The 70,220-nt window shown below is 47.4% G+C and overlaps 4 protein-coding genes and 2 long non-coding RNA genes across 6 annotated transcripts; 3 read left to right on the forward strand and 3 right to left on the reverse strand.

Moving 5' to 3' along the window:
- The first annotated feature begins 36,581 nt into the window (after positions 1–36,581).
- Positions 36,582–37,148, forward strand: LOC135376803 (uncharacterized). Its single transcript, XM_064609268.1, has one exon. It carries the CDS (start codon positions 36,582–36,584, stop codon positions 37,146–37,148), a length of 567 nt encoding a protein of 188 aa, XP_064465338.1.
- A 5,133-nt stretch (positions 37,149–42,281) lies between these two features.
- LOC135376799 (transcription factor Adf-1-like) lies at positions 42,282–44,220 on the forward strand. Its single transcript, XM_064609267.1, has 7 exons — positions 42,282–42,876; positions 42,994–43,162; positions 43,229–43,267; positions 43,413–43,505; positions 43,656–43,703; positions 43,774–43,887; positions 43,961–44,220. Exons 1-7 carry the CDS (start codon positions 42,738–42,740, stop codon positions 44,202–44,204), a joined length of 846 nt encoding a protein of 281 aa, XP_064465337.1. The 5' UTR covers positions 42,282–42,737; the 3' UTR covers positions 44,205–44,220.
- On the reverse strand, positions 43,734–44,517 carry LOC135376801 (uncharacterized). Its single transcript, XR_010417862.1, has 3 exons — positions 44,383–44,517; positions 44,229–44,329; positions 43,734–44,135 (listed from the first exon to the last, which is right to left on the reverse strand). It is a non-coding gene; the product is annotated as an uncharacterized LOC135376801 (long non-coding RNA).
- A 2-nt stretch (positions 44,518–44,519) lies between these two features.
- Positions 44,520–45,385, reverse strand: LOC135376804 (uncharacterized; the record flags this gene model as incomplete). Its single annotated transcript, XM_064609269.1, has 4 exons — positions 45,344–45,385; positions 45,105–45,268; positions 44,813–45,021; positions 44,520–44,719 (listed from the first exon to the last, which is right to left on the reverse strand). Coding segments are annotated over exons 2-4 (561 nt in total), but the record flags the coding sequence as incomplete, so codon positions are not given.
- Positions 45,386–45,440: 55 nt separating this feature from the next.
- LOC135376802 (uncharacterized) lies at positions 45,441–45,802 on the reverse strand. The gene is made up of 3 exons (XR_010417863.1): positions 45,754–45,802; positions 45,566–45,691; positions 45,441–45,503 (listed from the first exon to the last, which is right to left on the reverse strand). It is a non-coding gene; the product is annotated as an uncharacterized LOC135376802 (long non-coding RNA).
- A 4,590-nt stretch (positions 45,803–50,392) lies between these two features.
- LOC135376805 (uncharacterized) lies at positions 50,393–53,566 on the forward strand. Its single transcript, XM_064609270.1, has 5 exons — positions 50,393–50,402; positions 50,867–51,128; positions 52,606–52,963; positions 53,347–53,529; positions 53,561–53,566. The coding sequence occupies exons 1-5, from the start codon at positions 50,393–50,395 to the stop codon at positions 53,564–53,566; spliced, it is 819 nt and encodes a 272-aa protein (XP_064465340.1).
- Positions 53,567–70,220: the final 16,654 nt, after the last annotated feature.

Genomic DNA, 70,220 nt, shown 5'->3' on the forward strand with positions numbered 1-70,220 from the left:
TTTAGTGTACAGGCAAATCCTCTCTCCTTCTGACCAACTAACATTACAAAGCGACCTTTAATTAATCCGGCGTTGGTGCAATGAGTGGCAAATACCTCTGAACATTGCAAAGTGTCGCATTTTGTCGTTTTCTCGAAGACGGGACTCCTGTCTTCCTCCCTTCCCCTACACTCTAAGTGATATCACATTAACCCGAGCAGATTCTTACAAATATCTGGGAATCCACCTTTCCTCCAACCTAACTTGGAACGAGCACATCAACCGCATAATAACTAACGCTTCTCGCTCCCTAGGCTTTGTTAGACGCACCCTCAGGTTGGCGCCCTCCATCTTAAGCTCCTAACCTTCACGGCTTTTGTACGAAGCAAGCTGGAATATGCATCACCTACGTGGGACGCTCCCTATAGGTATCCCTGCGACGCCGTAGAAGCCATCCACAATCGGGATGCCCGTTTCATTTCCAACGACTACTAATTCGATACCTCTGTAACCGCATTAAAATCAAATCTTAATCTCGACTCACTCGAACATCGTCGCCATCTTGCCAAGTTAGCCCTCTTCCATTGGTTCTTTTTCATCTTGCCACCGCACCAATTGCCCGTCACCTGCCCAAGTGTCATTTTTCCTCGCATCGACCACGCTAATAAGGTCACACGCTTTCATTGTAATACCAATGCATTATCCAGATCATTCTTTTGTTCAACTGCCATCGAATGGAACAACCTCCCATCACCTCTCACAACTATTATCGAGCATACAGCATTTTGTAACACCGTCTCCCGTTCACTCCACCCACAAGACCATCACGCTTGTATGTCAGTTGCTATGAAATTTTTCACCTCCCCCTTATCATATGTGTTAATTATCTGTACTTATGTGAATGAACTCCCTGTTTCACGCTTTAATACTTGTTTTCATATAAGTTTGTACTGTCGTCGTCTCTTTATTTTCCTGTTTACTTACTGCTAATTGTGGTGTTCTTTTCTGCTTGCTTGTTTGTTTCTATCAAGTTGCTGTAAATGTATCTTACGCTCCAGTTCCCACCCCCATGCAATGTCTTCCGGACCCTTGGGGTTCTCGAAATAAATAAATAAATATGAATGTTATACTAGTGCGTGCAAGTAGCGTCTGATGTAGGTCCACGGTCTCGTCATGATACAGTGAGGAATACTGCGACACACTTGATTCAAAGCATTGCTGCTAGTTAGCTTGTTTCCCGACTGATTGTGCGCTGAACTGAACTTGCATTTTTGTAAAACAACTTCAATATAATGCAGTCGTAGAGAGATAGTTTCCTTGGTTTTGTGGCATATTGCGCTCGCTTCATCTGCTTTCTCTTGGACCCCGTTTGGGCTATCGCGGCCTCAATGGGGGTCCTGACACACGGTTTGGGAAACACTGAGGCATACTATATATTGCTACATGTTGTAGTGTACTGAGGCCAGCTTCACTGTTGTATTGTTTCTTCGCATGGCTACTTCTTCAACGTTACTTGAATGAGGAATGTGGAGAATGAGGAAATATATGCCTTGCATGTTCTGGATGTTCTCTAATTGCTGACCCCTGCTGTTGGGCTAAAATCCAGCAACTACACAAAAAGATTAACAAACGCAGAACAGGAGACAGTAACACGGACACAATGACATGATTGAGATCATGATATGCTGTCAATCTTTTTCTGTGTCTCTGGTTCTACATCTTATGAACATGCGCCACATTGCCAGCGCCCTTTCCCTCTAGCTACGAAGAGGGCCTCTCAGTAATAAAAATGCAGGTTGTCAAATGCACATAAACAGTGCTTACATTTTTGGGGGTCCTTGCTCACCTAATGTTTATGGCAGAAAATGATCCTCTAGTTCACATGGCATACTGAATATGAGTGTGCTCCACAGCCACAAACTACATTGTAAATTAGCACTGCAGTATGTTTATCGTCGCACATGAAATTACCCTTCATAAGTGCATCATGCAAGCTCATTGATTCTGATGGTAATTGCTCACGAAATAACGTGGGGTGAAAGACACTGGAATCACATGTTGCATCACTAGCAGTGCCGTACTCACTCAGCACAGAAGGTGGCTCAAATTAATTGTGTACCTCCTTGTGGCCTCGGTGGAGCATGCCTCACTGTGCTTCATGTCCAGTAATTTCTTCTCCAACCGTATCCCTTTGGCAGTGAGCCACAACGTATGCAGTTTCCAAACTTTCTTTCACCCGGAAGAACAGCTTACAGCTCTACAGGCATCAGAGTATCTGCACACAATAGGGGGCTACAATCTAGCCCTATAGGTGCCAACGTTTTAAATGGTACTGCGAACACAGTCATAGTACCCTACATCACGGTACGAAGCAATTATGTCAAAGTTATGCTTGTGGAGGCAAAGTCACGCTTGCCAAAGCCAAAGAGGCAATGTGACGCTTATGGAGGGTTTTATTATGCCCTGCTGCTCAGTGTATGGCTTCTGTTTTTAGCTGGAACAAAGCAATAAAAAAAATCTGAGGAAAGAAATATGCCACCTTCAGTTGTCATCGACCAAGCAAACTAAGTCAATAATGGTGGTTGTTATTCACTCTGCTGTGTGATTGTGTTCATGTTAATTCACCTGTAAACACAAATACCAGTATATTTTGAGCAAGCACTGGTTAATTTCTAGTAGGTGCGGTGCATATAGCGTGTCCATGGACTGATTTTTTTATTCTTAGAGAAATCATATTTTTGCAGTTATGAGTTGAGAACATGTTCTACATCCGAAGTGGATGTACTAATTTCGATAAACTAATTTTAATTAAACTAATTTCGGATAAACTAATGTCGGTGCAAATGCAATGTCGGTTTCCCGATGTGCCGCTATAGTTTTCGAAAGTATGCTCGTGACCATTTAGTGCGAGGACATGGCCCCGAAATAATGGTTGTGTGAGAGTAAGTCTCGGAGCGGTTCTTTTTGCCTTTTCACTTGAACGTGAGGAAGAAACAACGCTGCAGAACTGCAAGCAGCACATTTAATGTAATGTCCCACGGGATGCAAGTTTTACAGCGATTTCATATTTCAGCACAATATTTATACGCTGTAAAAATAGGTGCAAGGGTACCATACAATGAAGTAGCTGGTACCGTAAATTTTAGACCTCTTCTTGGCGTGGGTGCTTGGCATAAAGAGTGACCTGCTAATACACGTACTTTGGGATTTCTGAATGTGAAGATCATAGGAAGGCAAACAAATACAACAGAGGGTGCCATTCATTTCTCGCACTTCTGATTTCAGTTACTTATTGCGCTTGGTTTTCTTCAGTTCCAGCATTTGATAACCATAATTTGCACTGTATATCCACGTGAATAAAAAAGATGCAAAAATTTCTGTGAGAAAATTTCACGGTATTTAAGAAAATGGCATTCTTAGGTTCCAGGGTATTCAAAGACCAGTGAAAACAAAGTGCTTGAAGTATTATGTCTAGATGCATCTTTTGCAGCTTTTGCATGGCAAATCGTTGTCTAGGAAGGTGCGCGAATCAATGTGGATGTTTCTGAAATTAGAATCTTATTTCGGTACACTTTGAGATTACCGTATGCTGGTTACAAAAAAAAAAAAAAAATTGGACCTCTGCTGACTCAAGTTATTCATCCGAGAGAAAATAGTTTTTACTTGCAAACAAACAAACAGTTTCTTCACATTCATGTGAAGCTTATTTGCAGAAATGCATTTCAAGAGTCTGTCCAGTACCTGTTCCCTGCGTTAATCAGAACGTAGGCTCACAAGGAAAACCACAGGCAGGTTCCGATTTCACGATTCTACGGTTCTGAGGCTGGAACACACACAAACACATACAGACGGATAAACACAACACATCCACACGGTATCGGAATCAGGCTTTTTCGTCGATCGTCACTTTTCAACTCTACGACTTCACAACCAAGGCAGCTGCAGGAGAATGGCGATGTTCGCGACAATGTTCATAAAATAGCAGGTGTCCACCATAGCTGGGACGGCTGGGACCAACACCGGGAACTCAATTTGTGACGCCACACGAATTCAGAGTTCGACATACTAATATTTGACAGGCGAGCAGGAGAACAAATCATTAACTGCAGTGTCAACAGAATCCTGATAGCCGGCGGAGAATACAGTACACGATTCGTCCAGACACGCTACTCTCGTTCCCAGCCCACCGCAAAAAGCCTCACCCTGCGGGGAACTATTTTGAGACGCGGGAGCCAAAATCCTTCGCTGCTTTGAGGCTGCCGTGCCTGTCGACCAATCAGAGACGATTTATTTTGAAAGTTTGAATCTGAAGCGTTTGTATCGCAAAAGTTGATTTTTACGGCTTTATCTTTACACCGTGGATTTTTTCGTGATTTATTTTGAGGAGTTTATTCTCGAAGTTTATCTTGCGAAGTGTAAACCAGAGTGATCCCTTTTCTAGGGATGCATCCTCTACACTTGAATGACCATTGAATTAGTGAAAGTTGATTGTCTTTTAAGCCCCACTACTGGAATTGTTCAGTGTGCGTCACTGCTGCAGTGAGCCTTGCAAGGTTACCCCATCATATTGGTCCTAAATTTGTAGAGTTCCCCTATCTCAGACGCAACCGTCATTTTTCTTTATTGCTCTCCCCATCCTATCTTCTCAGAGATTAATGTGGTTCTCCATGCATTGCATGGGCACTGCCTTTTCTACTCATGCTTTCAGGTTCTTGTTCTATTGAATAAATCTTCACTTGAGAGTTTACAGCCATCATGCTGTCTACTGTGTTTGCCTCAATCTATATTCATGTGCCATAACGGTACAGCACATCAACATGCCAATAACCTACCAACAACAACCAAACAACGAAGCTAGTCCTACCTTTGGATGGAAACTACACGATTTGGTGACATCCACATATATAAAATTTTAGTCGACGGAGATTGGCTGTTTTTGTACAATCTTCATTGCACTTTTCTTTCGTCTCACTTAACATGCATGAAGAAAAGTTCTCATCTTCATCAAGATGACAGGTCACTGTTGGATCTGCAGCGTTATTGTCCCTGTAATCTTTTCACCAACAGAGAATACAAAAGTGCACAAACGGTAAAATATAACTAGCTTGTTAAATTCAAAAGGGAAAGACGAAACTGTTTATACTTCTCTTGTTTATTTCGTTGCAGGTTTTACAACTCTATCAAGTACGTCGGAACATCAGAGGGCAGGAAGTCCTACTCTATTTCCTAAATCTCTGGACAATAAAAAAGAGAGAGATAGTTTGAGTTGTGACAAAACGTTGCTTCTGCTCTTATATTATATTTCAATTAAATGTTACGATGCGTTTGTAGTGTACACTGAAGCCAGCTTCAATTTGCAAGACTGTCAAAAGTACTGTACAAAAGTACATCTCAATTACAGTAACTGAGAACTTATGCTATAAATTATTTAGCCATTTTGGAGTACTATGCACACCAATGGTGCATAGTTAACTTTGAACCGAGATCAAGGGTTAATAATACTTGAAGTCAGCCCTCAAGTCCTCCTTTACAAATGTTAGTTGGTGACGTGATAATGAATCAGTTACTCCGTGTAGCAAAACAGAGTTAAGTGTTAAATCCCAATCTTGGTTCAAGTATTAATTGACATTTGGAAACGGAGTCACTAAGCAGTATACTAAAAGGTTATGAACACAGTTCAGCTGAATGACACTGATGAAAATTACCTTACTCACTCCTCACATATACAAGTGAGACACGAGTATAACCTACAAATACATCTATGCCCACAGGTTACTTAACCCTCCAGGAACAAACTAGTAATTATAATATGCTGTGACAGCAAAGAAAAAGCAATCAGAAAAACGTGCAGCAAACAAGAAATGAAAATATGCTAACATCAACATTTCTACAAGTCAGCGCACTGATGGGAAGCATCCCTAATAGCATGCATCACGCAGATCGACATCCAGTCGAGTACTTTGTATTGTATTTTCTCTTAGCACCCCATATCCATCTTGTGAATGGCCGACAGGTGGCATAATGGAATTTCCTGCAGAAATAAGGGTTTTCCGTCCAGTTTGCCGTTCAAGTAGCGCGTAAGGACCACACGGCGCTGCCGTGTATGTCGCGATGCTCTTCGGTTTCTCGGATGTATGTAAAAGACACTTCCAGTACTTCGGTGTCAAGGCACAGTATTTCGAAATATTCATTAGTTCTGATGCAATTGTCTGTCTGCTTTCCACACGCATTCTCTACCTCTCGGCAAGCAAAGACGTAGTATCCATCCGTAGTATCCGTCGGTTTGCATTTCACACATGAACACCTGCACGAAGAAAAAACAGCGCTTGTTGCGGCTTACACAAGTGCTTCTCCCTGATACATGAAAATTTCACAAAGCAGTCCATGGGCCCTATCCTCGTCAAAACTAATCGACCTCGATTACTTTACGTCACAAGCTGTAGGGCGGGGCTGCCACGAAATACTCCGCCCTTAAATTCCGCCCTTTTCAATTGAAATTTACACCTAGTTTTCCTCCGCAGCCTCTCGCCCCTAATCTCGGACCGTGATCCTACGTCATTTTGACGTAACAATGACGTAAAAGATTAGTTTCAAAGCTGAAAAGTAATGTAGCGAAAGAGGGTCGATTACATTGAGCGGCGATGGGTTTCGTGATGGGTCCGCGTGTGCACTTCCGTTTATTGTGTTGTATAAAGTCTGTATGTGCTCGTCACAGCAAAAAATTCATGTCTTTCTTCGTTTTTGTTTAATAATGATAGAAAAGCACCGCGTAACACCTCTGCGCCGATCGCGGCATCGTATGCGTGAAAGTGGAGGGCTTTTCGAAGCGTCGTCAGAGCCGTACGTCGTACAATCAATGTTATTGCAAAGTAGCGGTGTGCACACAAAAAACTCATCGATCAAAGTTCACTGTTTGTTGAGTAAAACTATCAACGCTCATTTGCGGTGTCATTACCACCCCCACAGCTCACGAGCAAAAGCATATTGAAATGCGAAATATCATTTCGCATATCGAGCACACGAACACACAGAAAAATATAAAGAAAAGCTCATAAATAAAGCTCAAGATTTAAAGCACGAATCGATTTCTCATAAACGCGTTTACGGCTCGCGCTGCACTGTCCGTTCGACCCTTTGCAATGATCCTTCGCGGTTTTATCGTTTTGTCAGTGTTGTTGCCTGCCATCAGCGCCATCTCACGGGTACATACCGAATTATAAATGCCAAATACAATCACGGTCTCACACAAACATTGCCGTCTTGCACACCTGTACGTCAAGAATAATGACAAACAGCAAAAATGGAAATTACGAGCGTGCCTTTCCGCGCATTTTCCACGAAATTCGGTCTTACGCCGGTAGAGTTTTCTGTTTCCGACACCAAAGAACCGAAGCAACAATGCAGGGCGGATAGATCACAGGTATGGTGAGCTAGAATGAATGGTGTGCTGAACGGCGACTGAAACCGGGTCGTGACGACGGGCCTGCCGATAGGTGGCTACCAAAGGCTCGGCCCGCTGCCGCTTCTTGCGCCCTCAAGGCCACGTGACCGCATGCGCAAAGAGCACCTGGGAGGGGCAGGGAGTTCCCGCGATGGCCGAAATTGAAGCAATCTGGCAGATACAGGGGGAGGGAGAAAAAATGTGGGCGTGCTGACACGTCAAGCTTCGGAGATATGATTACGACGGACGGAGAAGTTCGCGTTTTCGAATGTTGCGGTAAAGGCAGTGTTTCAATGCCTTTCGATTCCTTCTTGGGATAATCGGGAGATAATTCTCTTCGGGGGATAAGGAATATCTCTGGTTCTGCTACATCGCTTCTGCGCGAAATCCCCTAATTAAAGAGGTTAATAAATGAATTTTAGGTAATTAGTGACCTTGTAGTTACATACTTTATTCAAGAGGGTGTTCGCCTAGCGATATATAACTCAAAGAAAAAAAATAAATAAATAAAAGGGAGAAATGGAGTGGACTTTCACTGCTGCAAGCATGTATATTAATATACTAAAAAGTATTCAAGTCAAGATAATAAATACTTCCTTTTAAAAGTATTTGTAAGATACCAAGTTACTCCCAAAAGCACTTAAGGTGAAGTAACTTGAGTAGACTATTTTCGTTACTTACAATTCTGTATGAAGCTCTCACATGTTTTGTGAGGTAGCACAAAGGCATTCCATTCCAGTCTCTTTGGGTAGATCACACAGATACGTTATGTATAAATTAATGTACATAGAAGTGACTTCGATAGTCATAAAGGTATACTTGAGGTAGTTTGCATTCACAGCAAAGTACATACTGGTTTGCTGCTTGTCTGTATATGCCCAGCCCCTGGTCTGGTAATAAAATACCTCCGTTTTGAGACATGTTGGCTAAAATTTTGGCTGCAGGATGTGTTACATGCCATTGTTGTACAATCCAACATGATGCGCTTGTGATATAGTGCAATGATACACTGGTGCACAATGTATAAAGTTTTGGGCGCGACAGACTGGACCATCGTGACACACGCTCTGAAAGTCACACAAATCATTCTATACTCATGGCCCTGAAGTTTTTCCATTTCCAAAAACAGCGTCATGTACTAATAGATGCAGAGTATTTGGAAAATTAGTCAGATACCTCAGCCAATTCTTGACATCAAATTATACAAGCTGAAGAACATTTCCTTATTTACCTCATAACATGTAATCGCGTCGTTTGACAAGCAACAGTCAGGGTGTACTATGTATTTGTCGCGAACCTCGTACTAGAGGTAGTAGAAGGTGAGATCCTGCTTAGACAGAAAGTCACATCCTGTAGGAACACTGTCTCTTTTATACTTTCGTCGTAGAAGCAATGGTTTTTGCTTACGATTTCAGAACAGGGTTTATACACTATGTCACTGCTCTCCCCCTTTCCCGGCTTTACCGAAACCCCCTTTCCCGGCTTTGTAAATTTGGTACTCGTACCAAAGGGGAAAACATAAACAGTTCCAGCAGAATAAACTCGTCCTATACTGGATGAGGTGAGCATCTCTCGAAACGGGGGCGCATTCTCAGCGCAACAGTCCTTAGTGTTCGCTCCATGCTGAGCAGTGACCTGTACTTTGCTTTCATGGACGCCACCACAGAGCAGCCAAGTTCGCAAAGTACATCATGACTGATAAAAAGAGACAGAGAGAGAACTTTCATAACTTTAGTGCTCAGGACCAGATGTCTTCCTAACAAATCCGCCCAAATTTTGGAAGATAGCTTCAGCAGAACCAGCAACTCCAAAGGGGGTCAAGTCCGGGCCACTCCCTGAACGCTGGTAAATCTGCGGCGTCCCTCCTGGTGCTGGGGTTCACTATGTGTTATGCCCTTTATGCTGACATGGCATACCGAGACTGGGAGGTGACCTGGGTTCGAATCTCGGAGGAAGCTGTGCTGTCTGAGGCTGGGCTTTCTTCGTACACTTTAAGACAAATGTCAGCTCAGTTGCCTATGAAGTCTGTCCAGAACGCCCCCTCCCCCCCCCCCCCCCCCGCCCGAGCAGCATGTGCCGCCAGACAGACAGGCAGGTCGCTCGGTTGTATCCACCACCTTTTATGCTAAGTAGATGGTGCATACCGTCCTATTTTGATACAGCATTCAGGGTTACCCCCCCCCCCCGTAATTTCACTAATCTTTATCATTTCCAGAAAGACATCATCGCGCTGTTATCAGGTATCATGATACATGCCGAGCGCTGCTGCTATTTTCGTCATCTTCGTTCTTAAAGAAAAGTTTTCAGTGTCCGCTGCAAACGAAGCTGTTGCATAATTTATAGTCTTTTTCTTCAGAAATTCGGCATTGTTATCTGACTACCCGCACTTTCACTCATTCAGTTGGTGAATATTCGGAAAACAAGGGCGGTATAATGTTTATTTTATTGCCGATTTTATCTTGTCGTTCTTACTTCCAACTTTAGCGACGATCTTCCATTGCTTGCTATTGAATACTGGCATTCAATAGACCAGTTATATATAAAGAAATTTTATTGGCCTTATATGCTGGTGTGTACAATAAAAAAAGCGCGAGATGTACACATACAAATTCGGGCTAAAACAATGAGTGGGTTCCCCAAACACTCTTCCATCCGTTCTTACATGGAGTCTCATTTCTTGAAAATAGCGAGCAACAAACAGTAGTTATGATGTGACTGTGAACAGCAGGCACATTATCGCCGAAGTTCTTTCCACTTGTACGTACACCAGCTAAGGGGTTCAGAACAGGATGAATAGAAAAGCAACGAAACGTCGGGTTGCTTATCGTTAAGGGATAACAAGTGAAGATGATGTCGCATGCTTAGATGTAATTTATATCGCATCAACTACATTGCGGTGCAGTACATATGATCGCGGTATTTGATGAGGCAATCGTCTGTAAAGCACAGCGCGGTCCTACGTTTGTCACCCGGTCAGTATCCGAAGCGACGAGGGTTTATCTGACCCGTGATTAAACCGTGGAAAACTGTTTATCCGCACGCTTGGTGCGCTTCCCTACTTATCCCGGCCACTTACCGGCCTAATAAAACGCGAAAGGATACGCATCACAAGCCCTTAAAGGTCAGATATGCCGATTTTGAAGTGCCGCAGAACTGAGCGATACTCGCGCTGTGTGTTCATTACCGAACACTGAATATGTGTGCGAAATATCTTGCTCCAAGTGTTCGTAGTTTTTTAGAAAACAGTTTTTTTATTTCCCACGCCCGGCCGTCAGACCGTCGGCAAACCCTGCGCACGGGCGCACCGACGTCACTGCTCTCGGTTTATCTGTCTTTGGCTTGGCATGGACTCTTGGCTTGGCTGCTTGGCTTCTTTCGTTTCCTCCTCTGTGCATCGTACATAAGCGAACAGCTGTTATGTTGTTGCTAAGCCGGAAACAAAGCGTGTGAATGTTTTTTTTTTGGCACAGCGTCGTTTGGAAAGTGCACTTCCTTGTTCTGACCTTGCCTTTTATGGGCTGGAGTGATATGATTCGTGAATATGCCACGGCGAAGTTGTCGAAGATGCGACAGTGCTACGCTGTTAGAACAATTCATCGGAGCATTCAAGTGTTACCTATTATAAGCTGCCAAAAGGCCAAGCAGTGCGAAGCTCTTGACTGACAGTGGTGCCTGCTAATTTCCACTGCAAGGATTTCGTCCACGAATGTTATCATAGGTTACGCGCGACTCCAGAGGCAATTTGGAATCTCGGCACGAAATCGTCTGATGAAAATCTGAGGTGCCCGACGCATAACATTTTGAACGTGATCAAGGCAAAAAACGAGAGCAAAAACTGATAAGTCGAGGTTCAGATATAAAAAATAGCAAGCTTAATGAATCGATTGTGCAGCTGTCCTACTGCGCTTACTCTGATATAACCACGATTAACAACACAATAGTACTATTGATAATCTAACTTCTGAATTATCACAGGTGCACGCTGAAGGCGGAAGTGAGGCATGATCTGGCTTGCATCTGGTCATGAAGAAATTGCTGACACGTTAGTTGCAGTCCACCTCCACCAACAGGTATGACAATGTGATGTTATAATTTGAGTATTCATCTATGTTCAACTTTTCATGTGCACTCACATGCAGACATCTTGACACCACTTTTAAATCTGCCCTCAAAGTTACAACCTGTGCTTTCAGGGTGGAAAACAAAGGTCGCCATTCCGATTAGCTGCTATCTCCCAGTTCAAGCACTTTTGTGTCTGGACACTGGTTCCTGTGGATGGGGTGATACAAGCTTCACTGTCTGATATAGAAGGTATGTTACATTAGTTCAGTTAATTTGTCTATTGCACATTTTTGTTACTGTTAGCTGAATTACTGTTGGACATACAATCCTTTGACACACCGAAGCTGATGTCGCCTCTGATAACGTTTTAGAATTTTCAGTGTCATCAACGTTCATTGAGGAAGGTGCCTTTACTATCTGTGAATCTTCAACTGAAGAATAGCCCAGAATTCATGTTAACATTGTCTACTCTTATTAATTCACTGTCTGTTTTCTGAGAGCTAAGAAAAATGGAAACTAACTATTTGTGTCACAACTTCACACTGGATGTGGTACTTGCTTGACATGGAAGCTAAAATACCTGGATTCTACAATAATTGTGTTCAACTTGTTGCATTACCGTGGGCAATGCCACGTTCATTACATTTTTAGTGGGTCCGGTGCACAAATACTGTGTGCATACTGCATACATACATACTGTTCGATAGGCAAAAATACCTGAGCAGTGCTGTGTAGTCTTTTTACCCAAAGTCCATACTCTTACTGCAAAGTCACAGTACGTAGAACAGCAATGTGCAGGTATGCTGCGATAGAGATTCACAACAGAAAGAAGTCTGTTGAGAGCATCTAAATTTTAATGAGACGAGACTTTCGTGCACAAGGCTGCTCTTGTTAATGTCTAACATGAAGTTACAAAATCCCAGAATATATAAAACATGTTGTAATGTAGAGAGCGAGGGGTGGTACAGACATAAAGAAATTATATAATCATATATAATAAAATAAAAAGGGGGTACAACTCCCCCCTCAACTCAACTCGACAACTCAATAACTCTACTTATTCTCTACCTTACAACATGTCATATATTCTGGAATTTTGTAACTTGATGTTAGACATCAAGAAGTATACAGCCTTCTGTGCAAAAGTATTCTTTCTGTTGTGCACAATCATTATACAGTGAATGCGACTATCCATTTCTTGTCATTAAATGCTTTTCCTTTCTTTCTTTTTTTATGCAGTGATGAGCATCCATAAGGACACATGCCAGAAAGGGAGTCTCTTTGGGATGACAAACCCTCATCACCTCATGAGGATACAATGGTTGACGAATGGTTCTCAAGCACATCGAAACTTCCAACAAATAATTCATGAAAAAGCCAGTCAGTGCTAGCACCAGGAATTGAACGTGGACCGTCCTGCTACCAGTCAGAGATGTTCAGTAGCGTATCCACGGGGGGGCTAGGGGGGGCTCGAGCCCCCCCTACCTGCCACGGACCGACCCACACAAATCGTGCAAATCCGAGAAATAATATATGGGGGGGGGGGGGACCAGTGTGCCTATCGCGAAAGTTCTTGCAGTTCATGGCGTCTATCTAAGAAGCACTCTTGAATGGTTTTCAAAGTATGAGGTTCTCAAAATGCTTCCAATCTCGTGACACCACTTCATTGGTCATGACAGCCTATACATGTAATCGTACTGTGAACGTCTAAATAAACTATTTTCGTTCCCTTTTTGAATCCTCAGTTTGCAGTGTGCACAAGTATGTGTGTGTTGTCGACACAGGATCAGCGGGGGGGGGGGAGTTTTCGTATCGAGCCCCCCCTACCTTTGAGGTCTGGCTACGCCACTGGAGATGTTACATTTCAGGCGCTCATTGACTTTTGGTGAATTACTTGTTGACTTTGTCCCAAGGTGGAGCTCGCTACAGCTCATTTGCTATCTGTTAATGTTGTGGCGTTTGTTGCGTTTTTCTCTTTGTGTGTTCCAGACTCAGAACGGTTAATTTGGATCAGGTCAGGTACGTTTCATTTAGACATGGCAAACATAAAGTGGTGTTTCTCAACACAACTTAGCAGTGGTCTTCATGCATTACTGCTACGGCCATTAAGCGTGAATAGAAACCTGCACACTCACAATGATACTAGGGCTGCCTGTGAAATAGAATGAGGAGAGGGGAAGATATATAACCCTTTTTCTTGTCTGTTATTCTATTGGTTAAATTGTCATTTTCTTAGCAGCATATGTGTGTATATTCCAGAGTCTGCTAATAAATGTATCAGTTTAGAGCTAGCAGTCGCATTGTAGATGTCTCATCCTGTCCTTGGTTGCTTGTGATTCACTATGGCCATGCTTGCTATTGCAAAAACAGAAAACAAAAAAAGACAATAGAAAAACACGGAAAGAGCGACCTAAAAAGCTGCCTGTTCTAGTGCTCACATGGAGGCAATGCAATGAGGTAACATGTTCCATTCATGAACTGTGCATAGTAGTACATATCACAACGGCAACCGATTATTCAGATTTTTCTTGAAGTACTTTGTTTTTTTTAGCTTTGTTTGCACAGTCTATTATTGGAGCTTTATGTGATTCCCCTCTTCAGATACTTTAAGATTGCTGATGCTGTGCAGTTTGTTAATTTTGAAACTGTACTGTGCTGAGGTACAAAAACAGAATTGCATTTGATATCTGCATTTGAGCACATAGGAATAATTTGTAAGTACTTTACTTGTTGACATTAATATTTGCACCAGGTCACAACATTGTTGATTTATGGAAAATGTAAATAAATATATTTATTTGCTTGCTATGTATTTACAATGCACAAATGTCTTCTTTTCTAGTGAGATATTCCCTGTTCACCAGACATAAATGTGGAAAAGTTAAAGGGGCACAATGATGGTAGAGTCTAGCGTTGCTTTTTGGCACTTCACATATATGCACTGCTATTTGTGTGCACATGTAGGAATAGGAAGGTAGAGGATGCGGATAAAAAATTTCGTATGCAGCCACACATATGGTTCAGAAGATTAATTAGATGATGTCCAAGCATATATAATTGTGCTTCATGTGCAATGGGTATGCTAACGGATTGCTTCCTTGAAGCCTTTTTATTTTTTTTTATAAATTCTTTTTATAAATGTTATTTTTGATTTTATGTAAATTTCATATTACATATTGTATACTTATATTTTTATAAATTTTATAAACTAAAAACTCAAGTTACACGGCCCCTGTAAGAGTGCCCTTTGCAAATGGTTTGGTAACGTGTCTCGAACTGTAAAGGTAAGAGGCAATCGAGAATGCTGCAGACAAGGTTGCAACTTACATATTGCTTATCACGTCCTACATACAAAGTGATTTGTACAATAATTCCTGAGCACGGAATTAATCCCGAGGCTGGCCAGTGATGTCACCCAGGACGACAAGTCACATAATTGCCTTTAACACTTTTACACCCCATGGGCTGAGTTGTGAATTGAAAGAGCACTCTACAGAAGGATAAGGTGCTCCTGATTTCTAGGATCTATGCTATGCCCTAACTCTTCAGACACCACATTTCTAAGTGGCAATATGTGCTCTGGTACTTCTTTTGCGTCTGCATAGTGTGCAACCACATGGCTACTGGAGCTTTCGTGTGCATGTTTTTGTGCGACGGTGTTCATTACAAACAACATCCAGATGTTAGACATAAAATGCAGTAGCTTGTAGCGTACCACACAACGCAGCGTGACATGGAGTGTGTGATTCAAAGAGAGCTTCTGGAAAATGCACAGAATCCCACAAAAAGTTTAAAATGTGATTTGTATTTCGTTTTACGTCTTTCGTCGTTACATACCATCGTCGACGCTGTTGCACATTGATAAATCGTACGTAAAACTTGTCCCATAGCAGTATGCGGTTTCTCAAATACATAGCACAATTTTCCTGCAGTAATAAAACGCTGTCGGCATTTTCTTGCTGACACGGCTGTCGAAATGTCAGCCTCTACAATGGGTGCTGTAAAGGGGCTAACGCAGACGCGACTTGATACAAATTGTACGTGCTCACAAAACACAAACGACGAATTCCAGTCACAACATCGCACAGAGGTTGATTCGCGAATGAGTTCGCAGCTGCTGCACTGTTTACTTATCGCGGAACGGTGGAACCCGGCTGTCCGCCATCTTAAAGCACAGATACGTGAAGCCGCGAGAAGCCGTAGCTGAAATCCACTGACAAGTACGAAGGCGCGTACACGTCACAATGCCCGTTCGGGTGCATCTACGTCATAAAAATGGCTGCGCCCATGTGTGTTTCGGAATGAATTACCTATTTTTTTTACATGGTACTGTACCGAACTGAGAGAATGAAGGTGTATTTTGGGGAGAGCTGGATGTGGGCTTTCAGAATATCACAACCGTTTCGACTATTTGGGATATCGGCATAGCTGACCTTTAATTCTTGCACTACGCACGAATCCGACTCATGCGCTCTAACCTGTGAATCACTGCGAGAAATGGTTTCTGAAAACTGTGTGAAATGAGAAAATATACGATTTGTTGCTGTTGCTTTCTCTATTGAAACCGTGCTGTCTCGGGTAATACTGCGAGGTCCTGTAACGACTCTTCCCTTGCCTTCGATACACAATCCTTGCATACTTGCGCCTGGACGCGATCCTTATGCGATAGCCGATTTCGAATGAGAGAAAACAAGCACTGTTAGATTGCAAGGAATAGCCATTGCACTTCGTCTAACCAACCGTACGCGTATTTTACAATCAGTGATTTATCTAGGCCCCCTTACTAAAACCCTCAGTTGCTTGGGGTCGGGTTATGGATACAATTCCGGCTCAGGGGGCTATCTGCTTTTCGGCGGGGTACAAGTTTTGCAAGTTGCTTATAGATTGTGCACGCGCTGCGAGCGAACGCCCAACGCATTGCCAATCCTACTCGAAGGGTTCCCCGAAGCGCAAATATCCCTCAAGTCTGAGCGAGAACACGGCGATATGCACAGACCGACCACTGTTGCATCGCTTATGATAATTGTTGTAATCAACAAATTATCAATTGCAAGAGAGTGAGAGGTAACCTCAGCCAGCAACGACCTTGCACTGAGCTCGTGATGCTCTTGATAAACCACCCATCGACACTGTTCCGTTTCTCGGCCGGAGGAGGAGGAGGAGGAGGAGTGTCGTTGGGAGGAACCCGAGAGGTCTGCCTGCCTGATTAGGCGGCATGTTTCTCGGGAAGGGAAAGGTGGTGGAGAGGAGGAGAGGAAAGGGTGAAGTGGAAGACCGAGCGGAATCCGCTCGGGGGGAGGATAGCTGCGTCCATGGGCCGACTTCAGGGGAACTGTGCCGGCATACGCCTATTACACATCTGAGGGAAACCCAGGAAAAACCCCAGACGGCACAGCCGGCCCGCGGATTCGAACCGCGGGCCTCCCAGTCTCCAAGCGCACGCGTTACCGCTGCGCCACCGGAGCTGGTTTCTCGGCCGGCGCGGTGCGATCCTCTGCATTTCTCGGAAACGTCATGTGATACGAAGCAGAAGAGTACCTCGGATCCCCACAAAAATCCTTCCGCAAGGCGCGCAGCGAGCTTCAGCGCATCCATGTAAACAATCGCACGTGGTCGAGTGCCAAGGCCGCGACCAAGCGCTCCCATGCATTGGATAGGCCGGTAAGCACACTAGTCATTCTAGCTCACCATATATATGCATTGGTGGCCAAGGGAAATCTCATGAATTACAGGGGGTGGTTGGAAAAATTCAGGGGGAGTGTACACCTCCCTGGGGGGTGGGGGTAGTGAAACCCCTTTAAAGGACCGCAATTATAGCAAAGTACCTTAGCGTAAACAGCTGAGCGGTATAGTTCGCATATACAATTCATCAATGAAAAACTTCACTTGACTCACCAACAGAAACAAATGAGCTTCTTTTCCAAATGAGACACTGAAAATTTGAACGGCGTTTCAAGTTCTTCGTACATAGGTCTTCACGAACGATTATCCCAACGTTCTGGAGCACTGAAATTGTCGGTTTATACACTGTATTGTTGATTTTGCTTGCATTTTCAACGTGAAAAAAAAGAAAAATCGGGGAAAGAGATGCAATTAAAAATTTTCACACAATGACCCTCGTACATCACTACTCCATCTCTATTTTTTCCCTTTTTTCTCTTCGCCTCTCTGTGCTCCATATAGTTTTTCGCGCATGGTATCCGGAGAGGCTGCTGCATATGGACCGATGAAGCGCGATTTGGGCGCGACGCAAATGTCAACACCCAGAATCGGCACTACTGGGCTTCTACTAACCCGTACTGGCTACTGCCTGGTAAGCACCAGTGGCAGTGGTCATTTAATGTCTGGTGTGGCACGCATGGTGACCGCGTCATTGGCCCATACTTTTTTGACGGGCACCTAACTTCACATAGGTACGTCGGTGAAGTGCTCGGGAACGTTGTCCGTGACTACCTCGACGAAATGCCTTTGTCCGACCGACGCGGCGTCTGGTATCAGCACGACGGCGCCCCAGCTCATGCATCGCGGACGTCCTGCCTATGGTTAGACTCCGTTTTCGGAGACAAGTGGATAGGCGCAAGAGGTCCTGTTCCCTGACCAGCCCGATCCCCTGACCTGACTCCTTTGGACTTTTTTTTGTGGGGATACATAAAGGACAGAGTGTATGACACCGATCCAGCGACGCCGGAAAACTTGAGGCGAAGGATCGAGGAATGCTGCGCACAGATAACCGTTGAGCAGCTACGAGGAACCGTGGAATCAATTGAAATCAATCGCTTCATCAATCAATCAATTGCTCCGTATGTGCCTTGCTGCGGAAGGAAGGCATTTTGAACCCGTCCTGTGATTTCTGTGCCGCAATATATCAAATTTGTGTTTTCCTAATTTTGTAGTTTGAACTTAGGAGGCTGCCTTCATTATAAGTAAACAACGAATCTTCATTGCGGTTGCAAGCACAAGAATACATCGTAGCGGTGCATAAGCAGCACATCGCTCTCTGCACTGTCACACCACCGTCGATACATCGTCCAACGGTCGCCTATGGACATTCAGAGAATATGACATTACAGAAGCGAAACCAAGTGGGGAAATGGCATGATACGCATAATTTCTCCTGCTTCAAGATTGAAAGTGAATAGAAGGTCAATTGGTCAGAAGGCGTGTTATTTCATGGTACGAAAGCTCAGGACAACAACAGAATCCCCGCTTCACTCCTTTGTTTAGCTTGTTTGTTTCATGCGTACATTCTTTGTTTTGGCGATAAAAGCACGTTATCTCGACTACACAACGGCCCCGTAGAGCGGACTGTACATCAATCAGATAAACAGGAAGGAAGGTTGGCGAAGCGGGTTCTGCGGCTGTTACTTTGCTATCAGCACTCCCTGCTGCCAAACATGCGGAAGAACACGTAATTCCGAGGCGGATAGTAATGTGAAAGAACTTGTGTTTGCGGTCCTACGCGAGGAAAATATGTAAACCGAAACAAATTAATTACTAGCGAAAATGACTTTTTTTTCTCTCTCTGAGGGGTATGTACTCAAGATCCCCAATGGTGTAGTAGATGTCGCGGTACCGTCGGATGCGTACTTTGAAAGCTGTCATTTCCGGGTAATTGATTTTTATTTTTAGCTAATTAATGAAAGTGCGCACATCAATTTCACACTGCATGGCTGGTGGACGATATCTCAGAGATGGTAACAAAAAAGAAAGTTTCCCGATAGATGGCGCCGTTCCCGAATTATTCAGCCCGGGGATTTATCTGGGACACCCTGTATACTCTCACGCTCTCACTTCGGAAGTTCGTATGGTGTCTAGCAACGTTGGGTATCTCGTTTCTTGTGTTAAGCTCCATCCATCCATCCGTGTGTTAGCGATCAGTTGTAGTTTACGACGCAATAATATTATTTATCGATTTGTAGTGCTGTAACGTGCAAATTAGCGGACTTAAGCAGCACTTTATTTTCCGTCGTTGTCTTTCGAGCAGCGCGTATTGTTCCGGTGAAAACTGAGTTGAATGCATCGTCATAGTCCCAACGTATATCGCGCTGTGTTGACCAAGACCGAGAACAAAGAATTCCGGTGAGTTATGCTTTCGTAGACTGTCTGGCTTAGCAGTGTGTTATCCACACATAGTAATTTGACTGAATCAATACAGCCGAGGTGCCTGTAATAGATGTAGGTGGGTATGTGTTAGTAGATTTGCACCGTTTGTGGTTCGTTGCGCGTTTAGAAACAACAAATTCATTCGAAGTTAAGACACCGATAATGCCGCACCGTACAGCAGCATTTATCATTGTGAGCCATATTTCATTTGTTAAAATTTCTCGTCATATTTGTTCAAAAATAAAAGCACAAGTCGGCAAACTTGATCTCCTCGAATTGCTTACCGCGAACATCTGCAAATGTTGCGCAGGCTTTTGCACTGTACTGTACTGCGCAAAAGCATATCTGATTACAATAAATATTATTATCATTATTATTATTTATAGCTATTTTCCATTTCAGTCATGTTATGTGGGTACGCGAAGGATTCCGAAAAAAAACAACAACAACATGGCTAAGAGGATGTTGCTGCTGATGCATTCATTCCCCCGAAACGACGACACAGAGAGGTCCAGCAACTGGATTTTAATGAAAGTCGTAAGCCCTGGTAGACATGACGATGGACCAGACCAGTCAAGAGAGACCATCAGCTCCCGTGCTGCCCGGTTTTGTTCGTTTCGTGCACGAGCCGGCCACGTTTGCCCGCGCCCGACGATGCCTGTGATGATGGCAGTAGAGCGGGACCGACGGTAGCGACACAGTCGTGACAACTTGCCCCGCCGATGAAGAGGAAGCCAAGGAGGTGTGACGGCTTGCTGCCGTGACTCTGGAGTGGCTTGATGGTGGCGATGTTTTATCCAATGGCGCAGTAAGGACCAGGGCCTGAAGATTCGTTTGTTCGATGACCGGAAGGGAATCGATGTACGAAGCCTCCAAATGTAGTTGGGGCTGTGAACACTGCGTGAGCAAACGGAAGCGGACAAACCACCAAAGCACCCCAAGCAGTTTAGGCGAGGCCTAGCCTATACCTTTCAATTGAACCAGGATATGTAAAGAAGAAAAGGCGTCCTATCCTTAATCCGATGAAGGCAAAGTACGTATGAAACCAGAATAGCAAGAGCAAGAGCAAGTGTGAAGTGCACTTTTATGTACAAAAATCAGTAACAAAACAAAACAAAAATCAGTACAAAAACAATGTGCAGTAACGGTGCACCATACACCATAGCAAACGAAGGGAAAAATGGGAGAATGAAAGAAAGATTCTGAAAGTCTTTTCCAAAAGTGAACTCATACTGCGCGGCTGAGGGCATCAGCGTTGCCATTTTCTTTAGCTTTACGGTAGCGAACATGGAAGTTATATTGTTGAAGACTGATACTCCAACGTAAAAGTTTTTGTTTGACATGTGGTTTAGCCAAGTGAGAGGACAGTGGTCTGTCTCGACTGTAAACCTCATTCCGTACATGTAACAACTGAGTTTTTGAATGGCCCATACAATGCAAGCACATTCCTTTTCGGAAGCACAATATGCCTGTTCGCGTAGGGTTAGTTTCCTACTTATGTATAAGACGCGGTGTTCTCTTCCAGCTTCGTCCCTTTGGCAAAGCACTGCACTTATACCTCTGCCACTTGCATCACACTGAATGATGAAAGGACGTGCGAAGTCTGGGGCCCGAAGGAGTGGTTTTGAACATAGCGCTGTTTTTAACTTTTGAAAAGCGCTTTCTTTGGTCGTATCCCATAGAATACGATTTGGTTGATTGTTTTTCAATGCATCGGTTAAAGGACTGGCGATGTCCGCATAGTTTCTGATGTACCTTTGATAGTAACCAGTGAGTCCTAAGAAAGGCCTGACTTGGGTTTTTGTAGTTGGGCGAGGAAAATCTTTAATCGCAGCAACTTTTGTCTCAAGTGGGCTGCGGTACCCATGTCCAACAATGTGACCGAGATATGTTACATGGGAGCGTAACATAGGAGGAGTTTGCACTTCTTTGCTTTCATAATAAGCCCTGCCTCTCTAAAACGCTGAAAAACTATTTTAAGGTGTTGAATGTGGTCTTCCCAAGTGGAAGAAAAAATTGCAACATCATCGAGGTAGGGAGTTTTCGAGACCCTTTAGAACTGTGTCCATGAGCTTCGAAAAACAGAAAGGAGCATTCTTCAGGCCGAATGTGAGCATGACAGGTCTGAAAGTACCGATTGGTGATGTGAATGCTGCGTACCTTTTTGCTCGTTCTGTGAGTGGTACTTGCCAATATGCTCGTACCAAATCTAAGGTTGAGATAAATTTTGCTGCACTAACAGTCTCGATCCTTTCTTCGATGTTCGGAATTGGGTAGATTTGATCCCGCGTTATTGCGTTGAGCTTTCTATAATCAATGCAAGGGCGAGGATCCTTGCCTGGAGCTTCAACTAAAATTAGAGGCGATGCATAATCACTTTCACCGGGTTCTATTACCCCTAAGTCGAGCATTTTCTTAATTTCAGTTTCTAGTATGGCCTTCTGTCTAGGTGCCATTCTATACGGCTTGGACTTAACTGGCTTTTCTGCAGGGCTCGGAACCGTTATTTTTTGTGGTTCGGTTCAAGTTCCGATTCGAAGTTATCGGTTCGGTTCGGGTTTGGGTTCAGAGCAACCAAAATAAGGGTTTGAACCGATATTAATCGGGTCGAACCGGTTTACGTGTGCTGTGCTAATCAGTGTACGACATGTGAGTGGTAATATCAGGTTCCGGCGATGGCTTGCTCCACCTTCCATCCTCTTGGGAAATGGCACACAGCGTACCACTAGACTCCATTGCAAAAGGCTATCACTAATTTCCAAAGGAAAACAGGGAAGAAAGCGGTCTCGTGGTAAATAGGAGTACCCCAGAGTTCCATGCGCACAGTTGCTCCGCGTTGAAAAGAGGGAGAGAAGTCGCTCCTGTGTTTTCTTCCTCCATGCTCTGGGCCACACGCCAAACCCTTTCCCGTGGTCGCTAGAGATCTGCATTGCTTGTGAATATCAGTGTGGACTATTAAAATTTACGTCGCCTTCACAATGCGACGCTGAATGAAAGGAAGCAGCCGAGGCAACAATGCAAAGTGTAGCTGCCGTGCAGCACATTTTTTTTTTTTTTTTACACCTCGAATCGCAAAAATGTACAGGGATGTCGTGAACCTTTTGGAGGTGAGGTTGTAGAAGGTGCATGGATTCACCACTTCTTAGTTTATCAATTTGTCCGCTCTATAAATTCGGCAAGATTCCGAGCGATGCAGGGAGCTGGTGCGCGGCAGTCGACGGCAGGTATAGGCGTTTGTACCGTCTGGCGAACCGGTTACCGCATCATATTTTTTGGTACAGTTCCGGTTCGTTCAAGGGGAGACAAAAAAAACCCGGTTCGGTTCGGGTTCGGTTCGGCGAAAAATAACGTTTTTTTGCGGTTTTCGGTTACGGTTTAGTTCCGGTTTCGACCCCTGCTTTTCTGATGTTAGTTCTATGTCATGACAAGCTAACGTAGTTTTGCCGGCCCTATCAGAAAATAAAGTCTGGTACACCTCGATTAAATGAGTCAGATCTTGCATTTGATTAGGTTGAAAGTCACCGGCTTTGACGATATTAAGCATTACTTCACGAACTGTGGGAACTTTACCAGTTCCTAGAGAAGGAATGTCTAAGGGGATTTCCTCAGGTTCGTTTAGTGTGAGGTTAACAATAGCCTCGCGTTCGGTGTACGGTTTCATCAAGTTTGCGTGGTAGATTTTGACGGATGATTTACGTTTGCCAAGCTGAACCATATAGTTGGTGTTGTTGGTTTTTCTATTACCTGTGCTGGGCCTTCCCACTAAACTTGCAGTTTGTTTTGACGACACGGTTGTACTATCATTACTTTTTGCCCCGGTGAGAAGAGCCGTGACTTAGCTGTCTTGTCGTAGTAAGTTTTAGCTTTTTCCTGGGCAATTTTCATGTTCTCTAGTGTTAGCTCTTGAGCTACATGTAAACGATTTAGCAATTCTAAAACGTACTCTACTACTGTGGGATCGTCCCCACTATCTTCCCATTGTTCTCTGATTATTCTCAGCGGTGATCTTAGTGATCTGCCATAGACTAGTTCCGCAGGGCTAAATCCTGTTGCCTCATGGGGAACAGTTCTAAGAGCAAACATTGCTGCCGGGAAACACATGTGCCAATCTTTTTTATGTTCATAACATAGAGCTCGTAGAACTCGTTTGAGTGTTGAATGCCAACATTCAACTGCACTGCTTTGTGGATGATATGCCGAGCTGTGGACGATGGTAATCCCGCAGCGTTGTAGAAAGGTTGTTGTCAGTGCACTAGTAAACACGCTTGCCTGATCGCTTTGAATTTCGCTGGGGAAACCTATTCGTGCAAAGACGCCAAGCAAGGCATCCACTATTTCGGAAAAAGTTATTTAATTGAGAGGCACTGCTTCAGGAAACTTCGTTGCTGGACACAGCAGCGTTAGTATGTAACGGTATCCTGGCTTAGTTTGTGGTAAAGGACCTACCGTGTCGATTACTAAGCGCTTGAAGGGTTCGGTGATTATAGGGACTAGGTTAAGTGGTGCTTTCCACTGGTCGGTAGATTTCCCAACTCTTTGGCATGAATCACATGACCGAACGAAGTTTTCTACATCTTTAAAGCATCCTGGCCAGTAGTATTCCTGAAGGAGTCTGTCCTTAGTTTTTCTGATTCCTAAATGACCTGACCATGAACATGCATGACTGAGGTGCAGAATATCTTATCTGTACTTTCGTGGTACAACTAGCTGATCCAAAGTTCTACCTTTGCGGTCGCTGTAATAACGATATAAGAGATCCGACTTTCTGGCAAACGGCGCATTTTTTCTAGGGACACCATCAATAAGTTGGAAAAGTCTCTCTAGCGTTGAGTCACTTTGTTGCTCCAGCTTTAGAGTTTGTTTGTCAAGTCCTCGTAAGCTGTCAAAACTATTTGATATGGGAGGCAAAAAGGAGCACGCTGCAGAGTTTTCTGCGTATTCAAGATCCTGCTGAATACTGTTTCGACCAACATCTGGGGAGGATTCTTCGTTAGGATTCGGAACCTTTGGTTCCGTCTCTAGGATTTGCTCTGTGTGGTAATCGTACCGAAGCTTATTCGCCAGTTCACGCGCTTTCGAACGTGTGAGAGCGTTCACCTGTTGTGCACTGGATTCTTTCCTTTGTTCTGCTAATAGATTTGCAGACTTGTTCGAAAATAAATAGGGATAATGTTGGGGAATACCTTTAGATACAGCAGCTTCGGTTGTGATTTCACCAAAGGATCCCTTAAGGGTCACCTTAGCTACTGGAAGACATACACCGTTTTCCTGCACAGTTTGCCTGATCCACGTTGATTCGCCTGTATAATCCTCGGGTCTAACCAGCGAAGGATGGGCAACATCTATCGTGAAACCGCTATCTCTTAGTGCTTTACACGGTGTACCGTTTACCGTTAAGTCACAGAGGTAAGGTCCTAGCAACTTAAGGTTTTCCTCGTCATCTTTTACGTAGGAAAAAGCTGTTTTCGGTTTTTTATCACAAACACTTGCGATGTGACCCGGTTCGTGACAGAAATAACAAACTGGAGGTTTTTTAGCTTCGAAAACTCTTGCATTATGAACAGTTTTTTCTTTTATGGTGGTACTCTGTGCACCTTTCTGACTGCTTTCACGAGAGGTGGCAAGTGGGACGTCTCTTTCCGGTTTGTTAGTAGCAAACTTCCGATAAGGTGTGAAAGGTTTGCGTGTTTTCAAGTTCATAGATGACGAATTGTAGACCCTTCTAGATACATAATCATCAGCCAATTCTGATGCTTTTTCTATGGTGTTGTGGGGCGGCGGTCTCGCAGCTCTTCAGCAGTTGAAGGCGAGACCGGCTGGAGGAGGTGGGGCATTGCAGGAGGGCTTGCTTGAGCTGGTCGTAAGGTGACGTGGTAAAATTTCGTCAGTTTGTGATGTTACGCCAGCGAGATGAGCCGAGATGAGCGTTACGCCGCTTGGATAAACCACACGGCCGGGTTGCGGTCAAAAAATGGTGGTAACTTGACAGCCACTGCAGATAAGGATGGGTTCGATGGAGGCGGCGGGTGGGCTTGATGGTCGACGGACATGGCGGTTAAGGTTAATGTTCGATCCTTACGTTCGACGTTCGGGTCCCCAATGTTGGGAGCTCTAAAGAACGACAATCTGTTCGGTTAGTGGCGAGAGCCCAACTGATGCTTTAATGATCGTGCTCGTGAGATGGTGCCTCGCACCAGTAGCGATGTGGATGAAGGTGCTGCACTGCTACAGTGTCAACCCCGCCTTCACACACTCCTACAGTGTCAACGTCTGGTTTGTGCTGAATCCAGAATCTCATATCTTTTGGGATGCGATCAAAGAACTGTTCTAGGCAAATATGCTGTATGACTTTGATGTATTCTTTGATGATGACTCATGATTGCCATAAGCCTTTACCTCCGTCAACCATTCCACCAAATTAGACTTTAAATTATACGCGAAGTCTACGTCAGGTTGATTGGGCTTCTTGCCATCTGATCTGAATCTTTGGCGGAAAGCCTCAGCGGATAGGCGATACTTTCTCAAAAGACTGCTCTTTACTTTATCGTAATCTTCAGACTCATCCTTTGGCATCCGCGCTAAAACTACCGCTGTTTCACCAGGCAAAAGAGTAAGGAGCCTTTGTGGCCAAGAAGACTTAACAAAATGTTGCCTTTCGCAGGTACGTTCAAAGTTTACTAGATACATGCCTATGTCCTCTCCTAACTTGTAGGGCTGCATAAAATTTGTCATTTTAAATGACTCCACCTGCATTACTTGAAGAAAGCTAGTCTCAGCAATTTTATCAGCTTCCTCGTTGCGCGCGACTTGCAATTTTAATTCTTTTTGCTGAGCATACTCTCTCTCTTTCCTCTCCCTTCTGTCCCTTATCATCTGCCAGGTTTCTTCGACTTCATCATCGTCGATATCCGCACTCAATATGGCTTCAATAATGTCAGGCTTTCGCTTCAATTTCGAAGTGTCAATACCTAAATCCTCACATATTTCTAACAAGTCATTTTTCTTGAGTGAATCTAGCTTCATACTTGGGTATCTTTGCCTACAAACAATACTATGAGGAATACGAACGAGGACTCCTCGACAGTAGGGTTAACTGACCAGATTTAGGACACTAGGCTAAATCCTGGTTACAACTAATCAGCAAAGCCAGTACCCACCTTTACATACTCGAAGCATATGAGGTCCGCCGTGCACCGCTGCCACCAGTTGATGCATTGCTTCCCCCGAAACGACGACACAGAGAGGTCCAGCAACTGGATTTTAATGAAAGTCGTAAGCCCTGGTAGACATGACGATGGACCAGACCAGTCAAGAGAGAGAGACCATCAGCTCCCGGTTTTGTTTCGTTCGTGCACGAGCCGGCCACGTTTGCCCGCGCCCGACGATGCCTGTGATGATGGCAGTAGAGTGGGACCGACGGTAGCGACACAGTCGTGACACTGCCCAGGGAGTCTTGACTGAAGAGGTGAGCTGTTAAGATTACCAACTGTATGATACGGTTCTGTTGTGAAGTGAAAAATTGTGTATAGTAGTGCACGGAGAGTTAATTCGTGCACTACTTTTATAAGAAGAAACGAGAAAAGGAAAGTCACGCATGCATCATTTCATGAATTGTAATGTATCACTGTTTCATATTCACATGTTTCCATTAAGTGAATGAACTAATGCAACTAAATTCATCTCATGGTTATGCATTGTGTTTACCTGGATGTCACATTTTTTCTTTTTGTCTAGATGAAGGTTTATGTTAGCCTTGTATGAAATAACAAACACATATCAACATGTATGCAGCTTGTGCCTATTCTAGCCTATTCACTCCTAGCCTATTCTAGCCTATTCACGGTTGCTCTTTGCTTATTGCAGGTCTACTCATTCCAGAAGCAAGAATTGTACCATTGTAAAGCCAATGGAAATAAAGTGACGTCGACTGAGATAGGTGTTCCTTCTTGGCCAATGACTGTAGGATGTCTCCAAAAAACGTCACAACAAAGCCGTTCATCTAGCTCTCCACAAGCAGCTAACTCCACCTAGTAGCCTGCTGCTTCGCAGCAACATCAACACTACCTTTGGGGTGTACACATTACACAATATGCTGCGTTGTGCTGTGGTATGATAACATACTGATTGTCACATAATATGTTTATATATATGGTAAGGGCCCTAAGGGCACACTGCATGGCTTATACCCTCTGGAATGTATATCCATACGTGGCAGCAACATTGCACGTCAATGCACGTTCCAATACACATTTTGACTTTTGGCCGTTATGAGACAACCTTCGGCCGTATTGAGACATCGGCCGTAATGAGATACAATCAGCGGGTCACGGTGCTTGACACTGCAGCCCTTAAAAACAGAAGAAAATGGTGTTAACTTGCTTAGCTTCAAACCATTTGAAAAAACGATCTTTATGCCGAAATCCTTGGCGACTGCATAAATGTTGTGCGACACAGAGTGATGGCATGGGATGACAGCAATTTGACTAGAGTGAGATTGGGGGACATTCTCCTCCTGTTACATTATTGGCTCAGAGTGCAATATCTCGTTCCCGTTGACGTCTTAACGACAGTCAAAAAACCAAGGGTACTGCCGTTAAAAGCGACATGGGAATACTAAAAGTGGCAGGTATCGCTTCCGGCGCTCGTTATCGCCTTCTACCGCTGCTCCTCCATCGACGCCGTCGCTAGTGCTCGACAGCGGCTCGGAATATGGCCACTTTCCGACAAGTCACCGTTTCTCTTTACTTGGACGTAGGGGGCGCTGTGAGAGAGAGCTTACCCTGCACACCGTTGAAGCTGCATGCTGACGAAATCATTACAGCGGCTTATCACTTCTTTGGTCCGTGTGTGACCCACATGGAATGAATAACCTTTTGCCATGTTGTTGTTGTCAAGCTTATCAGGTCAGGCCCACCCGTCTCAAAACAAGCTTATCTAGTAATCTAGTTATCTAGCAAGCTAACGCTTGTCCCACCCTACAGTTGGCGATACAAGTTATCTAGCTTGTAGGACTGTAACGTAAAGTTAGTGTCTGTCCAAAGGGGACTGCCTCCATAGGTAGCTCTCCTGCTTGATGACAATACACATGAGTGATTCTGTCCTCTAAATATCTATCCTGTATATCCTGTATATCCTAAATATCCTGTAATAAATAAATGTCCTGTAAATATCTGCGAGGGCAGTAGTATTTTTGAAATGTGATGTGGGCAAGCTTTCGCTTGTCTCATCCTACAGTTGGCAATACGAATATCTGTATATCTCTCTGTGTTTTCCTTTGTGTGATTCTATTGTTGGTGATGGGCTAGTGTCATTCTTTTGGCGTGTGTGTGTGCCATGGCCAGCCGGCCGCTCGATTTTCGCGTAACACTGCCGTCGGCAGTGTCACGCGTGGAATTCCTTCTCGCTCTGGTGAAGAAGGCTCCTGGTGGCTGTATACGATCTTTTCAGCACCAGGATGAGTCAGATTTTGAGCTCAAAGCTATGTCTCTCCAAGGGGCTGCAACCCTGAAAGGTTTGGCCTCTCTAGATGTAAATGGTGTTGCCATTCCTTTGGTTTCTTTGGAAACCAACCTCACCGTAGTTACGGTGTCTAAGGCACCGGTTGGTATGGATAACGCGCAGATTGTTTCAGTGCTGGGCCAGTATGGCACAGTAAATGACATTGTCCGCGAGACATACGACCATCCGGAACTGAATTTCATAGAGACCGGCAACCGCCGTGTGATTATGGAAATGAAGTCCCCAGTACCAAACTTCATCCGCGTTAGGGGTAGGCGACTTATATTTCGCTACCCAAGCATGCGAAGAACTTGTTTTAGGTGTGGGCAGTCAGGACATCTTAAAAAGTCCTGCTCGGTGCTTGTGTGCTCTTTGTGTGGGGAGGTAGGTCATGCTACCTGTGAGAAGCCCTGCCGTAGGTGTGGGGGAGACCATGCTGCTAAGTCATGCTCGGTGAAAACCTGGGCGTCCCGTGTGGTGGGCATTCCAAATGTCTCGGAGACCGATGGCGCTGGGTCTGCACCAGCAGAGAGTGCGCCTTCTGCGGATGTAGTGTCGGAGGTCGCGGGTTCTGTGGCATTGGAGCCTGCAGCTGTTGTCGCTCCTAACACAGTGGATGGGGTGGAGGCAGGGATGTCCTCCGTAGTTTCCGTGCGGCTTCCGAGCGACTCAAGTGAGGATGAGTGTGACCATGACAACTGTGATGCAGTCGTCATAGTATGGGGCGAGAAGGTGCCTTGGGGAGAGCCTGCTGTAGATGATGGTCGCTGGCTCCCGAGCGACGTATCTCTTTCGAGTGACGACGAAGCGTGGGGTAAAAATGATGGTGACATTGACATGGAGGCAGAGGCGTCAGCTGTTGTCTCAGAGGAAGCAACATTCTTGTAATGGTAGTTTTTGTGAGGGCATTATTTCAAATTATGGCACTTTCTGTGGCTACGCTGAATTGTAGGGGTTTTTCTCGCTGTACTAAGCAACTTTCAGTATTACAGCGGGCTTCTAGTCATTCCATTGATATTCTTTTGCTGCAGGAAATTCATTTTCTTTCAGCAAGGGCTGTCAAGAATCTAGAAGCGAACCATCATGTTAGGGTGTTTTTTAGTCATGGCTCACCTCGTCGGTCAGGAGTTGGCATTATAATTTTTCCATCTTGTCGCGGCGTGGTAAAGTGGTTTGATCGCGATTGGGATGGTCGCGTTATTTCGGTTGAGTTGGACCTAGCGGGCACGGTTATCAGAATTGTGAACTTGTACGCTCCGGTCCGCCGGGGTGACCGTACGGAATTTTTTAGGGGACTCGATTATTTCATGGTGGGTAACCCAAACCTTTGATTGCGGGGGACTTTAATTGCACTATTGACGGTCATGGGAGTGGAAGCAGGCCTGTAAACCAGGGCCTGTTGCAATTAGTTGGCGGAATAGGACTCATAGATGCATTTTCGCACATAAATCCTGGAGTTTACCAGTACACGTGGTGCAATGCTCAGGGTGCACATAGCCGACTTGACCGTTTGTACGTTTCTCCTTGTTTGGGTAGCCATGTTTTGAAATGTGATGTGCTTCCTTCTGGAGATATTTCTGACCATGAGGGTGTGCGTCTCTCGCTCACTGGGTTGCGAGGTTTTCGCTCCGGATCCGGCTGTTGGAGGCTTTGTGCCGAGCTACTGCGAGACACAGAAATTCGTCACGACGTCAAAGCGTTCCTTGTTGATCGCTGCGCTGACACTTTAGTCTCACCGGTATGGTGGGAAGAGACCAAATTAGGAGCCGCGAGACTTTTTCGTCAGTGGAGAGCTAGGCGTGCAAGGGAGAGCCGGGAGGAATTTGTGCACCTCCGGCAAGTGCTGTCTATTTTGCGCCATCCTGGGTCGCGAGGCCCACGCAATGATCAAGCCATACAGGACGTGCTAGGGAGGCTAGCCTCTCTGAGGTTGCGTTTCTGGGACCAGTTTGCGGCAGCACAGTCTGTCGAGCGCTGGTCGCGAGAAGCATATTGCTCTCGCCTTTTGCTTGGCCGTTACCTCCGTCGGCCTCCCAGTGTCATCGAGCAACTTGTTGCAACCGACGGTTCGGTTTAGGAGCACCCTGATGGAGTTCGATCACTTCTGCGTGATCATTTTATGGCGCTTTTTGACTCCGTGCAGCCTGCCGACGTCGAGGGTCGAGCGTTTTTGCCGGACGCACGACGTATCGAGCTCAGTGCAGCTCCGTTCTCTGCCGACGAATATACTGCTGCCGTCAAAGCTCTTCACACAGGATAGTCTCCCGGTTCCGATGGCCTCCCAGCTGAATTTTATAAATGCTTCTGGTCCACTCTTCGGAGGCCTTTGACAGTTCTGTTGAATCAGTGCTTGGCACGTCGTCTCCTCTGTCCGTCCATGCGTGAGAGCATTGTCACCTTGTTGTGCAAGGATGCTTCCAAAAAACAAGACCCAAATGCCTATCGTCCTGTTTCACTGCTTAATACTGACTACAAAATTTTATCAAAAGCGATTTTGCAACGCATCTCTCCAGTTCTTGGTACAGTCATTCCTCCTTTCCAGGCCTGTGCTGTCCCTGAGCGGTCCATCACGGTTCATACGCAGGCTTTAAGAGACGCCTTGTACTGGGCACATAGTCGACGGCGACCTTGTGTTTTAGTGTCGTTTGACCAAAGGAAGGCCTTTGATCGCGTGCTTCATGAATACATGTACCGTGTGTTGGAGGCGAGTGGGTTTGATCGCGAGATCATATCGTGGTTCCGAGCACGGTATGCTGGTGCGTCAGCTTCCATTGGTGTCAATGGGGGTACCTCTGCTAACTTCCCCATAAAGGTGGGTGTCCGCCAGGGCAGCCCCCTGTCACCGGCACTGTATGCCCTAGTGTTTGGCCCGCTTTTAGAGTCCCTCGCATCCTCGGTTGCATCCCGGATGCTTGCCCTACCGGGCACATCCGCGTTACCGCTTTTTGCGTATACAGACGACCTATCTCTCATCTTGACCGACGAGGAAGCTATCGGGAATGTTCTCCAGGTAATTGAAAGCTACGGTAGGGTTTCTAATGCACAGATCAATAGAGATAAAAGCGCACTACTTTTCATCAACCTCATCCCGTCGTGCTCCGCACCCTTTGGTATTCCTGTGAAGAATGCCGTGCGCGTTCTTGGGTATGATTTCCTGCCTTCAGGAATATCTCCCAGTACCTGGGCACGTGTCCATATGCGTAGCATTCCTGTCCTCCGGGACTTGAAAGAGCTCGTACTCCCCATTACCTGCAGAGCGCGCCTTCCTGCGTCTTGGTTTCTGAGTAAATATTGGTATTTAGCCAATATCTCCATCCCTCCGCGGACTACTCTTCAGGCCGCTACACGTGCGGCGTTTCAGTTTATCTGGGGCGGTTCTGTAGAATGGGTATCAAGAGGTCGTATGTATCGGCCTCGCGTAGATGGCGGCCTTTTCGTGCCCGATTTCAAAGTGAAGTGCCTTGCCTTAGGTCTGCGCGCGATCTTTCAGGGTCTCCTAGAGCAGCGGCATCCTGCTCAGTGTCTACTAACTTTTCTGTTAGGACCCGACATTCGTTTTTTTTCTGAGCTGACACACACTCGCCCGCGCTCAGAGTGCGTGGCTCCACACCTGAAGGCATACGTTGTGGCAATGCGCAGCCTGCGAGCTTCTTTCCTTGATGATGACATAACATCATGGCCCGTGCGGCGCCTTTACATTGCACTTCTTGCGCTTAATCGGGAACCCCCGAACTCGACGCCTATTCAGCGCCACATAGCGTGGCGTACGACCACTGCTGGCTGGCTGGACGCCCATCGGGCCAGTCTTCAGTGGCGCTTAGCGCATGACGTCTTGCCGCTGCGTGAGCGTTTTTCCCATTTTGGTGTAACGTCACCCGGCTGTCCCTTCTGCGAGTACAGGGAGTCAGCAGAACATGCGACGATGCAGGTGGATTAGTTTCTGTTTCGAGTAACGGTGTCGACGATTGGTTTGTGGTGTCGAATGCAGGTTGCTTCATAGAAAGTGGTTGATTGATGTGAAGTGTGCAAGAGTTGTGTGCCACGGTGTGACGTCGAGGGAAACGCAGAAGACACGCCGCTGCAACAAGAAGACGTCTCAGGCTCTTCGAAGTTTCTACGGACTTCCCCACCCCTATACAGCTAAGTGATTTGGATAAGACTGGCGTAGTGCAATTTTGTCGAGTAGTCTGAGTAGTGGTTTTGAATGTGATCTTAAGAAGCAGAGATACATTGATACAGAGATACAAACGAGTCTGGGCTCATTCATTACCGCACTGGCCACAGTCCCTCCAGTAGACGGGTTCGAATCTATACATTGATCACGGGTGTAGGTTTATTCCACTCATTCAGACCCGAAACCATGACAGTCTTGACGATAGTGCTGCCCTGAATGGGAATAGTGCTATTCTTAATTATTTCGCCATTAAATTAGTTCAGAAATCAACCACAAGAGGGACAGATGCATGACTTTATAGAGGAGAAAAAACATTACGACTCAGTTCCGCGCCTGGCTGTCGGATGGAGTAGACGCATCGTTCTGCGCTCCTTGTTACCCGTACTCTGTGTTGATTTGTTGAGTGCCTAGTCCTCTTATTAGCCGTTGATGGGGCTACGTGCTAGGATATTTTGTTCTTTTGCAAATCTCATTTAATACTTTGGAATTCCTACGATCAGCTTTCATGCATGGTGCTCTTCTGCAATAGTTTCCTATTCAATCCTTATAGAAGAATAAAGGAAATAATCTCGGGATAGTGATTCAATAAATAATAGGTCCCCTGTCCTGAGCGCACGCGTCCTTGAGCCACGCAGGTGCATGATGACGTCATGCCATGGCTTCATTGCAGATTGACCTTGTCCAGTTGTGTCGACTGTGTGGAAAAAAAGAAAAAAAAAGCAGGGTAGCCCTGAAAGAACGGGATGACGTCACGACCAATGAGCAACGCAAGAAGAGGGCGCAGGAATGCTCTTCTCTCTTAGCCTCTCGCAAGTGGTCGCCGCAGGTGGCGCTAGGAGTTCTGGCTGGCTGTCGCAGAGAGCAGACGTGTGCTCCCCGCGCTCGCCGTTTCTGCCTGGCTGATGAGCAGTCGCCGCGAGGGAAAAGGTGAGTGATTTGACGCGCTCCTTTTCTCGTATGTTTGCCGTGTTTAGCGGTGACCAACGAGTGATTTGACCGCGCTCGTGTTAAGCCTTCTGTCGCATGTTTAGACTTGTTTTGCGGTGAGCAAGCCTTTTGTTCGTGTTGACGCATGTTTAGCGATGTGTGCCCAGTGGTTCCCGCCTTGTGTTAGATGCATAGTGTTGTGACGTTGTGGTTAGGCCTAGTCGATTGCCTTTTTCCCCGATGTGTACTGTTTTCTGTGTGTACTGTGTGTTAGCCCTTTTCTCTCGCATGCCTAGACTTGTTTAGCAGTGCTGCCATTTTTACCTACCGCTAGTATCTTGTTCTGTCTTTCTCGTCTAGAGCTATGATGGTGGCGCCATCTGGTGTGATGCCTTGCAACTAAGTGACCACCTGTCGTCGATCTCTGCAACTGCTGGGTGCCAACTAGCAACATGGCGGGCGTTGGTCACTCGGGTGTTGCTTCTTTGCCGTGGCATCGTTGATTTTCGAATAAATTGTTTCTCTCCACTCTATTTCTATCGTTTTATTTTGTTTTCTGCCTATTTTTTATTTTTATGGACTCTCGTAGTGCACAACGCTCAGCTGGTCTGGAACGAGTTAGACGTTCCCCAGTTAGTGTGATGGCTCACTGGAGGGTGCTGATTAATGTGGGGGGTCCCTATTAGCTCTAATTGATAATTAAATCGTGTTCAGGACAGTTGAGCGTTGTGCACTGTGAGAGTCCAGTACTTACTACTATGCATATATATATATAGTATCTTTTTAAATTAAATTCCGATGTGTTCACAAAGAAGACAGTATGTACCAGGTGTTCCAGCTAAGTACAGACGAGGTATCTTACAGAAAGGTCTCCCATGACGTTTGTATGAGAAACAGGCTCCTGCTACAGTGGAGAAGACGTTTGCAGCACAAGTTTCGCCTGTAGGGCTACTTCCATCTGAGGTACTGTTCGCACTTGGCTGGGACACACTGTAGATATACGTACCATTCTCTGTTTCCGCTTAATACATTTGCGGTTGTAGATATAATTGTCAATTGTGCGGTGAAGACGGCGGTCTTAATTGTTACCTGGAAACAGGGTCGGAATCATCGTGTTTGGATCCCGGCGCGGCTTCTCGCTTGGTTTGCCCCACGCCTCAGGCCTACTGGTTCGGGATTCGACCTCGGCACTGCTAACGTACACACACAAAGCGGCTGCATGCTTGCACTTCCCTTGTATTCCAGCTTTACAGCTGCATCGTCCTTCCGACAATGTACGCGATACATTGTCCACCTGAGATACGACGTACGGCATTGTTGACGAACTGTCATTCACCAACGGCAGCGTACAAATGCAACGTGTGACAAGTAAAACATGCTTACCTTTAGAACAATGTCGTAAACAACGCTGTCTTTAACCTGAGACACGCACTTTCCGTGGAGGGTGACATCATCACCTGATATCCTTTCTTCTGTTGCAAAAACATGCTTGACGAGTAGCGTCCCTTTCTTGACATATGCAGGAGAGAAAAAAACGTCAATCCCGCGCACATCCGAGAACGAGCAAAAGATCCGAAGCATATCCCAGCCATACGAAATACTGTGTGGCTATGCCAAACAGCACACCGTGTACTTAGGAGAGTTGCACAAAACTGCCACAGGCGTCTCTGAATGCAATGCGCAGTCGCGCCGTCTGGCCAGCCGTACAGGCCTGCCTAGCCGAGGCGCCTGTGGTGCCATCTCGTTGCTCACGCAAGAAATACGTACGGCGCTAGCGCAGAAGGTACTAGCGTTTGCCGCGTTGTTGTCAGTTGGCCTTCTTGCGCTGTTACTTGCGAACTTCCAGCAATGGATCCAGCGGCTATAGGAGTTGAAGAGATTTATTTGCTTGTCTCGGTGCTATTCAGCATGATGATTATTCGGTATCGAATGCTTGTGCAGACAGCGAGAGCGATTCGCCTTAGGAGAAGAAGGCAGGTGAGAGCGCATAAAGGTTTTAGCGCAGTTACCATATTGATATATATTCTTAGCCGTGTTCGACAAGCATTCCCCAATTTACGTTGGGCTGGCTTTGACCTTGCTTGCAGGCACAACCCCGTCTTATTAACTCTGAGAGGGGTTTCTGAAACACGAGAATTTTGTATTGAACTTGTGCTGGCCGTCTCGGCGGCGGTTGGTGATGCTCGTTGAACGGAACGGTCGGAAACAATCAGCCCAAGGGTTCTGTGCAACAAGTGTTCCTCTAAGGCCGCAGGTAGGACTGGGAGAAGTTAAACACAAAACTGCCGCGTTTCAGGAATTTTTGTCCCAAGCTGTACATGACCTTTCATTGTAATTATTAGTCGAACATTGATTCTTGCTTCATCCCAGGTTGAGGGAATCTACTGCAGTCCCGAGATGAGGAACATGTTCCTCGAATACCTCACGAATGAAAGACTGGACTTCAAGCACCACTTTCGCATGAGCCGCGAAAGTTTCAGGATGCTGCTGCAAGTGCTTTGGAAAGACCAACCAGAGAAGACCCATGGATGGTCACAGAAAATTGAACTTCTGACTTTTCTCTTTTGGCTTGGGTGCGGATCTGCCTTCAGAATTGTCGCATGTTGTTTCAACTTGCCACGGACAACAACATTCAACATAGTAAACCGTGTGCTGAAACTGATAACAGCGAAAGTGCACTTGATGATTTACACACCACCAGCGGACAAGCGGCTCGAGATGCAACATGGATTTGCCACGCTCTCTGGGAGCAGCAGATTCATGCGGTTTGTTGGTGCCATCGATGGATGTCATGTGAGAGTACTGGCACCCGAAGCACTCCACGATGACTACATCAACCGAAAACGATTCTATTCTGTGCAGTTACAGGCAGTCTGCGATCACGAAGGGACATTTCTAGACATATTTGCAGGCTACCCTGGAAGTGTTCATGACTCCCGTGTGCTACGCAACAGCCCTCTGTAAAGGAACTTCCTTTATCCTCCCCTTGGGCTTGCACTGTTGGGAGACCCTGGATACCCATGGCCTGTCGTCGCCAATTATGCTGATCACACCATTCAAGGAACCCAGAACACCTGTGGAATGTAGGTTCAATGCATTGCACTCAAAAGCGCGTTGCGTTGCGGAGAGAGGATTCGGGCTCATGAAGGGACGATGGAGATGGGTTTTCACAAAGGCCCTGGAGGTGTCAGCGCGAAAAGCGCCCCTCGTCATTGAAGCTTGTGCTGCCATTCACAATGTGTGCATACGAGCCGAAGATACATGTGCAAAAGAACTTGTTGAAGACGAAGGGGAATAAAAGGAAGGCAGAGTAACAGTTATCACTGTGGAGGGAGAAGGGGATGCAGTAAGGCTGCGAAATGAACTTGCCGCACGTTTGTCCTGCCCGCTGACATCTGACAGTGATCACGACTACCACCAAGTTGTATAGATAACTTCATTTTCCCTCTCAGACTACATAAATTTGTTTGACATCATAGTGAGGAACCTTTCCATGATTCCGGTCTGCTTTTGCATTTCCTCAATGAGTACAGCCTCCATGTCGCAGGCGGATCGTCGCTCGTTTTGGTCGCCTTTCGTGCTCTTCCTGGGCGTCAGATGGCTCGTCTGTTCTAAGGCTCCCAGTGTCCGGGGTAGGGCTGCTGGAGACGGACGCAGTGCCAGGGCCTGTTGCTCCTCCCGAGGCCACGAGGCATGGGGGACTGATTATGGCCCTATCACTCATTATACTGTCTAACAATGAGTAATGGGGCCATGTCTCCTCCCTGTCCTCGCTGCCTGCTCCTGTTGGGGGATCTTTGAGCTTCTGGAAAGCATAGCAATTCAGTTTTAGTGAATAATGAAGTTTAACAGTGTTGCTGGGAATGGCAGGGAGAGAAGGCATACCTCGTACGTCTGTAAAAGATTCTGCCACTTTTTGCTGCACTGCTCAGGTGTGGCGCCTGTCATGCCTAGCTCCTTTATAACGCGCCTAATCACAGAAAAGGTCAGAAGGTCACCGCTCTGCACACACACGGTGATTATAGTACTCACTCCCATGCTGTCCTGGCCGCGTTCCGCTTCCCGGTGAACAAAAGTCGCAGTTCATGGCGCTTTTTAATGAAGGTTCGCGTGTTTTCGTCTGTGACTGCTAAGGAAATAAGTTTGAGGCGGTGGCCCACTATTAGTTCACTGAAGAAGGCGGCAGTAGCCTTCGATATAGGGCGCATGCATACAGCTGTAACAGCAAATTGTCATGGATACACACCCAGCTAAGCAACACGACAAAAAAAAAAAGAAAATCGGCGATAACATTGCAAAGAAAAAGCGTGCGTGCGTCCGCGAAAACTTAACACGTGTTGCACGTAAACACAGCCACGTGGGACTCTAATGCGCTAAGTTTGTAGGACAACGTGCGTAAACTGTCACCTTCACAACTATACATGTGTTTCAACTCCCTATGCAGTTTTAAAAAACATACCACTATGTGCAACTTACATTTAAAGCCAGCAAAAACAGCGGGCACGCTGGTACCGTCAACGCGTCCCCATCCTGGCTGTCAGATGGTCAGGCGTATAACTAGACTGCATCGTTGCGCAGTAGGCGGTAGCCGACTGAATAGCGGACTTGGCGAGATTTGGAACGAAACTTAATATGGCGGCACTTCCGGTTAGACCACTAGGCAGTCGACTAACCGGGGTATCGGAACGCAGCCGAAAAGTGGCAGGTATCGCACCCGACGCTCGTTATCGCCTTCTGCCGCTACTCCTCTATCGACACCGTCGCTAGCGCTCGACAGCGGCTCGGAATAGGGCCGCTTTCCGACACTTTCCTACAAGCCACCGTTTCTCTTTATTTGGGCGTAGGGGGCGCTGTGTGAGAGAGAGCTTACCCTGCACACCGTTGAAGCTGCATGCTGACGAAATCGTTAAAGCGGCTTATCACTTCTTTGGTCCGTGTGTGACCCACATGGAATGAATAACCGTTAGCCTCGACGATCTTTCAGTGTCTCCTAGAGCAGCGGCATCCTGCTCAGTGTCTACTAACTTTTCTGTTAGGACCCGACATTCGTTTTTTTTCTCAGCTGACACACACTCGCCCGCGCTCAGAGTGCGTGGCTCCCCACCTGAAGGCTTACGTTGTGGCAATGCGCAGCCTGCGAGCTTCTTTCCCTGATGGTGACATAACATCATGGCCTGTGCGGCGCCTTTACATGGCACTTCTTGCGCTTAATCGGCCACCCCCGAACTCGACGCGTATTCAGCGCCACATAGCGTGGCGTACGACCACTGCTGGCTGGCTGGACGCCCGTCGGGCCAGTCTTCAGTGGCGCCCTGCGCATGACGTCTTGCCGCTGCGTGAGCGTTTTTCCCGTTTTGGTATAACGTCACCCGGCTGTCCCTTCTGCGAGTACAGGGAGTCAGCAGAACATGCTTTCAGTTTATGTTTGTTGCCAGGTGCCCTGTGGCATCGTGTAGCAGGCCTCTATAGCCTGACGGACGTTCAGTGGAGCACAGTTCGGTGTCTGTACCCCCTCCCTGTCTCGCAGCGGGATAGGCGGCATATTGTGCTCTTGGTGGTCGAAATCAACTACCAAGTGTGGATTTCACGCTGTCGATGAGTGCACGCGCAGCAGAGCCGCAGTGTGCAGGAGGTGATTCGGCTAGTTAACGCCGGTATTCGCAAAGTTCTTGGCAGGGAGCGTGCGGTGATTGGAGCAGTTGAGTTTCACCGTCGCTGGATGACCTCTGACATCCTCTTCAGGGTGGACAATGGCAAGTTCCATGTTAACCTATGTGTTGTTCTCCCACTTGCAGATTTCCAGTGTCATGGACTGTTGCATGGCGAAACGGACACGTATAGCAATCTCTGGACAGCCTTAGTCGCTGGGCGAGAGTTGGTATTCAGAATGTTGTTCGAGTCTGTTTGAGATGCTACAGGAAGCCTGCCCCTGTGGCCGGCCTTCCATTTGATGCCAATACACTCGGTATTTTTGATAAGTATCTCTCCTGCTTGATGACAATACACTCGGTATTTTTGATAGGTATCTCTCCTGCTTGATGACAATACACGGTATTTTTGATGAGCCCATGGAGCCGTGCCACCCTGCCCATGATCTGTTACAGTTCCTCCTGGGTCCTGATGTCAGGTTTTTTTCAGCTGTTTCGCTGAGTAGGCCTCGATCTGAGTTCGTCGCACCGCACCTCAGGGAGTATGTCTCCTTCATGCGGCGCCTGCGTGAGTCCTACCCTGGTGAACGCATTTCTACGTGGACTGTGAAGCGACTGTACAAATCCCTCTTGGAGCTTCTTCCCATGCCTTCGGTGGCTGTGGGCCTTGGTGTGCCCCGGCAGGTTGCTTGGCGTCCTGTCACCGCGGGCTGGTTCGACGCACGTCGGGCTAGCCTGCAATGGCGCTTGGCACACGGCGTTTTACCGCTTCGGGACCGTCTGGCTCGGTACGGAGTCGCCACTCCTTTCTGTCCATTCTGTGCTTGTCGCGAAACTGCAGAACACGCGTTTCATCAGTGCCTTGTGCCCGATACGCTATGGCACAAAGTTGAAGTCCTGTTCGGATTGTCCGGTGGGCTGTCATTCAAACGCTCTTTCAGCCTCCCGTCCCGCATCGCGATAGGAAACAGTTCCTCCTTCTGGCAGTTGAGATTAACTACCAGGGAGTACCAGCTGTGCCAGAAAAGTGTTTGGCGCTTCAATCGCGTATTCTCGGGTGCGTCAGAGTACCCGGCCTGCGCGTCAGTGCAGTATTTCCAAGGATTCGCTGCCAGTTGGTTCCTAGAGAGCTCCGAGCTCCGCCCCAGGGTTGAAGTACTCCCTGCTTATTTTAGTCCTAGTGTTGCTGTTGTGCGGCGCTCGCGTGTCCAATGGCCAGGTGAAGACATTTCCTTGTGGAGCGTCCGTGATTTCTACGCCGCCTACAGGGAAATGCAACCGGCTGCCGCGAGGCCAGCAGTACCAAAGAAATTCGCCGGGCGGCGTATCCCTGCTGGCTGGCGTGATGCACGGGGCAATAGTCCCCAGTTGAAGTTGGCCCATTGTGTCCTTCCACTGCGTGAACGTTTGCACCGTTTTCGGATATGTCGCACGGACGGTTGTCCGTGTTGTGGCGTGTCTGAGACTGCAGAACATTGTCTTTTGCGATGCCATATTCCAGTTTTACTGTGTTGTAAGGTGGCACAAATATTTGGAGTCCAGGCAGCTGACTGGGCCACTGTAAGGTATCTGGGGCCGTTGCCGGTCGCACGCGCAGAGCAGAAGCAATTAGCATTGCTGGTTTCGGAAATCAACGTCCAAATTTGGATTCGACGGTGCCGGCTGGCCTTTGGTGGCCCAGATGTTTGGACCATGGCTATTTTTCAGGCAATAAGAGCCGGGCTGCGTGCACATATCATCCGTGAGCAGTCATTAATTGGGTCTGTGGAGTGCTGTCGCCGCTGGCTTACAGCGACTCGTCTCTTTGATCATGATCAAGGTGAATGGCATATCAAGTTCTAGTAAGCAATTTCAGGATTGTTCGCAGGGTATGGAACGTACAAAAATCAAACTCCCTTTGGAGCTCAATCTCCTAGGCAACCATAATCTCGAATGATATCGTTACCTGCCCTGATTTGTTCAGAACAGGAGGAGTACGCCTTTTTGTGACAATTATGAACAGCATAAGTGTCAGAAAAAAGGCGTACGCCTCCAGTTTTCAACAAATCTGGGCGGATAATGATATCATTCGAGATTATGGTTGGCTAGTAGCGTGCTATGCGGTGAAGTTCATTTCTAAGCCTGTAGGCTCTACTAGGATGTTACATTACGCATCAACTTCACCGACTCGCTTGCTTCTTAACATCTTTGCATTGTCAGGATCTACCTGCTGAGTCAACAGGCCGGACCGCTCCGCGAAAAAACATGAAGGACCACGCCGGGCCACCATAACCCGGGCCTGGTCGGGCTCGGAGAAGTCGACCCGAGCTGGGCTCCAATTCAAATACCGTATCGTTCCCCTTTGGAGCGAACAGTTATCCCCATCATTGGCACGAGAAAGAAGAAGCCATCAAGTAATTCTGGTAGCTTTGGTACGCTCGGGTGAAGACGAAGAAGAAAGGAAGACAGAACCAAGCTTGCCTCTCTGTGCGTCCGCGGAAGCATTGATGAATTATCCGTAGTGCCCAATTTGTCCTCCATGTCCAGGTGGGGTACGCAAGGTGCGGGAGGTACCCTCACCTTTACGGAAGAAACTCCCCAGGAGCTTCGCGACGGAAGCGGCACTTCGTCCGCATGGGTTCCGTGGTTATCGTCGTACTGCTCGTTTTAAGGTGCGTTCCCACTACCGGGCGGGAGTGCGGAACGGCGCCCACAACGGCAGAAACGGCACTTGAGTGCCACCGGACAGCCGCTTTCCGGCGTCGTGCAAGCAGTCGGTCCCTGCGCGACTGACACTGTCCGCCGGGAGGTCACTGACCAATCACAGTAAAGGCGAGGAGGACGCCGTTTCCCCTTCCGCTCGAAACCGTGTTTCCGTGTTGTCTGATGTCGCGGCGCACGTGGTTTTTCCACGCTTGCTGTAGCTATGGACCGCGAAATGGAGCTTCTTTTGGAACGCATAAAAGACTTCAGGTACCTCTACGACAAAAGTGAGCCGAACTTCAAGGATACACAGATGAAAGAAGCCAGGTGGGAAATGATCGGCAAGGAATTCGGAATGTCGGGTAGGTCGTGGTTTCCGTGTTTTTGTTCACATTCGGTGATGTCAGGGGAACGCGTGGAGCAGCTGAAGACTCAAGCCATTAAACTTGATACTCCGATGTGATATACGTTCTTTTCAGGAGCAACATGTGAAAAGAAGTGGCGCAACGCGCGAGATCACTGTGTGAAGATACGGAACAAGCTAGCATCTGCATCCCGTAGTGGCATGGCGGCGGCTGCGCTGCCGGCAGTGAAATGGCCTTATTTTGAGGTTGTTTCAAGTATGTTGGGGCCATTACCATCGGGGTCGTAAGTACATGGAAACAGTCAATTTTTCAGCCAAATCTGTTCTGCTGAAATTATAGTTTGCCGCAGGTATATTACGAATGTTCGCCCCGAAATGGTGCCACCCAGGTATGTACTATTATTAGCAATGTTAGGCACATTTACGTATAAAACAGCACGGCCTTGGCCAGCTTAATGTGAGTCAGCAAGACACATTGTCTGCATTATTGTTCCTGCACTGTTAATACCTTGGTATCATTATGTTCACTTGCAGAAATACTGGGGTTTCCTGTAGCCAGCCTTCCCGGCCACCTTCTCCTCCAAGTGCAACTGCACAGGAAACAGCTAGGGACCTGCTAGAGTCGATGTAAGCTGTGTTGCTTTTTTATCAGCACTTGCTATGGTTTCCCTTTGCCATGCCGTGTTCAAGCGATAAGACGACAAACTTTTAGTTTACTACATGTATATATGTGTTCACGAAATGAAATCTGTGATGTCTTCCATGTGTGTTTCACAGGTACAATGGGAGTTCAAGCATCAGCACCTCTGCTGATGATTATGAACCGTAAGTTGACACACAACAAAGACATTGATGGTTTTCTTGAAAGCTTTTTATATTTTAGCATAATATTCAGTTCTAGTCATGCACACGAGGAGCACTGCAATCAGGGGATGCACGCCAGTGGTCAGTCCGTATCAGCAAGCGGACAAAAGCGAAGAAGAACTGCTGCAGCTGCACATGCACAAAGGTAACACACTGAGAATGATGTGATGCAGAGAAAGTGGTGTCGTGTACTCCACGAGATGTGAAACACTTGTCAGGAAAGAGAAGGCTACTGGTGACATGGATATGGATGACACAATTCAGAAGACGCTGGATGTCTGTGCAACGAAGTTGGATAGTCTGCACCAGAAAGGGGACGACATTTGCATAAGCCACGGGATAGCCATTGGTTGGAGGCTCAAGGAGCTGCCTCGGCACCTGCGAACTGACGTGCTGCACAAAATAGACACAGCATTCTATGAAGCGGAAATGTCGTTGTACTCAACAAATGTACGTGAATAAAGACATTATTACTGGTGATATTACTCAGTATCCCCTATGCCCTCAAGATGTACTTGTCTTGCCACGGTACTCTGCCATCTGTAGTGAAGTAGTTTGCGAGCTGTTCTCGCATTGCTGCTGCCGTCCTATTAAGATAATGTAGAGATAGTACAATTTCTCAGCTGTGTTTCGTGCCTACCTTGTTGGGTTACATCCGACACCCATTCTGTCTTCCATTCCTGGGAGTGACCCCGCTTCTGCTCGCCAAGCTCCTTCGATGACATTTCCTTCAAGGTCCTCCATGTCCGTGTACCCTGGCGGGTTGTATGCAGCAGCAGATATTGGCGACTCTTTCAGCAAAAAGTTATGCAACGCAACACATGCTTGTACGATTCTGTTTGCATTTTTCACTGAGGCCTGGAATGGACGCCTGAGAATACGCCAGCGTGCTGCTAAGATACCAAAAGAATTTTCGATTAAACGACGTGCACGACTTAGGCGGTAATTGAAGGCCTTATGGCGGTACTGCAGCATTCCTGCATGCAAAAATGAGGGGAATCAATGCATGTTCAAATGTTTAAAACTGTTGCTGCAGTAAAAAATAAGGGTAGGAATTTTCAACTCTGCACCTCTTTTTGGATATGGACGCATCATGTATGGCTTCAAGGGAAATGCCTCGTCTCCCACGATGAAGTATGACATGGTGCCAGCAGAACCAACTGGCCGTGCAGATGGAATGCCATGTGTGCTGTTCTCCAAAATTTCCTTCAGTTGCGACCTTGCAAATATACCGCCATCACTTTCACTTCCCATGTGGCCTATGTCAACATATGTGAATCTGAAAGGAAAAATGTATGCAGCTTTTCAAATCTGACAATGTTGTTCTAGATACAAAAACAGAAACTCAGGATGGGGACTCACCTATAGCCACCATCACAAACAGCAAGTAACACAATGCTGAAACTTTTCTTGTAGTTGAAATAAGTGGAGCCTGATTTAGGGGGGCACTGGATCGTCACGTGTTTCCCATCAATGCTGCCGAGGCAGTTTGGGAAATTCCATTTCGCCTCCATATCTCTAGCAATCTGAAACAACCACCACAACACACGGGAAATATATACCATCCAGCCACAACTAAGCTTTATGACTGTGCAGATTACCTCTTTCCACTCCTCGGACGTAGACGGCAACCGCAGATACTGTTGTGCTAAGCACTCCCATATGGCCTCGCATGTGTCGGAGATGATTTTGCTGGCGGTGGATCTGCCCACCAAAAAGTTGAAGGACGTGCCTCGCACGGAACTGCCTTCCGCTAGGAACCTGAGGATTAATGTGCCATATGAGGAATTACGCATAATTATCATTTGTAACCTTGTACAAACCTAAGTGTCAGCGCCAAGCGGTCACTCGCGGGGATAGCTTTTCGAAACGATGTGTCGGCCCTCGTGATTGTCGTTTGCACCAGCCCAAGAAGAGTATCGAATGTCCGTGGCGGCATTCGAATGAAACTGAAGTAAAAATGCTATATGCAGTTGGCGTTTGATAGCTACAACGTTAGTTTGTTACTTACTCCCTGAACCAAGACACGTCTCTTGAGCGAAGTCTCGGCAACAACGCTGACGCCTGTCCTTCCACATCGCGATAGCGTAAGACGGGTCGTACCCAGTAGCGTCGCGAACTCTGATTCGTTTGCGATCGCCTTTTCCTCAAGATGAGAGACACCGTTAACAAAAGCACCTCAATTGTAGCGAGCACATCGTTGTCGTCCATGTTTACGAAACAAACAGGAGAGACGCCGTCGCGCAGTTGGAGTATCGCGGGTCTCGTTCTCTTCGATACGTCACGAGAAACGGCGCCCGCAAGTGTGGACACTCTCCTGCAATTCTCGGAGATTCCGTCGGCCGTTCTCCGTTGTACGGACGCAAGCCCGGTAGTGGGAACTAGCCTTTAAACGTCCTGCTCCTTTATATCTACTTGACGTCAAACCGAAAGTGATGGTCAAGAGTCAAACGGAATATTTTGAACACGTCCGCGGCCTTCACGGCGAGCAGCCTGCTGAGCCACCCTTCATAAATACGCGTCTCTTAGGCTCTTTAAATGTCACCAAATATGACGTCTCTTTGTGGCAGGGCGGATCCAGACCATGAGTTTGGGGACGGGACGGGATGGTCGGAGAGGGGAGAGAAGGAAATCTCATGCACAGGGTGGGTGCAGATAAAGCAGCCCCACATTTATGCACGTATGGTGTTCCCCGCTTACCGCATGAACTTACGGTGAACCGGTGGTGCCAGATTGCGCATTTATGCCACGAAAAAGAACCAAAAATAGCAGTAACCAAACTGGAACTTATCCATGGAAACGTTGCTCCGTGTTCATCCCGCTTGTATGCAGATGTCAATGTGACGGTCACGGCACAGTTGCGTCTACAGGGTTTGTCTAGCAAGCGTTACACATTTCGATTGCATCGTAAAAATAAATGCCGTGGTTTATTCAACCTGAAACTTTGCAGACTGGTAGGCATTTGTTTGAAGTTTTGTTAAAATTTTTTGTGAACGTTATGGTCCTGTAGAAGAAAAATTAAAGATCTAGAAAAATTTCACTCTATGTATTTTCTATGGCCTATGTCACTCACAAGTCGCCATTTTCTCTCGTGTGCGCTTCATTTTCATTGCACCACACACAGGTGGCACCAGTATAGAGAACAAGACTGGACCAAGAGGATTGATGCATAACATCAGAATCGGCATGCGACATCGTTGTAGGCAGCGCCACCTGTGTGAAGTCATATAAATGTGAAGCAGATACACGAAAAATGGCGGTGTTTGTGTGGTCATTGACAACGCATAGGGCGAGATTTTGCTTGATTTTTAATTTTCTTTCTACATGACCATAGCACTTACAAAAAAAAAACGAATGAATGAAACTTCAGACAAGTGGCTATCAGTCAACAAAGTTTTGTATGGGCCAAACCCAGTCTTCTATTTTTATAGTACGATCGAAATGTGCAACGTTTGCTAGAATGACCCTGTAGATACCGCGCAACTCGTATTTGATCCCGCTTCGTTTCTGCACAGGCGGCATCCCAGCGGTAGGGCGCAGCAATAACTGTGCTATACTGCCACGTCCCATTGGAAATACGCGGAGCTAAGTGAGCGTTGCTCAACATTTTAATGCGCAGGGTTTGGTTACCACGATTTCCTTCTCGATTTTCATCCCGTAAACGCTCTGCCGTGCACCGCCTGAGTTTCGTATACGGTATGCAGGGAACGCGCTAAAATGTGGGGCTACTTTATCTGCACACACCCTGTATAAACTGAGATTTTCTTTTTGGTGTGAGTGTGCGTGTGTGGGAGGATTGTTTCCGTGGTTCCGCCACTTCTTTCTGGACGCTTAGACGTCACTGATAGTGCCCCGAGTACGGGGAAGTCCAGTATTCAGCTTCGTATTGCCAACTGTAGGATGGGACAAACGAAAGCTTGCTCGTATTCAGCTTTGTACTTGGAAGTCAGTTGGCGATGAGTAAATCCTGCTATACTTCAAGATGTCATAATGTAAACTATGTGCACATTATAGAGGTCCCTCATTAGGTGCAGATTGTGATCGCTTAGTCTATATCAGGGGTCGGGAACCAGCGCACGACGAAAATCCAAGTGTTTAGCTGGGCGAATTCCTAAGCAAAAGTGCGCTCTCTGCGTTGCCTTTCCCGCGCTTACAATTGACGAAAGGTGTTCGTCATATTCTCTAAACCATAACTTTGTGAGCGCAACAAGCAAGCTCACAGTATTAGTTGCACTTGTGGAATGGTCAGCGATTCAACAGCGATTAACAATTTCGGCAGGCTAATTTAGATTTATTTTAGAATGGGTTCGAATCTCATCTGCGGCCACTGGAAAAAACTCGACGAGGGGGGGGGGGCGAAATATGGCCCCTGAAACTGTAGAGGTTCCCGACCCCTGGTCTATATTATAGGAAACTGGGTTTCTGTCGTGTTACTCCTGCGGTGGGAAAGGTGTATCGGTAAGCAACCGACCGAATACGCTGTGCAAGTGCTTCTCTGCGCATGAGAGGAGGCAGTGAGAGGGAAGAAGGAGGACGCCGCCGTAGTCAATGGGGTTTCCCGAGTGGAGTAACCGGGAGAAGAGATATGCGCAGAACGCTCGGTTACTTGCAGAGCGTATTCAGTTACATGAGAACCTGGGAGTAGATGTGCTGCTTGATCGCCTGTCCTCCTGTCGTGCCAAACTTGTGCCCCCAACTCCCAATGTACGCGGCTTATCACGTGTTTAATAACATCATGACGACTGCGTCGAAAGCTCTCCCGTACATTGCAGTTGTGTGCCCTTCCTGAAATCAGGCGTCGTAATTTGCGCCGTGTTTTTCGTGACCGAATTTCACGTTTTCAAGTTCAGATTGAATTAACTGAGACCTCAGCATTCAACACAACGAAATCTGGAGTAAAAATTTACGCTTCAGAAATTCTTCTAAAAAAAGAAAGGAATGCATATATTATCCTGTTCCATATAATAAGGAGGCCGAACTGTACTTTTTGGCCACACTCAAACAAGAACCTGTTATATTGTCAGGTGACCATAGTTATTATTTTTCTCCAATATGTCCTTTTATTTTTTGTCGAACCGTTCCTCTTGGCGTTCAGGAAAAAAAAGAAAAGAAAGAGAATATGTAGGGAATATCGCGACTCCCGCTGCGAGGCCTTGCCGCTCGACCTTCCCATATCTTTTTTGGTTGGTTTCCGTGTGTCGACCCGAAGCCTTTATCGCCCTTCACCACCTTTCTACGGTTTTGCAACCTGGTACACCAGAAGAAAAGGGGTGCCCTGTCACTGGGGTTGTCGACTGACATCATTTTTCTGAGCGGGTGTAAGGTAAAAGTAAAAGAAGGGAGAACATGGAGGAAAGGAGCCTTTCAAATATGTTACTGAAGTTTTCGGGTAATAATAAGAAGTCTGTTCTACGACGGAAATTTTGTAAAGTCTTTTGCACCAACGCCTTGTAAATGAATTCAGATATTTGATAATGCTTACGTACCGTAAATATACATATCAAGATGTCATTTTTGCATGTATAATAGTGTTATTATCATGGTAAATTGCATGTTGTAAAAACATTTTTGGGACCCCTCATATAGGACCCCGGTTAGCGAATGCTGCCCTTCTAGACGCAGGCGGGTTAACTTTGTTGTGCATTTCTCACACACAAAATATGGACTTTGTCGCAGGCAATGCTATGTACCTCGTAACTTTAATGAGCTCCCCTTCGACAGTTTTTCTTTGGAATCGAAGTACAAATTAAAAAAAAGCGCTACGGCAACTTTCTCATAGGATGTAGTACCTTTATATGTTCATATACTGTCAAACTGTATGCCGCTGGCTGCTTCAGGGCGAGTGCCACAAGCCTTACGGCTTAGACGGGCCTGTTTTATTATATTTGTAGTTTGCTTTCTTGAGTAAAATTATTATTAATATTATGTAAGCGAGCGCAAAAAAAAACACAAAAAAAAAGGAATACCGTTTCGAGCACTAGATTCTCCAGACTGGCATTGTAAGCGCTGTGTGTAGGCAATGTTTATAGCCTAATTTATAGCCGCTGGTAGATCCAATTGAGAGCCTCCGAGATACCGGCATCCGTACTATCCGATCACGCTTGTACGTCGGCAACTCGGCATACAGTAAGTATGCACTAGTAAAACAATACGAAGAGCAACTAAACATTCCACAATCAGTCAGTACAGGTGGTAGTGACTTGTGAAAACAATAATTGTAGCATAAATATATAAGACCAAAAATATTAAAATAAAGTACTCATGTAGCAATAGAAGACAAGCAAAAAGACGTGAATGTCTCGAATAGAACTGCGGACCTTTCGTGGCAAAGTTCGACACTTTACCACTCGACAAACAACGCAGAGGTCGTGCGCCGCCTTAAACTCGCGCGGTCAACCATGCACAATGGGGATTATTTCGGGAGTCGGAGGCGAACGGTGTTATAAGGACGGCGAGAGTGGCGCCATCTAGAAACAGGAAAATCGTGAATCGGAGTTGCTCCCCGACTGGTATGGCCTCTTAAATGCTTCGTAGGCAAATTGGATGTGACCGAAGAAAATCGGACCCTATAACGCTCATCATTGTACGCTAGAGTGACATGCGACGATGTCGAATGACGATTTGCAGTGTGAAAGACGATTCAGTGAAAAATGAATGCACGTAAAGCTGGCATCCACGATGGGGCTCATTAGGGATGTAGCCCTGCGAACTCCAACACTCATAGACACACACTCCCCATACATTCTGCTGGACGATGCCTACACTCTTAAAAATGAACTTCACCACGTAGCACGCTCTAAGCCAACCATCATCCCGAATGACAACGTTCCCGTCTTTGATTTTTGTTAAAAACGGGAGGCGGAGCCTATTTTGTGCCGTGCATAATGGCACAAAATAGGCTCCGCCTCCTGTTTTCAACAAATTAGGGGCGAGAACGTTGTCATTCGCGATGCTGGTTGGCTTAGAGCGTGCCACGTGATGAAGTTCATTTTTAACAGTGTTCGGTACCCCGGGGGGGGGGTGAACTCCGGACGTCTCCACAATATTCCCTCCCGTTTCATCTTGCACCTCCAAACATGACCATATAGATTATAATCCGTGTAATGTTGCTTTCGTTCTCGTAGCTTCGAAGCAGACGCTGCCTGCCGTTGTGGAGTGCGACAGTCCTGGCTGTCAGTGGCTGCAGCAATACTTGCGAAGCATACCCAGAAAAGTCGAACCTTGTCAAGATTTCTACTCTCACGCGTGCGATGGCGTCGACGTGGATCTGATGACACGAGGAGTTGTCAAGTTCATGCAGGCGACCGGAGATGTCATCCTTAGGAGTGCTGCACACTACGAAGAAGGACTGCATGCGTCGGTCTTTAATAATTGCATGCAAGCCAGGTGAGAACACAAAAACGCCCATCTTTTTATGCTGTCTTTTTGGAGTATACACTCCTAAGACGGAACCACAGAAATCGCACGTGGCAAACGATTTTTAAAAGGAGGGTCCTCATCAAAAAAGGTGTTGAGGTAACAATACGACATCGATCAGTTCCGTATGATAATTCAGTGAATACAATTTATCACCCCCCCCCCTCCCATTGGCGGCACATATAGTTACAAAACGAATATTTTCCTTTGAGTGATTAGGCGCACCGGGAAAGCAGTTCATTAACGCTGGACTTCACGCCACCGGTACGGCTTTCTGTAGGTTTTGCTTTTACGTGTGGCGAATATTTTAGAACGAAATCGATGAAACAGATGGCTGTTCGTCAACATGGCACGGGGAAGTCGGACAGCGCGTGCCCGAAAAGCAGCTGCTGGCCCACACGAGACTACCGGTGACGTCCAGCATGGTACAAGAAGCAGCAGAGGGAACCTTCAGAAGTTTCGGTTTCGTTTTGAGCTTCCGAGCTCTTTGGCGGTTATCTAGTCCCCGACTACCAAAGCAGCTTTAGTTGGAAGTACTGCAGCCAAGGCAATGTGACGTGCAAGTACAATACCTGGCGGGAGGGATGATTCTCCAGAAGGAGAACACATGCGCGCAGGGACGTCCTTTTAGTTTAGCTGCGATTGATGAGCCGTCCAAGGAAGGGTCCTCGTCAGCCCAGTTCAATTTTTCGACATTCGTCGTCAGCGTATGCGTAGACACTTGTTAAGAGACCAATAGCCCTCTACCTGTTTGTAAACACATGACTTCATAATGTTCGACAGCGCCACGAGTTTGGTAGAGTTGAGCTATGTTCAAAGGTAGTGGCGAACAAGGTCGCGCCCGAAAGCCACGGTCTTGAGGGGATTACGATGGTCTCTGAAAAGGACGCGACCTTCGGTCCTACTTTTCTTCCAATAGGAGGAACCCCCTGGAACCCAGCTGTCCCCTTCCGATCTGTTTTGGCTTCGGTGTGCCTACGAACGTCATCATGACGTTTCTTTGGTAGATGTTTATAGGAGGCTGTCATGAGTGCATTCAACAAGAAAATAAAAAATATCCCTCACTGCTCCCGTCCGTTTGAGTATGTGCATGTTGAACCACAGAACAACAGGCTGCCTCAATAGGTCATCATTACGCGCGTTCAGCCTGCAAATTACCGCATTTTGCCGTTATAGTTGATACTGACAAAGCTGGGTGTTAGCTCCGAGAAACACGTATGTGACAACACTGGCAAAGCGGTGGTTATTATTGCTGTCGTAGCATATCCTTATTTCATATCCTCGCACACTAGTTCCCCCTGTTCCCAATTCGTTCCGGGTGTCGTCTCTCCATCTGTGCACGTCTGTACGCGTCACATAGCCCCAGTTGCTTCGTGGCGCTAGCACAGAATAATATACATGATTCAGCTCCTAGTGCCATGGTTATAGATTGTTTCTGTCCGCTCAGGGACATAATGCCACGTGATCTGTGGCGGATTAAAGATGACGAGCCTTGTACGCTGGCATCCAAAGTCCCCTGGTACGCAGCTCCGTTCCTGAAAGAGGGCGGCAACGTCTCTGATGACCTCCTGTGGATGTTGATCCACTCTCTGAGTCCCGGGTTGCGGGATGCCCTCAATCGACCTCCCACAGATCTCCCACGGCAGCTCCATATGGCTGGAACCGGATGGATGTACAGTGCGGCTCGCCGAGTTAAACACGTTGCACAGTGCCACGTGGGAGCATCGGGCGAGGCTCAGTCTGGGGAGTTCTCCTACAGTGCCTTGTGGATTCTATTCTATTTCACACCATTTCTGGGTGAGGAGGTGAGGACCTTCAAAGTGAGCTATGGGTTTCGTTGCTAATGCCATTGCTATCCGATATTCTACCAGGCAATTATAAGCGTAATATGCCCATCGCGTGGTACACCGCAAAGCGCAGATTGATTCGTCACATAAAAGACAAAACATCTCAGCCTTGACTACAGCATAACTAACGACGCACGCGCGGTTGTTGCAAAACGTGGTCTCTTGGGGAGGTCCCACGAAACTCTTTCGGTAGGCGTCTCAAGTGTCCACGGGGCTAGCGATGCTATACTGTGTGTGTAAGTGCAGACACACTTTACTCTCCCTACATATCTCTCTGTTCTATGTGACACGACGTCTTGATGAAGCACGTGTTTCGTGCCACCCCATTTCCTCGCCTTCAGGTCTGCCTCCGCATCCTGGAGGACAACTTCCGGACGGCAACTGAGAAGGCTGCCTCCGCGGTCCTTACGGATATGTTTGATGATCCCAGAGGTACCGTTGGCCACGTCGTGTGGGAGGTTAAGCAGGCATCTAGAAACATGATGGCTACATTGCTGGGACAGTCAGTTGTGCGCAGAGTAGACGTCCTCGAATACCAGCTTCTGGGATCTCCAGGGATAAGTAAAGCCACGGAGTCGTCCTTGTTCTCTTCACAGGTAAGACGTCCTGATGCTGCCTCGGGGAAAGGAATCATCGAGAATTCAAAACTAAAATCATAAAAAAATTGGTGCTACGTCTTCTTGAAGTGTCCCATGTTTTCCGGTTTCCTCTGAATGCTACTTTCAATACTAGATTTCTCGTCAGGCACGTGATTTCCGCGGATGACAACTTTTATTGCATGTATGTGGTGATTTTTCTATCCTTTATTTGCCCCTTTTACTTACTTGTCGAGTAGTGCTTTGGAAGAGTACCTTATAAGCGTAGCGTTCGATAGCTATATGTAACCATGGAGAAGTAACGGGTTGCCCTCCCTGAAGTAGGTTTCTAATTGTACTTTGCATTCAGGCTAAATATAGCGAGTGGCCTCCGTAATAATAAGGTGATTACTGCGTAATTATGTGTAATGATGGTTCTTGACGGCTTCATGTGGTGAATCTGTTTTTATAGAATAGAAAAACTCACTTACTCCAGTTTTTGTACTCACATTCCAGGTCGCTAGCTGCTTGTGCACCATAAAACCTCAATCGTTATTTTCTTCTGGGTCGGTTTTCGTTGTTTTCGTTGAGACGTGAATACGAATAACCGGGCTGTTATCACACGCAGGTGGTGTATTCACCAGAAGCCCACAGCTTGTTGATTCCGCCAGCATTGCTGGGCAACATGTTGAACGTGACATCTACCATCGAGCCCGTCTTTGTTCCTTTGCTCGGCGGTCCTATACTTGGCGCGATGTTCCAGGCGACATCCCTTTGGCTCGACCGTTCTCCTGTGCAAGACACTGCTGTGTGCTTGAAGGGTCAACTGGATGTGGATCGTGAGCTGAGTAGCGAGATTGCTCTGCGGTTGTTCGCGCATCCGTCATTGTACGAGCTCTACAAACGCCGACTTCAAGAGGAGATCGGACCGGGAGTGAAATTGTGCAGAGGATACACCAACACGCAGTTGTACTTCGTGCTCTGGGCCTCGACACAATGCGGGGAATCGAGCTCAGCTGTGAATGGGCCATTTGCTAACATCGAACGCTTCGCTCGTAGCTTTAGCTGTGTGCCCGGACAGAAAATGGTGCCGCCCATGAGATGCAGAGCAAGCGAGGCTGTCATTTCAGCGGATGTTGACGGATGAATATAGGAGTTCTCTTTTATTGCATAACGAAGACCAAACTCTACGCGAATAAATACTTCGATACTGTTGCCTCCTGTCATTGCTGTGTTGCCGTCATTGAATAGGGGTGTGCTCTAATAAAAATAAGCGTAAATAGAAAGTAACTACGACTCTATTTATGTTGGTCTTTACCGACGCCATGCAACTGATCGATTTCGATATTTTATTGAGGAATCGCGCGAAATCTATCAAATAGCAGAAGACTTGACTCAGGAACGTAATTGTGAGGCAATATCATTTCTTTCTCTTTCACTTTCTCTTTCCAGAAAGTACTTTGTACCCGTCAAATTGAGCCCAAATTACTCCACTGTTGCAACTTTAAAATACGGTTCCTAAAAGCTGTCTGCTCTGCTATGTGTTCTGGGGCCTTGCGTTCGGATCATCGGCCGACAAGACTGACTTGCGGTGTTAGCAACGCGCTGACTCTGCCATACAATGATGAACATGCAGTTTCTTGTCTGTTGACTACCTGCGTTTCTATCAAATAGTGGTACCTCGTAACTGCTCAAGCGTGTGCATATAGTCAGCCTCTGCAGCGGTGTAGCCAAAAAAAGAAAAATACCGCGTGTACGCAGATGAACCTTAGTGGCATTTGCACACCTAACTCGTTGTCATTCAACTGGCGAACTTCTGGTGGAGCACGATGGCGCATTTATGCGTGCGAAAGCTACAGAAAAATTGTGGAAGCTACACTTGGCGTAAAAAATAAGCAGAGCGACAAAGCCGTCGGCTTCCGTGCATTAGAATAGGACAACACAGCGACTTCGGGGAGGGTTGCGTGAAGGGGGTGCAGTTCCGTATCGGGACGACTCGTTTTTAAAAATTAGTCAAAGGGTTAGGAAGGTAAATATTTCATAGAAGTGGAAGACGATCGTATACTGAATCTAAAAATGTAAGAATTATAAAGTTCTGTGGACTAGAAGTTTTTTTATATGCATTTCAACAACCCCATCTGATTCACTTTTAGCGCAGGAGAAACACAGAAATGCTAAGCCTAACGAATTCGAAACTTGCTGTCTTGCGAAAGGTCGTTGAAATGGGCTAAATCACCTCACTTTAGTGAGGTGATTTACAAATGATTTACAAATTGGGGAGAGTCTGGGGGGACGCCGCCCCCCCCCCCCCCCCCCAAAGAGATACCACATAATTCCATTAAGTATATGTGACCCAGAACAAAGCAAACTTCTAGCAGGTCCCTGCTCGGCGAGGTCAGAATTCGGAGTCACCGAGTCAGGGCACACATGATAGAACCCTCACTGGCCAAAGAATGGTACACATGGGGCAAGATCTCTAAATTGAGGCTTCCAAGAAGGGCCAATGTCCTTGTTTGGAGTCAGTATCCGGGTCCAGTAAAGTCCGAGGGACTCAGGAAATTTTCACTGAACAAGCAAGATAACGGAAAGACGAGACACAGAAAGTTTGAGTGGGAGATCCAAATATGTAATTAGAGTATTGAGTAGAAAATATCATAAAATGTATTTTAAATAGAGTACAAATACACAAAACAAAAAGTATCGAGTCGAGTACCAAAATATCGCAAATTGTATTTCAATACAGTATTTTAAATACAGTACTCCAAATACGAACAAGTCTAAACGCCGGGTAGCTCTCGAGGGTCTCCTCAACCGCAGACAGGTAGCTGCATCCTGAAGGTAACAATAAAGCTGAGGCAAAGAAGGCACCAACGGAGAATGTCAAGACAGCCTCCACCGCCACGTCCATTCGATGACTGGATTCTTTTGGCAACACCCTTTTCACCTCTGTCCGCTTCTCCGCATTGCTCGCCATGTACGGCGACAAAACTGCATCTTGTGCGCATAACACTGGGTCTAACACAAAAGAAGCAGATTACGTGTAGTCATCATGATGAGCACCATGGCAGTCGGGAACATAGATGCCGTCGTATGATTGTGTGTATGAATGAGAAAAAATGTAAGAGTGAAAGGGGGATGAGTGAGAGAGAGAGAGGTTGATCTGTCCCTTCAGATGGACGCGCCCTGGGAAGTCGCTACCCCAAGAACACACACGATACTCACGATGTGCCCACAGTCCCATCGCGTCCTCGTCCTTCGACGTGTATCCCCAGAACGTCCTGAGGGTGACACTCAAGGACAGTCCCTGAAGAGTCATTCAGAAACGTCCTGTGCCTGTCCCTGTGGGTAGCTAGCGGGACGAGAAATATTATCATGTTTCATACGACGTTTCATAATCATACGACGAACACAACATAGATCACTGGTGTCACGTTGTGATGTATTATTTTTCGTTAATTGTGTTGTTTCCTGGGAATGCAGTTCAACGAATAAGCTGTGCGACACGTGTTCGGCTGAATTTCCCGAAGCCACTTGTATGTTTGTGCAGGGTGTGATTGTGTTTCTTGGTATCTCGAGTAAGTCGGGGGGGGGGGCAGGAGCGGTCAGCTGGCAGGGTACAGGAATCCAAACACACACATGCCCGCTTCGAGGGAAAAGACAGGGAACACTGCCCTATACGTAAAAGAAGAGGAGTGTACAAGGGAAACAACGGAAGCGTCTCCAAATGAACTAAGCTTTGACCACATCCAGAACGTGACATCTGGTCCGCGTTTTCACGTCTTTGTAAGGGTGGCGGTGGCACCCATAAATAACTTAGCAGTGGGTCCGGGACCCTTACTTGACAAAACAATGCGTGTGCCACTGACTTAGCTACAAGCGTAGAGCTCTCCTGTGTACTGTTAGAAAGTGGATAATCTTGCCACCCACACACTTTTCTCAGAATCATTTGAAATCGGGATGTCCAGATGTGTAACCCCAGTCAGAAAATTCTGTCCTACGGATGTCCATCGGATATACTTTCACGGAGATACGGATATCCGCAGAATAATGAAATTCCTCCAGTGGAGATACTACGGAGATCCACTTGGCCGGGCTTCGAACTTCCTACGAACGTGCACTTTCCGGACATAACCAGGAGATACGGACAGAAACAGGAGCTCTCTGGGATGTAGAGTGTATCTCGAGCGCGTGTTACTTTGTTATTTTTCAGAAGTCAGTATACGCTTTGTAGTAAAATATAAAGCGTGTTTCCGCCATTTTTTTTTTTTAACATCTGCCACCATCGCCGCTCGTTTCACTTTCTGTTGCTCCGCTTTACTTCCCATGAGGGAAAATCAGCTCGGCGTTTCAAAATAAATAAATAAAAATATAAAAGACAAGAAAGAAGAAACAGCACCAAGAGATTGGGCCACTCAGCCGAAATGCTTTGGAAATGAAGTTGCATTCACTTCCAAACAGGGAACGGACACTGTACATTGGTGTTCTCGCGAGCTTCTACACATTCGAGAGCCCTGTTCGCCTGTGAGTCGAAATGAAGGGTGAGCTGTCTAAGTTTAATTCGATTGCGTGCACAAACAACGTCGAAATGAGAAATTGTTTGGTGTATTAAGTCGGCGTAGAGGTAATGTCTCTGTTTCTTACTCAAGTAGCTTGAGAAAGTGAGTTGGTTCATGGAAAGCGGAATTTCTGCAGTGCTACATCGTCCCGCGTTTCTCTCTCTCTTCAAATACATGATCCGTACAGCATCCCATCACGGAGCTGATTGGGACAATCCGTGAAACGGCCGCAACAGGACCTCCTGCGGATATACGGCTACGGATATCCTTCCACAAATATCCGAGGGGAGTCCCACGGAGGTCAGTTTTCGGATATGGACATTGGGATCTATTTCGGACGACCGTAGGAAATGGTGTTCTGTCTGGGACGTGGAAAGAGGGAACGAGAATGGCCATTGGTCCACTCGTCCAGCATTAACTATGACTTTTAATTGGTTTATAAGTCTGGGAGAGTGAGTTTGACCGCTTTATCTAACAATCATTGGTTTATTATGATCACGTGATAGTGTGGGCGGACGGTGTGACCATTGACACCCAGGTTTGAAACCCATTTTAAGAAGGTTGCTGGGGTTTTTGGATATTCTAATTCTGAACTTCGGAACTGGATCCTGTCTTGGATCGACATGTAAATAAATTGTTGTCTTGACCGAACTTCGTGACTCTTCGCTTGACCACGTCTAAGTCGAACCCGCCAGGAGCTGCTATGAACCCGACCTGTCTGGGCATCGATCATTTCGGATCGTCGGATAACGGGCAACTTCATCATGCCATCTCTTATCATCGTTCTTCTTCCACTACTGGTGCGAGGCAAGTTGGGGATTATTTCCCAACAGACGTCATCAGAGCCGCGATTTTAGCAGGGAATTATAGAACTTTCTTGCCATGCGTAGACGTGCTGGGTTTACAAGCAACAAGTTGTTCGCGCACCTTGTACCGAACGGAAATAAGGGTGTGTTTACTGAAAAAAAGAGACAAAAACCATGTCCTCAGTGGGCATAATGGGCACCACGACTGCGCACTATACACTTCACTTTAAGAAAAAAAGGTAGAATAGACCTCTATCTGTTTGTAAACAAGTGACGTCATAGTGTTCGACAGCGCCACGAATTTCGTTTGAACTAGGTTCAAAGCTAGTGGCGAACAACGGTCGCGCCCGAAAACCACGGTCTTCAGGGACGCGGTCTTCGGTCCTAGTTTTCTTTGAATAGGAGGCAGCGAGCAAATGCCCATTCGTGGAACCCAGCTCTCCCCTTCCTATCTGTTTCGGATTCAGTCTGTCTACCAACGTCATGATGATGTTTCTCGGGTAGAGGTTTATTCACTGCCCGTCTCGGGAGAGCTGTATTGCAACGACATTTCCACTCGAACCAATTTTACCTTATTGGGTATAACTTCAGAGCAGAAGCTTGTTCTACCAGCTTGGGTAAGAAGTTCTCCCCCTTTTCTCCCTTAAAGCAAACGTGAGTGAGGAGCAAGGGAAAGGAACCGTTTGTACCTCCAAGGAGAAGACGCGCCTGGATTGGCCCAAAATGGTAGAAGTGCTGTCGTTCTACCAGCTTGGGTAGGGAGTTCTACCCTTTTTCCCCCTTAAAGCAAACGTGAGTGAGGAGCAAGGGAAAGGGACCGTTTGTACCCCAGAGGAGAAGGCGCGCCTGGATGGGCCCGAAATGGTAGAAGTGCTGTCGTTCTACCAGCTTGGGTAGGAAGTTCTACCCCTTTTTTTCCCTTAAAGCAAACGTGAGTGAGGAGCATGGGAAAGGGACCGTTTGTGCCCCGGAGGAGAAGGCGCGCCTGCATTGGCCCGAAATGGTAGAGGTGCTGTCGTTCTACCAGCTTGGGTAGGAAGTTCTACCCCTTTTTTTCCCTTAAAGCAAACGTGAGTGAGGAGCAAGAGAAAGGGACCGTTTGTACCCCGGAGGAGAAGGCGCGCCTGTATTAGCCCGAACTGGTAGAGGTGCTGTCGTCCTACCAGCTTGGGTAGGAAGTTCTACCCCCTTTTTTTCCCTTAAAGCAAACGTGAGTGAGGAGCAAGAGAAAGGGACCGTTTGTACCCCGGAGGAGAAGGCGCGCCTGTATTAGCCCGAACTAGTAGAGGTGCTGTCGTTCTACCAGCTTGGGTAGGAAGTTCTACCCCCTTTTTTTCCCTTAAAGCAAACGTGAGTGAGGAGCATGGGAAAGGGACCGTTTGTGCCCCGGAGGAGAAGGCGCGCCTGCATTGGCCCGAAATGGTAGAGGTGCTGTCGTTCTACCAGCTTGGGTAGGAAGTTCTACCCCTTTTTTTCCCTTAAAGCAAACGTGAGTGAGGAGCAAGAGAAAGGGACCGTTTGTACCCCGGAGGAGGAGGCGCGCCTGTATTAGCCCGAACTGGTAGAGGTGCTGTCGTCCTACCAGCTTTCTACCCCCTTTTTTTCCCTTAAAGCAAACGTGAGTGAGGAGCAAGAGAAAGGGACCGTTTGTACCCCGGAGGAGAAGGCGCGCCTGTATTAGCCCGAACTGGTAGAGGTGCTGTCGTCCTACCAGCTTGGGTAGGAAGTTCTACCCCCTTTTTTTCCCTTAAAGCAAACGTGAGTGAGGAGCAAGAGAAAGGGACCGTTTGTACCCCGGAGGAGAAGGCGCGCCTGTATTAGCCCGAACTGGTAGAGGTGCTGTCGTTCTACCAGCTTGGGTAGGAAGTTCTACCCCCTTTTTTTCCCTTAAAGCAAACGTGAGTGAGGAGCAAGAGAAAGGGACCGTTTGTACCCCGGAGGAGAAGGCGCGCCTGTATTAGCCCGAACTGGTAGAGGTGCTGTCGTTCTACCAGCTTGGGTAGGAAGTTCTACCCCCTTTTTTTCCCTTAAAGCAAACGTGAGTGAGGAGCAAGAGAAAGGGACCGTTTGTACCCCGGAGGAGAAGGCGCGCCTGTATTAGCACGAACTGGTAGAGGTGCTGTCGTTCTACCAGCTTGGGTAGGAAGTTCTACTCCCTTTTTTTCCCTTAAAGCAAACGTGAGTGAGGAGCAAGGGAAAGGGACCGTTTGTACCCCCGGAGGAGAAGGCGCGCCTGCATTGGCCCGAAATGGTAGAGGTGCTGTCGTTCTACCAGCTTGGGTAGGAAGTTCTACCCCTTTTTTTCCCTTAAAGCAAACGTGAGTGAGGAGCAAGAGAAAGGGACCGTTTGTACCCCGGAGGAGAAGGCGCGCCTGTATTAGCCCGAACTGGTAGAGGTGCTGTCGTCCTACCAGCTTGGGTAGGAAGTTCTACCCCCTTTTTTTCCCTTAAAGCAAACGTGAGTGAGGAGCAAGAGAAAGGGACCGTTTGTACCCCGGAGGAGAAGGCGCGCCTGTATTAGCCCGAACTGGTAGAGGTGCTGTCGTCCTACCAGCTTGGGTAGGAAGTTCTACCCCATTTTTTTTCCTTAAAGCAAACGTGAGTGAGGAGCAAGAGAAAGGGACCGTTTGTACCCCGGAGGAGAAGGCGCGCCTGTATTAGCCCGAACTGGTAGAGGTGCTGTCGTTCTACCAGCTTGGGTAGGGTAGGAAGTTCTACCCCTTTTTTTCCCTTAGAGAAAACGTGAGTGAGGAGCAAGAGAAAGGGACCGTTTGTACCCCGGAGGAGAAGGCGCGCCTGTATTAGCCCGAACTGGTAGAGGTGCTGTCGTTCTACCAGCTTGGGTAGGAAGTTCTACCCCCTTTTTTTCCCTTAAAGCAAACGTGAGTGAGGAGCAAGAGAAAGGGACCGTTTGTACCCCGGAGGAGAAGGCGCGCCTGTATTAGCACGAACTGGTAGAGGTGCTGTCGTTCTACCAGCTTGGGTAGGAAGTTCTACTCCCTTTTTTTCCCTTAAAGCAAACGTGAGTGAGGAGCAAGGGAAAGGGACCGTTTGTACCCCCGGAGGAGAAGGCGCGCCTGCATTGGCCCGAAATGGTAGAGGTGCTGTCGTTCTACCAGCTTGGGTAGGAAGTTCTACCCCTTTTTTTCCCTTAAAGCAAACGTGAGTGAGGAGCAAGAGAAAGGGACCGTTTGTACCCCGGAGGAGAAGGCGCGCCTGTATTAGCCCGAACTGGTAGAGGTGCTGTCGTCCTACCAGCTTGGGTAGGAAGTTCTACCCCCTTTTTTTCCCTTAAAGCAAACGTGAGTGAGGAGCAAGAGAAAGGGACCGTTTGTACCCCGGAGGAGAAGGCGCGCCTGTATTAGCCCGAACTGGTAGAGGTGCTGTCGTCCTACCAGCTTGGGTAGGAAGTTCTACCCCATTTTTTTTCCTTAAAGCAAACGTGAGTGAGGAGCAAGAGAAAGGGACCGTTTGTACCCCGGAGGAGAAGGCGCGCCTGTATTAGCCCGAACTGGTAGAGGTGCTGTCGTTCTACCAGCTTGGGTAGGAAGTTCTACCCCCTTTTTTCCCTTAAAGCAAACGTGAGTGAGGAGCAAGAGAAAGGGACCGTTTGTACCCCGGAGGAGAAGGCGCGCCTGTATTAGCCCGAACTGGTAGAGGTGCTGTCGTTCTACCAGCTTGGGTAGGAAGTTCTACCCCCTTTTTTTCCCTTAAAGCAAACGTGAGTGAGGAGCAAGAGAAAGGGACCGTTTGTACCCCGGAGGAGAAGGCGCGCCTGTATTAGCCCGAACTGGTAGAGGTGCTGTCGTTCTACCAGCTTGGGTAGGAAGTTCTACCCCCTTTTTTTCCCTTAAAGCAAACGTGAGTGAGGAGCAAGAGAAAGGGACCGTTTGTACCCCGGAGGAGAAGGCGCGCCTGTATTAGCCCGAACTGGTAGAGGTGCTGTCGTTCTACCAGCTTGGGTAGGAAGTTCTACCCCCTTTTTTTCCCTTAAAGCAAACGTGAGTGAGGAGCAAGAGAAAGGGACCGTTTGTACCCCGGAGGAGAAGGCGCGCCTGTATTAGCCCGAACTGGTAGAGGTGCTGTCGTTCTACCAGCTTGGGTAGGAAGTTCTACCCCCTTTTTTTCCCTTAAAGCAAACGTGAGTGAGGAGCAAGAGAAAGGGACCGTTTGTACCCCGGAGGAGAAGGCGCGCCTGTATTAGCCCGAACTGGTAGAGGTGCTGTCGTTCTACCAGCTTGGGTAGGAAGTTCTACCCCCTTTTTTTCCCTTAAAGAAAACGTGAGTGAGGAGCAAGAGAAAGGGACCGTTTGTACCCCGGAGGAGAAGGCGCGCCTGTATTAGCCCGAACTGGTAGAGGTGCTGTCGTTCTACCAGCTTGGGTAGGAAGTTCTACCCCCTTTTTTTCCCTTAAAGCAAACGTGAGTGAGGAGCAAGAGAAAGGGACCGTTTGTACCCCGGAGGAGAAGGCGCGCCTGTATTAGCCCGAACTGGTAGAGGTGCTGTCGTTCTACCAGCTTGGGTAGGAAGTTCTACCCCCTTTTTTCCCTTAAAGCAAACGTGAGTGAGGAGCAAGAGAAAGGGACCGTTTGTACCCCGGAGGAGAAGGCGCGCCTGTATTAGCCCGAACTGGTAGAGGTGCTGTCGTTCTACCAGCTTGGGTAGGAAGTTCTACCCCCTTTTTTTCCCTTAAAGCAAACGTGAGTGAGGAGCAAGAGAAAGGGACCGTTTGTACCCCGGAGGAGAAGGCGCGCCTGTATTAGCCCGAACTGGTAGAGGTGCTGTCGTTCTACCAGCTTGGGTAGGAAGTTCTACCCCCTTTTTTTCCCTTAAAGCAAACGTGAGTGAGGAGCAAGAGAAAGGGACCGTTTGTACCCCGGAGGAGAAGGCGCGCCTGTATTAGCCCGAACTAGTAGAGGTGCTGTCGTTCTACCAGCTTGGGTAGGAAGTTCTACCCCCTTTTTTACCCTTAAAGTAAACGTGAGTGAGGAGCATGGGAAAGGGACCGTTTGTGCCCCGGAGGAGAAGGCGCGCCTGCATTGGCCCGAAATGGTAGAGGTGCTGTCGTTCTACCAGCTTGGGTAGGAAGTTCTACCCCTTTTTTTCCCTTAAAGCAAACGTGAGTGAGGAGCAAGAGAAAGGGACCGTTTGTACCCCGGAGGAGAAGGCGCGCCTGTATTAGCCCGAACTGGTAGAGGTGCTGTCGTCCTACCAGCTTGGGTAGGAAGTTCTACCCCCTTTTTTTCCCTTAAAGCAAACGTGAGTGAGGAGCAAGAGAAAGGGACCGTTTGTACCCCGGAGGAGAAGGCGCGCCTGTATTAGCCCGAACTGGTAGAGGTGCTGTCGTCCTACCAGCTTGGGTAGGAAGTTCTACCCCATTTTTTTTCCTTAAAGCAAACGTGAGTGAGGAGCAAGAGAAAGGGACCGTTTGTACCCCGGAGGAGAAGGCGCGCCTGTATTAGCCCGAACTGGTAGAGGTGCTGTCGTTCTACCAGCTTGGGTAGGGTAGGAAGTTCTACCCCTTTTTTTCCCTTAGAGAAAACGTGAGTGAGGAGCAAGAGAAAGGGACCGTTTGTACCCCGGAGGAGAAGGCGCGCCTGTATTAGCCCGAACTGGTAGAGGTGCTGTCGTTCTACCAGCTTGGGTAGGAAGTTCTACCCCCTTTTTTCCCTTAAAGCAAACGTGAGTGAGGAGCAAGAGAAAGGGACCGTTTGTACCCCGGAGGAGAAGGCGCGCCTGTATTAGCCCGAACTGGTAGAGGTGCTGTCGTTCTACCAGCTTGGGTAGGAAGTTCTACCCCCTTTTTTTCCCTTAAAGCAAACGTGAGTGAGGAGCAAGAGAAAGGGACCGTTTGTACCCCGGAGGAGAAGGCGCGCCTGTATTAGCCCGAACTGGTAGAGGTGCTGTCGTTCTACCAGCTTGGGTAGGAAGTTCTACCCCCTTTTTTCCCTTAAAGCAAACGTGAGTGAGGAGCAAGAGAAAGGGACCGTTTGTACCCCGGAGGAGAAGGCGCGCCTGTATTAGCCCGAACTTGTAGAGGTGCTGTCGTTCTACCAGCTTGGGTAGGAAGTTCTACCCCCTTTTTTTCCCTTAAAGCAAACGTGAGTGAGGAGCAAGAGAAAGGGACCGTTTGTACCCCGGAGGAGAAGGCGCGCCGGTATTAGCCCGAACTGGTAGAGGTGCTGTCGTTCTACCAGCTTGGGTAGGAAGTTCTACCCCCTTTTTTCCCTTAAAGCAAACGTGAGTGAGGAGCAAGAGAAAGGGACCGTTTGTACCCCGGAGGAGAAGGCGCGCCTGTATTAGCCCGAACTGGTAGAGGTGCTGTCGTTCTACCAGCTTGGGTAGGAAGTTCTACCCCCTTTTTTTCCCTTAAAGCAAACGTGAGTGAGGAGCAAGAGAAAGGGACCGTTTGTACCCCGGAGGAGAAGGCGCGCCTGTATTAGCCCGAACTGGTAGAGGTGCTGTCGTTCTACCAGCTTGGGTAGGAAGTTCTACCCCCTTTTTTTCCCTTAAAGCAAACGTGAGTGAGGAGCAAGAGAAAGGGACCGTTTGTACCCCGGAGGAGAAGGCGCGCCTGTATTAGCACGAACTGGTAGAGGTGCTGTCGTTCTACCAGCTTGGGTAGGAAGTTCTACTCCCTTTTTTTCCCTTAAAGCAAACGTGAGTGAGGAGCAAGGGAAAGGGACCGTTTGTACCCCCGGAGGAGAAGGCGCGCCTGTATTAGCCCGAACTGGTAGAGGTGCTGTCGTTCTACCAGCTTGGGTAGGAAGTTCTACCCCCTTTTTTTCCCTTAAAGCAAACGTGAGTGAGGAGCAAGAGAAAGGGACCGTTTGTACCCCGGAGGAGAAGGCGCGCCTGTATTAGCCCGAACTGGTAGAGGTGCTGTCGTTCTACCAGCTTGGGTAGGAAGTTCTACCCCTTTTTTTCCCTTAAAGCAAACGTGAGTGAGGAGCAAGAGAAAGGGACCGTTTGTACCCCGGAGGAGAAGGCGCGCCTGTATTAGCCCGAACTGGTAGAGGTGCTGTCGTTCTACCAGCTTGGGTAGGAAGTTCTACCCCCTTTTTTTCCCTTAAAGCAAACGTGAGTGAGGAGCAAGGGAAAGGGACCGTTTGTACCCCCGGAGGAGAAGGCGCGCCTGTATTAGCCCGAACTGGTAGAGGTGCTGTCGTTCTACCAGCTTGGGTAGGAAGTTCTACCCCCTTTTTTCCCTTAAAGCAAACGTGAGTGAGGAGCAAGAGAAAGGGACCGTTTGTACCCCGGAGGAGAAGGCGCGCCTGTATTAGCCCGAACTGGTAGAGGTGCTGTCGTTCTACCAGCTTGGGTAGGAAGTTCTACCCCCTTTTTTTCCCTTAAAGCAAACGTGAGTGAGGAGCAAGAGAAAGGGACCGTTTGTACCCCGGAGGAGAAGGCGCGCCTGTATTAGCCCGAACTGGTAGAGGTGCTGTCGTTCTACCAGCTTGGGTAGGAAGTTCTACCCCCTTTTTTTCCCTTAAAGCAAACGTGAGTCAGGAGCAAGAGAAAGGGACCGTTTGTACCCCGGAGGAGAAGGCGCGCCTGTATTAGCCCGAACTGGTAGAGGTGCTGTCGTTCTACCAGCTTGGGTAGGAAGTTCTACCCCCTTTTTTTCCCTTAAAGCAAACGTGAGTGAGGGGCAAGAGAAAGGGACCGTTTGTACCCCGGAGGAGAAGGCGCGCCTGTATTAGCCCGAACTGGTAGAGGTGCTGTCGTTCTACCAGCCTGGGTAGGAAGTTCTACCCCCTTTTTTTCCCTTAAAGCAAACGTGAGTGAGGAGCAAGAGAAAGGGACCGTTTGTACCCCGGAGGAGAAGGCGCGCCTGTATTAGCCCGAACTGGTAGAGGTGCTGTCGTTCTACCAGCTTGGGTAGGAAGTTCTACCCCCTTTTTTCCCTTAAAGCAAACGTGAGTGAGGAGCAAGAGAAAGGGACCGTTTGTACCCCGGAGGAGAAGGCGCGCCTGTATTAGCCCGAACTGGTAGAGGTGCTGTCGTTCTACCAGCTTGGGTAGGAAGTTCTACCCCCTTTTTTTCCCTTAAAGCAAACGTGAGTGAGGAGCAAGAGAAAGGGACCGTTTGTACCCCGGAGGAGAAGGCGCGCCTGTATTAGCCCGAACTGGTAGAGGTGCTGTCGTTCTACCAGCTTGGGTAGGAAGTTCTACCCCCTTTTTTTCCCTTAAAGCAAACGTGAGTGAGGAGCAAGAGAAAGGGACCGTTTGTACCCCGGAGGAGAAGGCGCGCCTGTATTAGCCCGAACTGGTAGAGGTGCTGTCGTTCTACCAGCTTGGGTAGGAAGTTCTACCCCCTTGTTTTCCCTTAAAGCAAACGTGAGTGAGGAGCAAGGGAAAGGGACCGTTTGTACCCCCGGAGGAGAAGGCGCGCCTGTATTAGCCCGAACTGGTAGAGGTGCTGTCGTTCTACCAGCTTGGGTAGGAAGTTCTACCCCCTTTTTTTCCCTTAAAGCAAACGTGAGTGAGGAGCAAGAGAAAGGGACCGTTTGTACCCCGGAGGAGAAGGCGCGCCTGTATTAGCCCGAACTGGTAGAGGTGCTGTCGTTCTACCAGCTTGGGTAGGAAGTTCTACCCCCTTTTTTTCCCTTAAAGCAAACGTGAGTGAGGAGCAAGAGAAAGGAACCGTTTGTACCCCGGAGGAGAAGGCGCGCCTGTATTAGCCCGAACTGGTAGAGGTGCTGTCGTTCTACCAGCTTGGGAGCAAGAGAAAGGGACCGTTTGTACCCCGGAGGAGAAGGCGCGCCTGTATTAGCCCGAACTGGTAGAGGTGCTGTCGTTCTACCAGCTTGGGTAGGAAGTTCTACCCCCTTTTTTTCCCTTAAAGCAAACGTGAGTGAGGAGCAAGAGAAAGGGGCCGTTTGTACCCCGGAGGAGAAGGCGCGCCTGTATTAGCCCGAACTGGTAGAGGTGCTGTCGTTCTACCAGCTTGGGTAGGAAGTTCTACCCCCTTTTTTTCCCTTAAAGCAAACGTGAGTGAGGAGCAAGAGAAAGGGACCGTTTGTACCCCGGAGGAGAAGGCGCGCCTGTATTAGCCCGAACTGGTAGAGGTGCTGTCGTTCTACCAGCCTGGGTAGGAAGTTCTACCCCCTTTTTTTCCCTTAAAGCAAACGTGAGTGAGGAGCAAGAGAAAGGGACCGTTTGTACCCCGGAGGAGAAGGCGCGCCGGTATTAGCCCGAACTGGTAGAGGTGCTGTCGTTCTACCAGCTTGGGTAGGAAGTTCTACCCCCTTTTTTCCCTTAAAGCAAACGTGAGTGAGGAGCAAGAGAAAGGGACCGTTTGTACCCCGGAGGAGAAGGCGCGCCTGTATTAGCCCGAACTGGTAGAGGTGCTGTCGTTCTACCAGCTTGGGTAGGAAGTTCTACCCCCTTTTTTTCCCTTAAAGCAAACGTGAGTGAGGAGCAAGAGAAAGGGACCGTTTGTACCCCGGAGGAGAAGGCGCGCCTGTATTAGCCCGAACTGGTAGAGGTGCTGTCGTTCTACCAGCTTGGGTAGGAAGTTCTACCCCCTTTTTTTCCCTTAAAGCAAACGTGAGTGAGGAGCAAGAGAAAGGGACCGTTTGTACCCCGGAGGAGAAGGCGCGCCTGTATTAGCCCGAACTAGTAGAGGTGCTGTCGTTCTACCAGCTTGGGTAGGAAGTTCTACCCCCTTTTTTTCCCTTAAAGTAAACGTGAGTGAGGAGCATGGGAAAGGGACCGTTTGTGCCCCGGAGGAGAAGGCGCGCCTGCATTGGCCCGAAATGGTAGAGGTGCTGTCGTTCTACCAGCTTGGGTAGGAAGTTCTACCCCTTTTTTTCCCTTAAAGCAAACGTGAGTGAGGAGCAAGAGAAAGGGACCGTTTGTACCCCGGAGGAGAAGGCGCGCCTGTATTAGCCCGAACTGGTAGAGGTGCTGTCGTCCTACCAGCTTGGGTAGGAAGTTCTACCCCCTTTTTTTCCCTTAAAGCAAACGTGAGTGAGGAGCAAGAGAAAGGGACCGTTTGTACCCCGGAGGAGAAGGCGCGCCTGTATTAGCCCGAACTGGTAGAGGTGCTGTCGTCCTACCAGCTTGGGTAGGAAGTTCTACCCCATTTTTTTTTCCTTAAAGCAAACGTGAGTGAGGAGCAAGAGAAAGGGACCGTTTGTACCCCGGAGGAGAAGGCGCGCCTGTATTAGCCCGAACTGGTAGAGGTGCTGTCGTTCTACCAGCTTGGGTAGGGTAGGAAGTTCTACCCCTTTTTTTCCCTTAGAGAAAACGTGAGTGAGGAGCAAGAGAAAGGGACCGTTTGTACCCCGGAGGAGAAGGCGCGCCTGTATTAGCCCGAACTGGTAGAGGTGCTGTCGTTCTACCAGCTTGGGTAGGAAGTTCTACCCCCTTTTTTCCCTTAAAGCAAACGTGAGTGAGGAGCAAGAGAAAGGGACCGTTTGTACCCCGGAGGAGAAGGCGCGCCTGTATTAGCCCGAACTGGTAGAGGTGCTGTCGTTCTACCAGCTTGGGTAGGAAGTTCTACCCCCTTTTTTTCCCTTAAAGCAAACGTGAGTGAGGAGCAAGAGAAAGGGACCGTTTGTACCCCGGAGGAGAAGGCGCGCCTGTATTAGCCCGAACTGGTAGAGGTGCTGTCGTTCTACCAGCTTGGGTAGGAAGTTCTACCCCCTTTTTTCCCTTAAAGCAAACGTGAGTGAGGAGCAAGAGAAAGGGACCGTTTGTACCCCGGAGGAGAAGGCGCGCCTGTATTAGCCCGAACTTGTAGAGGTGCTGTCGTTCTACCAGCTTGGGTAGGAAGTTCTACCCCCTTTTTTTCCCTTAAAGCAAACGTGAGTGAGGAGCAAGAGAAAGGGACCGTTTGTACCCCGGAGGAGAAGGCGCGCCGGTATTAGCCCGAACTGGTAGAGGTGCTGTCGTTCTACCAGCTTGGGTAGGAAGTTCTACCCCCTTTTTTCCCTTAAAGCAAACGTGAGTGAGGAGCAAGAGAAAGGGACCGTTTGTACCCCGGAGGAGAAGGCGCGCCTGTATTAGCCCGAACTGGTAGAGGTGCTGTCGTTCTACCAGCTTGGGTAGGAAGTTCTACCCCCTTTTTTTCCCTTAAAGCAAACGTGAGTGAGGAGCAAGAGAAAGGGACCGTTTGTACCCCGGAGGAGAAGGCGCGCCTGTATTAGCCCGAACTGGTAGAGGTGCTGTCGTCCTACCAGCTTGGGTAGGAAGTTCTACCCCCTTTTTTTCCCTTAAAGCAAACGTGAGTGAGGAGCAAGAGAAAGGGACCGTTTGTACCCCGGAGGAGA

The sequence above is a fragment of the Ornithodoros turicata genome, unplaced genomic scaffold (genome assembly GCF_037126465.1).
Source record: "Ornithodoros turicata isolate Travis unplaced genomic scaffold, ASM3712646v1 ctg00001306.1, whole genome shotgun sequence".
Taxonomy (NCBI): Eukaryota; Metazoa; Arthropoda; class Arachnida; order Ixodida; family Argasidae; genus Ornithodoros; species Ornithodoros turicata.

Coding starts and splice junctions, on each gene's coding strand:
- LOC135376803 (XM_064609268.1), top strand. CDS start 36,582: ATGAGGAACATGTTCCTCGAATACCTCACGAATGAAAGACTGGACTTC.
- LOC135376799 (XM_064609267.1), top strand. CDS start 42,738: ATGGACCGCGAAATGGAGCTTCTTTTGGAACGCATAAAAGACTTCAGG. Junction 43,163..43,228: donor GGGCCATTACCATCGGGGTC/GTAAGTACATGG, acceptor AGTTTGCCGCAG/GTATATTACGAATGTTCGCC. Junction 43,506..43,655: donor AGGGACCTGCTAGAGTCGAT/GTAAGCTGTGTT, acceptor TGTGTTTCACAG/GTACAATGGGAGTTCAAGCA.
- LOC135376805 (XM_064609270.1), top strand. Junction 51,129..52,605: donor AATAATTGCATGCAAGCCAG/GTGAGAACACAA, acceptor CTGTCCGCTCAG/GGACATAATGCCACGTGATC. Junction 52,964..53,346: donor CACCATTTCTGGGTGAGGAG/GTGAGGACCTTC, acceptor CCTCGCCTTCAG/GTCTGCCTCCGCATCCTGGA.